The sequence below is a fragment of the Eschscholzia californica genome, unplaced genomic scaffold (genome assembly GCF_041429995.1).
Source record: "Eschscholzia californica isolate CP2 unplaced genomic scaffold, dmEscCali1.0.p SCAF_1, whole genome shotgun sequence".
NCBI classification, from domain to species: domain Eukaryota; kingdom Viridiplantae; phylum Streptophyta; class Magnoliopsida; order Ranunculales; family Papaveraceae; genus Eschscholzia; species Eschscholzia californica.
This window is the reverse complement of record NW_028238198.1, coordinates 46543147-46615235: the sequence shown is the minus strand read 5'-3', so window position 1 is coordinate 46615235 and position 72089 is coordinate 46543147. Positions and strand designations below refer to the sequence as shown.

Below are 72089 nucleotides of genomic sequence, written 5' to 3'. Positions count from 1 at the left end.
GGATTTCCTTGAGGTATCCCAGACCTCCGTGATACCACACTTGAATGTGTTGCAGGTGTTGGACGAGAAGTTCCCGTGTGTGGTGCCAGTGGAGCGCACCAAAGGAAGTAAAGTTGGGACGGTTTCCTCACTCCAGCTAGGTGAAGGCAAAGGGAGGAATCATGGGGGACCGAAACCAGTTTCATATGCTACTAAGGGCGGGAAAGCTCAAAACGAGGGACGTGTGCAAGAGAAGAATGCACGAAGGCGTCAGAAGCAAAGACAAAGGAGAGCCTTGAAGAGGCAACGAAGCAGCCAAGAAGCCAAGGCGGGCTGCAAACAAGTCCGCGACGAGGACGTCTGCGGAATAGGTGGGGGAGTATGTCACGGACCATTTTTGGAGCATCAAAACAGCAGCCTTGGAGGCCCGGGACAGCAGCATTTTCGCCCCAAAATGAAGGCAAACAGCCCATACATGGGTGCCCAAAACAGCAGCTACGTGTTGGAGTGGACAGCAGCTTACATTGCCCAAAGAGCAGCCCAAAATCAGCACTTAAGGATGGGGAAAAGGGGGCTGGGCTGCCTTGTTCATTAGAGAAGGGTTCAAGTTCCATCCCTGGCCCAACCCAAGAGAATTATCTAGAGGATAAGGGAGTCAAATCTGGTTGGAAGACTCTAGAAGATGGTGGAACCAAGAGTTATCTAGAAGCTTCTCAAGAAGGTTCCAAGCCATTAGATGATAGGCACATGGCTTGATCTTAGACATTGATTTTGTAAGCTTAGTAGTATAAATAGGGGTGAGCCTCTCATTTGTAAGCAACTAAGAAGTAGCAACCAAGTTGGTATCCTAGTGTGAGAGAGTGAGTGACTTGGGAAGTGTGCCACTTGTAGAAAGAGTTTATAGTCAGCAATAAAGCTGGAAGTTCTCTTAGAGTGTTCTTGCATACTTTGAAAGCTATCTTAGTTGAAGCCTATTAGTGCTAGAAGTTGCCTTATAGTCCAAGTTACTAAGGCATCTTAGTCAAAAGGCTTAGACTTGTGCTAGGAAAGGAGCTACACAAGTGCCGCACGGAGTAAATAGCATAGTCGAAATTTTACCCCGTGACAACTTGTATCCCTTATGAGAAGTGCTATAACCAATAAAAACACATTTGGTTGATTTTGGGCTGAGCTTATCTTGTCTCACAACTCCCAAATGTGGATAGCACAAACAACCAAATGTTTTTAGCAAAGAATAATCAGGAGTTTTCTGAAAAATTACCTCATATGGAGATTTGCTGTGAAGTAACTTAGTTGGAAGTCTGTTAATGGTAAACACAGCAGCTGAGAATGCTTCAAACCAATAACATTTTGGAGCTTTGGACTGAAACAAAAGAGAATTTCCCATTTCAGTAATTTGTCTATTTCTCCATTCAGCTCTTCCATTTTGCTGAGGAGTGTATGGACATGAACTCCTAAAGAGGATGCCACATTGATCAAGATAAGACCTGAATTCTCCTTTAGATAACTCCAAGGCTCTATGACTTTGAAAATACTTGATAGTGGTTGAGAACAGATTCTCATGTGAAGTCTTGAAAAGTTTGAAGTATTTTAAGCTATCTGATTTATACTTGAGAGGATAAATCCATAAGAATCTATTGAAATCATCCAAAAAAAGAATAAAGTATTTGTCACCATTGAGACTAACTTCAGGTGAAGGTCCCCAAAAGTCACAGTGTACTAAGTACAATGGTGATTCAGTATAGCTCTTTGATATCGGAAAGGGAAGCAGTTTACTTTTTGCTAAAGAGCAAGAATGACAGAGACTTTTCTTTGGATTATCTTGAATATGAATTAACTTGTTCCTAGATAATAGATGAATAATAGAGTCTGAAGTATGTCCTAACCTTGTATGCCAGAAGGAAAATGGTGCAGCCAAAGAAACCATATAACTATGCTGATTAGATTCTTCTTCTATATCAAATGTAATAGGTGATGAGACATGAAAATGTCCCATCTGAGTCTCTTAATTTGGATAAGTTAGTCTATCTAGGGCAGTTACTCTCATGAATTACTCCTTTTTCTACTCAGGTACCTTTTTCCGAGTTATTTATGCAAAACGGATAAAAGTCGGAGAAAATGCAGACTAGGGGAATTTTGGTCATTTGTTGATTCTGATTTCATGGTCAAGATTAGTGTTTGGATGGAAAGTAGAGTCCAAGACAAACCCGTAGGCGAAAACGGAAGTCAAATCGGAGTTCGGATGAGTAAAATATAGCGAGTCAAAGTTTGGGTCAAATTCAATGGACTAAAAGTCAAGAAGGACAAGTGGCGCGCATCCAGCAAGTAATCGGATGGACCGGAGAAGTCGCGGGCCACATTCTGTTACTCCAGCGGTATTCCGGGCAATTCCCAACCGCCATCATCTTCTTCATCTTCTCTCCACTGTTTCTAAAAACGAAAATTACCAAAACAAAAATCGAGACCGACTCGATGAAGAAGAAAAAAGGAAAGAGAGACACAAAGAAGCCGACTCAACCAATCTATATAAAGCAGAAGAAACCAAGAGAGAAGATATCCTCCATTAAGAGCAAAAACCGAGGCTAGAGAGAGAAATTTTGAGAGTTTTCTTTGTTTCTGTTTCTTCTTCTTCTTTATTATTCTCTTTGTGAGAGAGAGAGGTTTAGATTGAAAGAATTAGAGAGAGAGAAGCTCCTGTTCTGTAGAGAGAGAGAGAGATTGAATTTATTATAAAAAATCCATTAAAATCATCTTTTTCTTCTTCTTTCTGTTCTGTTCCTGTTAGAGAGAGGAAGAGAGTTATATTATTATTATAGAGAGAGAAAGAGAAAGTTTAGAGTGAGAAAGAAAGAGAAAACAGTAGAGAGAGAGAAAAATCGGTTGAGGAAAATAATTTTCCCACAGAGAAGTATTTTCCGAGAAGACGAGAAAACTATTTTCCCTAAGGGTCTGTTTGGCTGCACAGAGTGAAATTTCGTGAAAAAAGGTGTTTTCTTCTCCGATTCTTTTTCTTTCTTTAATGTTATTATTTTTCTTCTCTTTAATCATTATTATGCTCTCATCCATCATGAGTAGCTAACTTTCCCGATCTAGGGTTATGGTTAAGCTTTAGTTTTGTGTGATTTTCTGACTTAATCATTTATAAGTACTTAAATACTTTGATTTCTTCGCGTATCTTTCACGATAACCCCTTTCATTAGTTATACTTATGTTTGATGTTTCATATTTAGGCTTTAGGTCTTTAATGTTTGATGCTTACGTTTGATATCTAATAGTTAGAGTACCCGTGATTTTACGTATCGAAATTGAAAGTTTTAAAGTAAGTGTTCTGAAAAGTAAAAATCATCCGAGGTTGGTTATTCTTCCTTGAGTTATATAAGGAGAAGATCTGAATTGCATAAGTTATATGTCATATTTGCTAAAGTAGATCCTGAAACCCTAGATTCTCCCTTCTCATAAGTTTCCCGATTATCAACTTTTTATTGTTTCTGTTTTAGTTATTTCACTTTAAAAAAAATCTTTAAAAGAGAAATCTTTAAAAGAGAAATCACCATAGATACAAGTTTTAAAATAGATTATACTTAGTCCCTGATTCGATCCTGGTCTTATCAGGTTACTACTTGACACCCGTATACTTGCGGGTGTACCTTTTTGGACACATCAAGTTTTTGGCGCCGCTGCCGGGGACTAATAGCGGATTTGTTCTAATCTTGTTCCTATTTTCAGTAATTTTTTTGCTATTTGAATTCTTTGACTTGCTTCTTAGTTTTCTTTGGTGTGCAGAATACTAAGGATCAAAAGAGGAGGTGCAACAAGAAGAAGGACTCAAAAGGATTTTTTCTGATATATATATATATATATATATATATATATATATATATAAAGCCTCGGATTCGAACACTTAAGAGAATAGTGGTCCGGGTCGTCTGCAGAGGTCATCGCCCGTCTAGAATTGGAGGTAATTTTTCTGATCACCCACGAATCTCCTATAAGTGGGTAATTGTGTGAATTTGTTTGCCTCATTGTTTTGCCGAACTGTTTAGTGTAAGCATTTAAGTAAGGGCACAAAACCCAATTACAAGATAGGAGTTCGGATTCCATCACCGTTCTCTTGCCCATTTAGGAAACAACATTCGCGATCCTAAGCTTCGTTAATAATTAAAATCTGAATTAGACAGTGACCCTAGGGTATCGAGCTCATAGGACCTTCATAAACAACTCGGGAACTCAATTTTTATCTGGGCATTCTCAGAGGAAAGCGTGTGAGCAATTCTTGTCAAAAAGGCCGCCTCGAGAAGAGGAAATGTTTGCCGAAGGAAGACGGTTGTTACAGCGTTTATCGTTGGCTGTCTTTCTGGAGAATTGTTTACCGTCTACTCTGATCGAGTAACCTTTATAACAGTCAGAGTTCAAGTGTTGTGGCGAAGTAGGAGTTGTCTAGATTATTAGGCAAATCTGACAAGCCATTCACTAAATCTATATCTAATAACTTTTTGCTAGATTCTGTTTAGGTTGCTTGGTGGAGTCAGCTTGATTGTGTTTGTTTCCTTAGGATCTTCGTAGTGCTTCCGTGGTTTTCGAAAAAGAAAAAGAACAGTTTATTTGTTTCCGTGGTCATTGGTCTCTAGTTTATGCCCGATAGATATCGTGATCAGAGAGGTCGTTTCATTAGTAGAGAAATCCATTTAAGTCTTCCAGAAAAACCCTCTGTGAGTGACACTATGGGTGAGAATCTGAACCAAGAACGGGAAGGAACCCAACCTATGACACTCAAGGATTACATGAACCCCACTAGAACGTGTCAGCCATCATGTATACGGTTGCCTCAGGCTACAACTCACTTCGAGTTAAAGCCGAGCATAATCCAAATGCTTCCTATCTTCCGTGGGGTTGAAAACGAGAATCCTTACTACCATATTAGGGATTTCGAAGAAATCTGTGGGACCATGAACTTCCAGAATTAGTGAATACATTCTAATGGTAGAATAAGAAGTTCATGCTAAGACAATAATAATACCTGTGACGTAATAAAGTCATATTCAATTCTGTAAACTTATCCACTGAGCGGTACCCTATAATCAGCCCAAGCATTTATTATTTCGTTGAAATAAAAACATGTAAGGTATAATTATTTTAAGAGTATATGTAGCTGACGAGATAGTCGTGATAGCTCGTTCCTTAGCTGAGCTATTTGTTCTTGCATATCATTAAAGTACGAAAAGCTCATTCATTCACATAAAACCTAACAAACATTAAAGTATCCATTATAAAATAGTAAACAAGAAAGAAATTTAATAGTCATAATCCTCATCCCCATCTTCATCTTCATCTTCATCTTCATCTTCATCTTCATTACCCTTCTCAATTTCGTTCTCATATTCATCTTCATCTTAGTCATCATTATTAATGAAGTTCAAAGAAGTTGCTGCTCGAGTACAACTTAGATGTAAAGGTGCATCAACCATATTTCCTGTTATATGGTCCCTTATTAATTTTATATCACCATCTTCATCATTGTCAGCAGGTGCTAGGTTGCCAAGAATAAACCCTAACTCGCCAGTCTTAATGCCTTTGCCTTTTTTGGGTTATTTCTCAAATAGCCCCCAACTTTGTGACCACCTTCCTGCCTAGCCCCATACTTTATCAAAAATACCCAGATGACTCCCTTTTTCAATTACCGTTATAACATCATTAACCAGTCATATTTTCTCTCTCCTCCATCTCATCACCTCCCTCTGCCACTTCATCTTCTCGCCACCTAATCGTCTTCACTGACGAAGGTCGCCGCCGACCAATTTTCCGACCGGCGACCTTCAAACATAAAAAAAAAAATATTTTTTTTCTCTCTCTAAAAAAAATAATTTTTTTAACCTATCCTCTCACTAGATCGGTTTAAAAAAATTTAATTCAATTTTTTTTAGAGAGAGAGGAGGGAGAATTTTTTTTTTTATGTTTGAAGGTCGTCGTCCGGAAAATTGGTCGGTCGACGACCTTCGCTAGTGAAGACGATGAGGTGACAGAGAGAGGTGATGAGATGGAGGAGAGAGAAAAGATGACTGGTTAACGGTGTTATAATGGTAATTGAAAAAGGGGGCCATCTAGTTATTTTTGATAAAGTAGGGGGCTATGTAGGAAGCTGGTCACAAAGGTGGGGGTTATTTGGGAAATAACCCTTTATCTATCGACTAGCAAAGCTCATAACTGTTGCAGTAAGCATTACACCACTTTTTTGCGTTTTAGAATCACGTTCTTTATCAACTGTTTGAATACATATCTATTCATCATATAGTCGGTGAACCTTTTCGCATGAGACCATGGACCTCAGAGATAATGTATCGAAACCTTCGGGTAAAGGTTGTTTTGCTTTTCTTTTTTGTCTCCTAATGTCTTCCTTAAACCAGCCAGCAAACTCATTTTGTAGCGCTTTTGTTTTTCATGAACTGAAGTTCTTCGCCCACTCATCAAATTTACAAATGATTCATGTTGCATAAATATAAAAGTGTACTTTGTTATTCAATTGTGCATGGACAATGCTAATAAAACTACGCAATACCAATTATAGAAAAAACTTACTTTACATATGGCATTATTTTATAATCATTGGACAATATCTAGTCGTGTACTTGTTTCCTTTCTATAGGCTCAAGAATGAAGACTTGAACACCCCCCCCCAACATAACTATTATCTTTATACCTTGGTGGTCTATCTAATCGTATCTCCACATTTCCTAAATATCCAGCCAAAAATGTGAGACATTCATCAACTATGTATCCTTCTGCAATAGATCCATCAGGACGAGCTCTGTTCCGCACATATGACTTCAAAGTACATAAGAACCTATTGGGAAAGACATGTATTCAAAGTTGTATTAGTTTTAGATAAAGAAAATAAATAAGAAAAACAAATGTTATTATATTTGACAATAAAGTTTACCTTTAAACGGGATACACCAATCGAAAATGGAACGGACCACCTATACGTTCCTCGGAAGCCAAATGGATGATCAAAAGCACCATAAAATAAAATAAAAAGACGGTGGAAATATCATTTACAAATTTACAAAGAATTACTGGAATACGGTCTTCCAACTTTTGAAAATCACTTGGCCTCTTAAAACATAAATCACGAAAGAATGAGCTTAACGCTATTAAAGTAGAGCTAACATGCTTTGGCAGTGTCTTCCAAATAGCATGAGGGAAAATTTGTTGCATTATAATGTGTGAATCGTGGCTCTTTAAGCTGCATTCTTTTATGTTAACTCGATTAGCAAAGTTAGATGAATAACCTTCTGGAATCTTCACATTCTTCAAAACCTTGCAAAATATTTCTTTCGAAAATAGAATAACATGCAGGAGGCATGTAGAATTTATTATTGTTTTCCTCAAAGCGCAAATTAAGTTCATGCCTGAGTCCTCCCATATCCTTTAAGGCAAGCCATGCCTTTGCATGATCCTTTGATGTCTTATTCATGTCAAATAGCGTATCCATAATATTGTCAAATACATTTTTCTCAATGTGCATTACATCTAAGTTGTGTTTTAGAAGATTTTCAGCCCAATTAGGTAACTCGTACCATATATTTAGTTTTTTCCAATTATCTGGCATGCTAGGCAAAGATTTCAATTCACGCGGTCTCTTTCTTCGAACAATTGGCAATGTATCATTTACCATACGTTTCTTCCTGAATTTATGTGGAATACCTTGAACTTTTCTAATACACCACTCCCGAGTAATAGAGGTGGGGGAGTTTCACAGCCAGTGGTTCCATAAAATTTCTTTTTAAGCTCACGAAATCTGTGGTTGAAAGGCAACCAACTCGGTGGCCCATGTAACATATTCTCTTTCAATTCTTCAAACGTTTGGACCGTGTATGTTTATGACACGTGGGGCATGCCATAAAACCCTTAGTGCTCCAACCCGAGAGCATGGAAAGACCAGGAAAGTCACTTATTGTCCATAATATTCCAGCACGCACTTAAATATTTCTTTCGTACATGAGTCGTATGTCTCCAGCCCTTTTCCCATATTTCTTCAAGCTCCTCTATTAAAGGTCTTAGATATACATCGATGTCATTGTCGAGACTCTGAGGACCTGATATAAGCAAAGATGAAATCAAGCGAGGTTGTTTCATACACATCCACGGGACAAATTATATGGAATAAGTACAACAGACAAAGTACTGTGTGCACAACTCATTGCTCGAAAAGGATTGGACCCATCACTTGCTACACCTAGTCTTGCATTTGTTAAATCTCTTGCAAAATCGGGTTTTTTCATCAAAATGTTTCCAACCAACAAATCTGCTGGATGTCGCAACGCTCCATCTTTAGTGCGTACTTCTTCATGTCATCTCATATCCTCTGCTACTTTTGAAGACATATATAAACGTTGGAACCTCGGGTTTAGAGGAAAGTAAAGAAGGATCTTATCAAGTGTGTTCTTTTTTTTTTTTTTTATCTCACAACCTTCCATCTAGAAGTCCCACAAACAGTGCAAGATTACAAGTCTGATTTTTCTTTCCAAAACAACATACAATCATTTTCACAAGCGTCAATTTTTTTCATAAAACAATCCAAGGTCGGAGATAATTTTTTTGCATTGTGTGAAATTTTCCGGCAGGGTACAACTATCTGGTAAAGACTCTTTTAGTAGTTGGAGCATCATATTAAAGGTCTTATTACTCCACCTACCTAGGCACTTGAAATGCCACATCCAAATAAGAAACACCAACATTATTTTCTTCTCACATCCAGGATACAACGACTTCTTTGCTTCCCTTAAGAGTTTATGAAATTTCCAGCCATGCTGGCACTGTTCACATCAACTTATACCGTCATTTTGGGTTTGGTAAAATAACTCTTTTCAAATGACCGTATCTTTTCTCTAAACATTTCCATAATACAAGTTGGTCCTTTTGATTTAAACATTCTGATTTAAGTTCTTCACACAAATAATATGGGATTACAATCAGGACTGCTGAGCGTCTATAAAGAGATTCATTATTTTCCTCATAAATTATTTTCTCTAGTTGTTTAACTTCCATATGGGCTTTTATTTCGAGCTTCCATGTGATATAATTTTTTGCCGACAAGTCAAAGGTTGTAAAATCAACAGTTGTTAAACTCGGCATATTAAAACTGAAAAACTAAGAGTTACTTTTGAGCTATTGATAGTTTCTTTCAGTTGAAGGGATCTTGTCTATGGCTAGAGACAATTGTGTTGATAACGTATTGCATTCCAATAAACTAGAGAAGAGATTGAGAGATTTAAGATTTCATTAATCACAACTAACTCACTCTATCTATAGTACACTCACTGGTATTTTTATCTTAATCCTACTTCACTTCATTACAAAAGAAGTATGAAAAGTTATATATATATAGCATAAAATGCATGGATTGGAACATCAATCATGAGACACCTCATGCATGAGATGTGTAGTTATCTTCTCCATTAAGAGACTTTACTATCTTCAATTATTCGGTCAAAATGGACAACCCTACGTGATCCAACCATTTGTGCTAAAAACACTCCTCTTATAGGCACCTAAAATAAGACCACCAAATATTTTGTGGGCAGCCGCACACATATATAACAATAAACATTTTATTTATATATTTGTCCATTGCATAAAATTTACTTGTATATATAACCTTGATCATAAATAAAAAATCAAAAAAATTTGTATGTTTTTTAGTCATGACTTAATCGACTAATACAGTCTCTTGGTTTTCAAAGACTATAAAATCCGCGTCGAGAAACCACTCTATTAACAACTACGTCTGGGGTGGATTACTTTTGCTTGAAAACGACACATTCATGTGCATCCGTTCAAACGGGCCTTTACACCCCCTTGAAGAAATTCAGGATTCTCCGTGTTGATGAACTTATTAACCTCCTCTTTTAAATATTCTTCACCAATGGTATTGCCAAAGTTCCAATAATTTATAGAAAAGTTAAGCGTCTAAGATAGTTGTGAAGTAATTATCATATATGATTTGGAAAAAAAGAAAGAAGTATTTATTCAGTGTCAAAGGTTTGAGACAAGCTGACATGGTTATTCACCAACTGGTGAGAAACTCACTAATTGGTTTCTACAACATACTACCATGCAACCCACTGACATGTTGTTTACCTATCAAAAGCTTCGAGTCAATATGCGTGTGTACTTGTTGGACTGGTACATCTGATAGGTTACCTTCATGAACATTTTTGCTTTACAAATAACGCATTACTTTCATTAAAAAAACTTGAAAAGTGGAATGTATTTATTCATTTTGATTGGGTCATTCTTTTGTATTTATAGTTTTTTTTATATCAAAATAAGAATTTGAATGTTTCTCTTTTTTCATGATTATCACCATTAAAACGCCAACGCAAAGCTTCAACAACTAGAAGTTGATATTAAAGGAAGAGAAAGATGTTATTTTTATGTTCCTACCGACAAATAAGCTTAAAGTTGTGGGTATGGTTAATAGAGGAGTTCATGGAGGGATTCTAAGTATTTGGATGTGGTGGGTCGGGGTATTTTAAGGCCCGCGCTTAGGGTAAAAAGAAATGTTTCGGGGTCCAACTTTTTTCCTTCCTCGTCTACCTTCAACTTCGGCTACCACCTCTAACCACCATTTGTTTCTCACTCTCTATCTCTCTCTTTCTCTCTGACTGAAATCCATTGTGGTGTCAGTGAGAAATCACATATTGAAACCCTAAGGGTATCAAATCAAACTGAAACCATAGGATCTCATCAATCGTGACTCAAACCATGATTTCCAATCGTGATTTCCGACTGAAACAACATAGGCCTCAGTCTGAGAGAGAAATGGTGGTGGTCGGAGGTGGAAAGGAGAGAGAAAATTTGAAAAGGAAAAATTTAAAAAGAAATAAAAGGTACCTGCATAGCAGTTTGTTGTCGACATTTACCGACATGGAGAAGAAATGGTGGTTGGAAATTTGGGAGAAAAAATTGACCAAAATTTTCCACCAAAATTTTTCTTGTTCTTCCTAAGCAGTTGCATTTTGTAATCAATTTGAATCATATTGACTGGAACTTAGACCTGATTCAAATAAATTGACCAGCTCAAGTAACATGCGAGTGTGGCAAGTCGAGAAAATTTAAGATACACTCACTATATTTAATATATACACTCGCATCAAATGTATTTTTTGTTTAAGTTAAAGGAGACTTGAGTGTGACATGTAGAAATGGTAAGTAAATATAAAAGGGAGATTTTATAGGCAATGCCCAAACTTGTTATAGGCAATCTTGCTAAAGGCAAGTCCTAATTCGGTTAGAAGCAATGTGTTTTTAAGTAGGCAATGCCCTGTCCATGTTTGACCTAACGGTCAACGGTTAAGTCAATAAACGTGACTTTGTCACCCCTCCAAACTGAGGAGAAAAAAACGTCCTCTTCATCAGTCTCCTTCTCGTCACTCTACTCTTCTTCATCTTCAAATCTCGTTATCTTTCTGTCTATCATTACTCTCTTGTTCTTCCTCAATCTCTTATCTCCATCTTTTTCACATTTTCTCTGATTATAAATCCATAGATTATCCATTAAACTCTAGAATTTGGAAAATCGAATTTTTATAAAATCTTGGTTCCAAAACTTTATTTCTCTGCGTGGGGTGGATTGGAGTCTTAATTGAAGCGTTTCTAACCAATTTAGTTCGGAGTTGAGACAATCATTTGAAAGAAGAAAATCCAAAATCCTAAACCCAAATGTCTTTTGTTTTTTTTAATTGATCTTAAATTATGTGTGTATATGTTTGTATGACTCTAATGATGCTTTTCAAGTTATTTGATGGTTTATTTTTTGATTGTTTCTAGTTGCTTGACTGAAATGACAATATTTTTATTGGATGAGTATAGTTCCTTCTTTATTTCGTTCAAATTTGAATTCTGTAGTTAAGATGTTTGATGAAATGACTTAAATAGAAAGAAAAACATAAAGCCCTCTGAAACTTTGTTTTTTAGTACATTCACATGATGTAGTTCCTTCTTTATTTTCTTCATCCATGGTGGTTTCTAAAAAATATGGTATCACTTGCACTTAGAGTTTGAGGAGACGAACACAATGGGTGGTGCGTTGATTTAGTATCTTATTTTAAAAGAGAGAAAAAAAAGATAATTTGAGTGAAGATAACCCTCAAAACTTGATTAGTGTAGGCATTACTTCTAAAGAAACATGGTCATATATAATTGACCAAGTCATAAATAGAAAATACATTGCGTATAACAAGTTTGGACATTGCCTGTAAGATTAACCCAATATAAAATTGATCAATACTCAAATTGCCTAGTATGGAGGCATTTTATTTCATAGGAAATTTTGTACGCACTTTCACGCTCACTTTTTATTTGACTTGATGATTCAATTTGACCAAGTCAAGTTTCGTGTACACTCACTAATTGGTCAATAAGAGACAAACTAATAAAAGGACAAGAAATTTGACCACTCCCAAAACATAAGGATTTCAGTCTATTGACCACATTTTCATCTAACTTGGTCAAATAAATTTGACCGATCCAAGTTTCATTCATCACACTTACCACTCGGTCACTAAGAGTCAAATCCGTAAAAAAAACAGAATTTTCCACCTATCTCAAAATCTGTAAGTCTTATAGGCGCCTCCCCAAGGCAAATTTGAGAGGGAGTTTGTGAAGGAAGTAAGCGCGTATAAAACTGCCATTTTCTTAACGCCACTCTAAACATTTTTTGCAGTAGGAACATCTCGAAATCAAACAATTGTCTTCCTCAAATATCATCTTCTAGGTTGTAGTTTTGGAATAATGTTTTAAAGGTGAAAATCATCGAAAATGAATAAAATTCAAATTCTTATTATGATCGAAACAAATAATTAAGACAAATAATCACCATATAAATATTGTATATAAACATTTCATGATTTTCATTTTTAGTATATTTTCAATGAAAGTGGTGCATCAGTTAGTCGAAAAAATTCATGAACGTAACCTATCAGACGCCCCAGTCTGATAGGTACATAGACCCTCCAACACGAAGTTATCCATTGAAAATATGACATATCGACGAGCTGACACCAATATACAGTAGAACCTACCGGCGAGTATCTCACCGATTAGTAAACAACCATGTTGGGTTAGTAAGTCCGACCTTTGACAGTGAATAACTGCTGTTTGTTTTTCTAATTTTTTTCACAACATGTGTGATGTCACTTCTAAAGTATCCTAGACACTCAAACATCTTCTACTGCATTCTTGAAAACCATGAGATTATACGTATTAGCTGACTACGTCATCAATATAAAATGTAGACATTTTTTATTTTTTGTCTATGACGGAAGTTATATATACCAATAAGATCCCTTATTTCTATTTGGGTTAATTCCGTCTTTTCGCTCTCACTTTCTAGCCTTTAAACTACAAAACACTAACTTTGGTTCATCAAATTTTTTTCAAGATAGAAGATGAAGTGTATAAATTAAAAACATTTTGTTCCCTTATTTCTATTTGGGTTAATTCCGTTTTAGCTCTCGATTTATAACCAACTTATCCTTTTGGTCTCCATAAGCGTCTAACGATTCATTTTGATCTCCAAGGGCAAAAAAAAATTCCATTCTTTCTGGAAATACCCTTAGAGGCCAAAAATGAATTACTTCCCAAAAATTTAAAAACAAATTAAATCCACCTCATATCTCACTCTCTCCTCCAGTTCATCACCTCTCTCCACCAAATCAACTCCCCCTTCGACACCTCATCATCTTTTCTGATGAAGGTCGACGACCGACCGATTATTCCGCCATTATTCAAATTAATTTTTTTATTAATTCTACTTCTCTCTCTTCTTCATCATTCACTCTCTTTTTCTTCGTTCCTTTTCTTCTTCCTCCTCTCTCTTATTTCTTTCTAATTCTTCTCTCCCCTTCTCTCTAAACTCTCCGAGAAAGAGGCTCCCTTTTGTTGGGGATCTAGATCTGGTTCGCCAGACCTCAAATGTCTGGGGATCTAGATCTGAAAAACTAGACCTTAGAAGGTCTAGTTCAGATCTGAGGAATCATAGCTTCTAAGGTCTAGCCAGATTTGCGAACCAGACTTTCGAAGGTTTGGTCAGATCTGACAATCCAGACCTTCGAAGGTCTGATTTTTCAGATGTGGTTCACCAAATTTTCGATTAAAATGAACCCCTTTGCCAGAGAGTTTATAACGAGGGAAAGAAAAGAAGAAGAAGATAGAAGAGAGGGGGAGGGAAGAAGAAAGAAGAATAGGAGGAGAGAAGAAGAACAGGGAAGAAGAAGAGAAAGAAAGAAGAAATAAAAAGAAAACTTTTCTTTTTGCAGGTCGCTGGAATTAGGGGTGAGCAGCGGTTAGTTGCCGACCATTTAAGGTCAAGCCGAAGCTGAACCAATGAATAACAGTTTGGCTAAATCATCGGCCGAAGCCGAGCCGATCAAATCGTCAATCGACTTCTTTCGACCTGGTTCGGTTCAACTCGATTGAGTTCTGTTGGTCAGTCCGGCCGAACTCACATAACCAAATAAAACATGAGAAAAAAGTGAACTTAAGCAAGAAGAATGAAAATTCAAATTCAATGTCACTCTCTAAACTATTAACAATTTGAATAATTAAGAATCTATTTCTTAGTCTACGATCCATATTAAGTAATGGTAATTCATTTATAGTATTATTTAATGTATATATAATAAGATATAGATCAATTATGTGTATACATATATGTATAGTTCGGTCGGTTCGGTTTCGACGGTTTTCAAAAACTCAAGCCGAAGTCAAACCAAACAATGATCGGTTGATCGTTTTTTCAGCTGAACCAAGCAGAGCCGAATGTTGGTCGGGTTGGCGTAAAAACCATTCGATTCGGTTCGACCGAGTTCGGTATGGTCGGTTTGGTCGACCGTTGCTCACCCCTAGCTGGAATAATTGGTCGGTCGGCGACCTTCGTTAGAGAAGATGATGAGGTGGCGAAGGGAGAAATGAAGTGGTGGAGAAAGGTGATGAAATGGAGGAAAGAGGGAGATATTAGGTGGATTTAATTTGTTTTTAAGTTTATGGAAATTAATTTCTTTTTGGCCCCTAAGGATATCTCCAGAAAGAGTTGAAATTTTGGATCTTTGGGGCCTAAACGAACTACCAGACACTTAAGGAGGTCAAAATGGTGAGTTGGTCACAAATTCGGGGCAAAGGCTGAATTAACCCTTTCAATTTTGCCCCCAAATGGCCTTTTTGGGCCTTCAACACTTGCTGGCTACTCTTTTCATTCCTTTCATTTTTCCAAGCCATCTTGTCTTCTTCTTTGGCTTGACCAAGCTCTAATTCGACCCATGCTTACTCTATCTTCACTAAAAAGACTATCTGATTACAACTAAGACACCTTTGACCTTTTTGAACTCTCTTTTGAAAATTTCAGGTGAAAAATGACCAAAATATTTTTGTTGCTCTTTTCTCTCTTCTTGTTTCTCTTTTGCACCTTCAGCTCGCGGGACTTGTCATTTGACTCAATCAAACTCTCTTAATGTTCTTAGGATCTCCTTCGTATCTTAATTCTTTGCCTTAACCCATTTATGCTACCTTGTCATGAAATATAACACAACTTATTAGAATTCAGGAATAAAAGAGACTAACTCCTCCAAATTAAATGACCAATGTTTTCACATTACATCACTTTGTAAGTAAAATAAAGGTTTCAATTGGACAAAAAAGCACAATCGAAGAAAAAATTTCATCGTCTCAGTCATTTTTAGAAAATATTATCTCAATCCGATAGGTGAATAATGTTGATATGTAACAGAAAAAAGAAAAAAAAAAAAACAGAAAAAAGAAAATGAAAACATGAACCCCAGGTTACCCCACCGTCTATTTAACATTTATGACAATCACCCTATACACTCCTCAGTCCTCACGGATCCTTGGTGATTGAGAGCCTTATTTTTAATCTTTTTGCTTGTGAATTTTTAGGAAAGAAATATTTGGTTGTGCCCACATAAGAAATGAAGGGTGCGGATATCAACCTCCGTGAGAATAGCTAAGACAATGAAAAAGAAAGGAAAATCCGAAGACAGCTACTGGACTTGAAGACATAAAAGGGAATCTCGGCACATTTGGAGGGAGTTTTTTGATTTTATTTATCATCATGATCTACACAAACCCTAGATTTTTGTTTTTCCAACAGTCATATTCTCCCTTCTAAATTTTAGTAATTTAGTCTTTCATAGATCTCAACATTCTCTCTCTCTCTCTCTCTACTTCTCTTCCTCTTCTCTTTTACCTGTGGTGTGGATTTACCCAACTCAAAGTTCACTTTACTTCCTTTCTCCTCAATACTTTGAATTCTTTCTTACTTTCTTTCATCTCTCTCTCTCTCTCTTTCAGCTCAAAACCCAACAATATTTTGCAGGTAACCCTTTCTCTCCCTCTCTCTCTCTCTCTCTCTATCTGATGATGATGATCTGAAATTTCAGATCTTTTTTCCTATGTTGTTATTGATTTAGATATTGATTCATTTATGTAATAAAAGATCTATTCAAGAACAAGTCTTTTAATTTTTTTGTCTTCATATCTTGTTAATTTGCATTTGAATGTCTAATTTCTGATCAACCCATATCATGTTTTTTAGTGTAAATGAATGTTAGTATCTTGTTAATGAACTTTCTGAACTTGACTAAATTATTTGATACCTCATTCAAAGAAAAAGGTCTAAGAACTTCAATAGAAATAGTTGTACTGATCCATTTCTGAAGAAACAGATCTTCTTTCTTTGTTGATGACTTGATGTTACATGTTGCTGATTATATTATGAATTTATGCCCTTGATTTTCTCCTTTTGAATTTAGTTCAGCTAAGATAGATAACTCGGATTTAAACATTGTTATTTTTTTCTATATGGAATTAAATACTCGTACGATTTATTTAGCCCTCGATTACCTGCTTTTTGTACTCACTAGTGAGCATCTACTGTAAAAACTCCTGTTTTTTTCTATTTGTATGGCTGTTTTCTCAATCATTAGAGCCCACCCTCCCCTTATCTTCTCTTTTTATTAAACTAGTTAGTGCTAGTGATTCATCTTCTGGACATGATAACAATAGTATCAACAAGAAACAGTAGATATTAGCTATAATCATAATTATTTGCAATGGCGTTATGTATGATCAACTCACCGACAGTTGTTTCAAGGGTGAGACTCAGTGTAATGTAATAATTTGGTGCAATATCGGGGCCCTATAAATGTGACCGAGTCATATTATCAATATTACATGTGATTCATTCACGAGCATCTTGTTTATGATATTATGCCTCTAGAACCTGCTTTTTGTACTCATTGTTACACTGTTATCATGTAGAGTTCTGCTTTTATTGTCTTTACCCTTTGTATGACTGTTTTCTCAATCACAAGCCCCGCTCTTTTGTTTTGGATTATCCTTTCTGTCTTAATGCTGATTTAATTGAAGTACTAACAATAGTCCCACAAAAATCGAACTTTAGTAGCCAACCACTGGTAGCCCAGTTGGTCAGTGCATATACTCTGGAATGCAGAGGTCCCAGGTTTGACCTCCTGGAAGTGCAAATCCAGGAATATTGAACTTGGGTATAAATTAAGTAGTTTATGTAGGCTTTAGGCCATTTACTTCGCCGGGCTTTAGGCCATTTACTTCGCCGGGCTTTAGGCCCAATAGTATTTCGGCAATTATCGTGCTTATCACATCGTCTCGATGTATCAATGTCTTGTAACAACTAACGTAGATCGTAGTCGATTTCTCAAAAAAAAAAAAGAACTTTATTAAGTAGTAGCTTGTGCAAGGAATAATTATGGCTTGACAAAGATCCGATGCTCATAATTTCTTAAGTGTCATACCTATACGGTTATGCTACGATGAGTGGATATCTGTAACATGCGGACCATGTAAATGCCCTTTCCAACCTATTACAATATTAGAGGTAATTTTGATGTTCATTCCAAATTAGTTAATGGATAATAGCATCTTATAGTTATGACTATGTGATGACTCCAAATTCGGAAGTGTTAGCGTGTTGTGAGTATGCCAAAATAACTAATTTGGTGTGGACTACGGTTTAATCATAAAACCAGCTTGCTTATAGCTTGATATTCTGGATGTTGATACACAAGTCCCATTGTAGAAGATCTGTTTATTTCAAGTTTTCATTCTTACATTGATTTCTTTCTTATTTAAATATCCTCGTGAGTAGCCAAAATCTTGTTCCTCTAGTCACTCTTATATTGTTTGTTGCTGTTTGATTGCTCATTGATTTACTTGATCATCACATTTTTGTTACGTGGTGATATTGCAGGAGATAATTTCCAAGATTTGATATTTGTATCGTCAGCTGAGGCTTGCATATTTATGCAGTTATATATTAATAACTTTTGTGGGTAAAAAGCAAGAGATTGTTAGATTGCTCAAAACATCCCCTTCGGTGTATTCATTCAAGGGTATGAAATATTTTAAGTGATGATATGGTGGTCAAGTTAGGAATCTCTAAGTAGTCTTACTACATTTGCATGGAATTTTTTTACTGTGTACATGCAAGAAAAAAATGTCAGTTACCCTGGCTGATCCAAATGACATTCGCTGGAAGAAGGAACTTACTGGTCTTCGAAAGGCTGCTCGGATTCTACGTGACCCTGACACTAGTTGTTCATTGAGGTCACCTTTGAATTCAAGATCAGCACCTGCAGCTTCTAGTTGGAACCAGGGAAATGGAACCACATCAAACTCTATTGAAGCAGATAATACTTTGGGGTACTCTGAGCACGAGTCTTTGCCGTTACGAAGTGAAAAGACCCGGAAAAAGGTATTCCTGTATAATTGGAGGCAAAAATCTGGAAAATCAAATGACCATGTAAAATTAGACGGAGAAAAATATAGTGAAATTGGATCTGTAGAGGGGAGCATCAGAGATAGCTTGGACAATCCCATAAAGGAAGACTGTAAAAGTGAAACCTATCTTGATGATCCTATGTCGATCTTCAGGGTGAGGGAGGCAAACATAGAGATACCATTTGGAAGAACAGTTAAGAAGCTAAAGAAGGGTTATGCTACCTCAAAACATAGCAGTGTTAGAAAGTCTATGAATGCCAACCCGCTGGATCTTCCATCCATCTCATTAGGCGCAGTTACCACGGTCCCACTCTCATGCGGTACGGAATACTCCTATTCGGAGGATTCACGGGTTTCGACAAATAACGTAACACCAAAAAATGGGTTTACATCAAGATCAATATCACCAATGCCTACTAGGGGTGAAAACTGGCCCTATACATCCAAGCTTTTGAGAAGTATCCGTAGGGCAGACTCTTCTTATTCTTACACCCCTGCATCTACCATTTCTTACAATAAGTACAGAATTCAGAAACGAAATCCCAGTACCGTCGGGTCTTGGGATGGAAATACAACTTCCTTTGATGGAGATGACATAGATGGTTTGGATTTGCCAAGTCAAGGTTGCGGTATTCCTTGCTACTGGTCAAAAAGGACTCCAAAGCGTAGGGGGTCTGAAGGGGTTTACTCTCCTTCATTCTCTGATACATTAAGAAGAAAGGGTAGTAGCATCTTATGTGGAAGTCAAACATCTTATAAGAGACGTCGATCATCGGGGTCAAACAAGCGAATACTTGTTGCGAAATCTTCACAAGGTATGCCATTGTTGGCAAATAGTAGTGATGGCAGAGGAAGTTCATCTATGGATAGTGGGCAAAGTGATGAGCTATCACCAAACTTTGGGGAGCTCAGCTTGGAGGCTTTGAGCCGGTTGGATGGGAGAAGATGGTCCAGCTGCCGAAGCCAAGAAGGCTTAGAGTTAGTGCCTGTGACAGGAGTAGCTGAAGAAGGTAGACCGGATTCTAATAGGAGTTTGAGTCAAAAATACAGGCCAAGGTTCTTTGACGAACTAGTTGGGCAGAATATTATAGTTCATTCTCTTACTAATGCCATTTCAAGGGGAAGAATTGCTCCTGCTTATCTTTTCCAAGGCTCTAGAGGAACGGGTAAAACATCGATGGCAAGGATATTCGCTGCTGCTTTGAATTGTGTGGCTACAGAAGATACCAAGCCATGTGGTTACTGTAGGGAGTGCATTGATTTTTACTCTGGTAAGACCATAGACCTGAGAGAAGTGGATGCTACAAACGATAAAGGAATAGATAAAGTGAGATACCTGTTGAAAAACATGTCTACAGCACCCATGTCATTTTTTTCACGTTACCATGTATTTGTCATCAAAGATTGTCACTTGTTACCTTCCAAAATATGGTCATCTTTCGTGAAGTTCCTTGAGGAGCCGCTACTACGTGTTGTCATCGTATTTGTAACAACTGATATCGACAATCTCCCTGAAACTGTATTATCTCGTTGTCAGAAATATCTATTCAACAAAATTAAGGATTCCGATACTGTTATGAGGTTGAAGAAGATTTGTGCAAGTGAAAACTTGGATGTTGAGTTAGATGCCCTTGATCTGATTGCTTTGAATGCAGAAGGGTCACTTCTGGATGCAGAAACAATGTTAGATCAGTTGAGTATGCTCGGAAAGAGGATCACTACATCTTTAGTAAATGAACTAGTAAGTTTCTTTCCACGCTCATCCTCGTGATAGTCTTCACTTTGTTGTTAAGTTATGCTACACAGCTCCTTTTTTGCTCATCATATTGATAGGCTTGAGTCCAAGTGTTGGATTAAATGCGCTTAAATTGAAATTTGACCCACTTGGTTTTGAACTTGTTTCCATAGGTGGGGGTTGTTTCAGATGAGAAATTACTTGACCTTTTGGAGTTAGCTATGTCATCAAACACTGCCGAGACTGTGAAAAGAACCAGAGAGTTGATGGATTCTGGGGTTGATCCCGTGGCATTGACGTCACAATTAGCAGGCCTCATTATGGATATTATTGCTGGAACATACCAAATGGTCAATTCAAAATGCAAAAGTTCATATTTCGCTGGGCGAAGTTGTAAGTACAAATTTATCTTATCTTAATAGCAAAAGAATGTTTAACCTATGGTAGTAGTAGTATAATAGGATCGACTCTTCCCAGTTCCACTATTTAATCGGTCTGTCATGATACTAGCATTTCATTATTGCATAAATACTATGTTAGTTCAGCCACAGATCTAATACTACAATACTGTATTTCACATACTGCAGCACATCTAAAACCTTATGGTCATAGGTTGATGGATATAAACTATGTTCTTACCTATAGAATTTATATGCGTATTTTTGAAAAGTTTTTTGTGGCTGGGTTGTGGATTTCCAGTAACTGAAGCAGAGCTAGAAAGACTGAAGCAAGCTCTGAAGCTTCTCTCTGAAGCAGAAAGACAGCTAAGGGTTTCAAGTGAGCGATCAACATGGTTCACTGCAGCTCTACTGCAACTTGGGTCCTTTCCTTCTAATTCTACTCAATCAAGCAGTAGTAGGAGGCAGAGCTCTAAGACAACAGAGGATGCACCATCTAGTTCTTCGAGGGATTTTTCTGCCCACAAGAAGTCCGGTTCTCCATTGAGGTAGAGGAAATCATCACCCATAGCTTTGATTCCTAGAACTCTTGATGAGGATTCCAGCTTCCTGAGTGATTCATTATTGATGGTTGATACTCTAATTTCGCTGTCAGGTCCTCCGCAGACCAATTAGTGGAAGGAGGTACATCAGCTGCCACTTGCCAGGATACTATTGCTGGGAAAAGGATCTCTAGGTATGTAAATCCAGAGAAGTTGGATGATATATGGGAGATGTGTATTGATAGATGCCATTCTAAGACATTGCAGCAGTTGTTGCAAGCACACGCAAAGCTTGTCTCAATCTCTGAAATTGAAGGTAAACCATATTAACCTGTGACCGCAAGTAGTTGCTTTCTCTCATTTAGCCTTTTTTACTGCTTTATTTTTCGTCAAGTAGCATACTCCTTTTTAATATTTTTGTGTGAGATGCAGATTTTCGTATCTGATACTCAAATACTTCTTGGATATTCAATCACTTTAGTTTATTGGGTATAATGTGAAACTTTTTATGTAATGTACTTCTTGTGTATTAAGTCTGCAGAAGCTACTTAGGTTAGTTTCTTTGTGTATAGTATAATAATGATTGATCCAAGAGTAAAGGAGTTACAAAATAAGCCTAAAGAGCCTTATAATTATGAAAAAATGAGTGAAAAACCCAAAAATCTAGACCCTAATAAGAAAAAAACCCACTCAAAAATAATAATGTCAAAAAACCCATTTTTTTAACATTTTTCAAAATGTTCACAACATATGTAATTATGTTGTTAACAAGGCAACATATTTTTTTCATAATTCCATTTTTACCCTTATATGTTGACAACATATATCATTGTGTTGTTATAAAATGTTGACAATATCTATAATAATGTCCCGACTTATTATAAAATGTTGGCGTCATATATAATTATGTTCTTAACAACATATATAATGTATTAGTCAAAATATTATTTGTTCGTTAACGGATTTGTTAAATACAAAGGATAATATGCATAACATTTTAATTTTTGTAAAGGACAAATAAAAAATGCTTTAGTCTTTATATTTATGTCGAAAGCAAAACAGAAAATGCGAAAACCATTTATTTTTTCACAAGACAAATCGAAAAATGTTGTAGCCAAAATGTTTGTGTTTGTTTGTCTATGTAAAATGCAAAAGAAAAAAATGCGAAATATTTTGGCAAAACAATGTCTAAGCAAAAACGAATTTGTTCAAAAATTTACAAATTGTTGAGACAAACTAAGATTTGTTCAGAAATTTACAAAATTGTCGAGAGCAAACCAAGAATTGTTCAGAAATGTTCAGAACGCTGATTTGGGCGGAAAATTTCATTTTGGAGGGTAAAATTGTATTTTTACCTACTAGGTTTTTTCCTCATTATTATTTAGTATTGGGCCTGATTCTCTTTAACTTTCCCATGAACTTACCAAATATATATTGTTTTTACAGAACACTTCAAACCTTTGCTAGATTCATGTAGTCCATAATTATTGTAGTTTAAGTAGCCCAATTCTTCATGAATTGTATCTTATTTTCTTTTTCCCCTGTTGGTTTACGATTTTTACCCCCTAATTTTATTTGATCTCTTCTTCAGATTCTTGGTTAACTTGATTACTCGAACAACATTGTAGGTGTTCTGACTGCCTTCATAGCATTCAAGGACAGTGATGTGAAATCCAGAGCAGAGATGTTTCTGCGTAGTATCACAAATTCATTTGAAGTCGTCATGAGACAAAATGTGGAGGTCAGAATGGGAGTGATGACGCTACATGGTGAGGCACCCATAGACAGAATAAGCATGGTTGATTCCTTAGTTAGTTCATCTCGGTTGCAGATGGAAAGAACTGAGACGACGGGAAGGGAACTAAAAGGTCATTCTAATCATTCTATAGGTACTCATGCACATTTGGATCCAAACCAGGATTCCCTCGGTCCGGATGATTGTTATGACGTTGCGTCTGAGAGACCAATAATGTTGACAGAAAAGAATTCTGGAATATTTGATACTGAAGAGGAAAATGACGAGATTCCGCTTCAAAGAATACAAGCCATTATTGATGAACAGAGGTTAGAGAGTGCATGGTTACAAGCTGCAGAGAAGGGAACCCCTGGATCGTTGAGTAAGCTGAGAGCGGAGAGGAATCAAGTTCTTCCTCAGGATGGTGTTTATCGACCAAATCAGATGGCTTCCATAATTTCGATGGAGTTGTCTTCACAGAAGTGGGAGAATGAGCTTAACCATGAACTTAAATCTTTGAAGATTAACGACGACAGGAGACCTCGGGACCAGATTGGTAAAAGAGTTGAGCACTATCCCATGTCTCCAAGCTTGTTGCACGATAGCAGCTTTGCTGGCAATTTCAGCAAAGAGAACACGTGAGTTTTTTCACTTTGACATTAATTCACTACTGCTTTTTTCTTCCATATAACTCGCCTGTATGGCACGGCCTTGTTTACGTGGTGTGGCGGGTCTGTGTCCATCCCAGGCCGTGCTGGCCTGCTAAAATTACTTGGTTGCTGAAATGACTGAAGCCCCGTGTATAAGCCCCAAGTTCTCTCTCCTTTCATTGTTTCATTGATCGTGGGAACATTCCATTTGCGGGCCGCCATGGCAGGCCATTTTGGGGCTGCCACAACCCATTTTGAGTGACTTGCTACATTCATAAAAATTACATGTCACGGAACTTATGAATAAACTTGAACCTAATAATCTAGGTCTAAGATTCCTAACTATAATTGAAGTCCTAAGTTAGCTTAAGAAACAACTCCAGTCTGATCAAATAAGTTAGAACTTCTTTACCTTCCTCTCTGACAAGAAATGCACCATCTTTCAGTTATCACTTACGAGCAAAAGATGTGAATAGAAACTTATACATCTCTGTAATACACTAAGCCCATGTCCAACTTTATAATATAAAACAACACGCATATACGCCAAAAAATGTGAATAGAAACTTATACATCTCAGATACCAATAGCGGTACCGATGTCCATATTGGATAACTGTATGAAAAAGTCTAGGTTTTAGTTTGTGAGGTTCTGTAGCCACACGCATATACGCCACTTATATTTTGCACCTTACTATACATTTCTAATCTTGCTTGGTGCATCCTCCATAGGGGATATGAATCAGGGCCGGCTCCTGGTTGCAACGGACTTCTTTGTTGGAAAACGACTAAACCTTACAACAAGACGAAGGTAATCTATCTGAAGTATATAAACTCTCCTTTACAAAACTTCAGTTTAAGAACCCTGACTGAACCATCTGTGTATCTAAATCAGGTTAAACAAGGAACACCGATTCGATCAAACAAGAATAGGCAGTTCTTATTGTTTGGAGCATGCTTGAAGGCGAAGAAGACGGAAAGAACGGTAAAATAAGGATTATACTATGGGAGTTTCGGATCTACCACTTCTATTTTATTTTTTCATTTAATTTTATAACTTAGCATTTCTTCATGGAAACAAGAAAAGAAAAAGTTTATGCTATCTGATCTCACTGTTCTTGATTTTGGTCATCTTCATTGATAAAATATGAAGGAAGTTTTTTTTTTTTTTTTTGAGATAAATGAAGGTAAAGTTATTAAGGCGAGATACTACCCGCTCTTTATTTCTTTCATTTACACATGTTATAGAAATATTTGGTCTAACGGCCGAAAAATGGGCCTATATAGCAACGTACGTCTAATAATAACCAACAAATTATTTTTTGCCTCGCAATGTTCATTTTTGCATGATATTGTTATCTTATTGCATACAGCAAAACGTAAATATTTTTACGTCATTTACTGTTTCATTTCATATAATTTAGTTTGTGTTACATAAAAAACAAATATGTTCTTGCACGTATCTACACTTTTACTAAATAATTAATACATTAGTGATTCATTTGTGTAATTGCATGAGAAAAAGCAGACTAAAAAGTACATTTATTATCTATTTTTATCAAGTTTGGTGCTTATTAAATTTGATATATTTTTTATTTTGGATCTGTCGCCCACCAACCTTAGATTGTACATGATATAGTGTCGGCGTGACCTTCACAATTACGTAAAAAAGTACAGATCAATTAAATAAACAACTGCCCTAGTTAGATGACCGTGTGGCCCTTTATAGAAAGAGTCTTATAATCAATAGTCTATCAACAACCCTTTATAGAAAGAGTCTTATAATCAATAGTCTATCAACAAGATTGCCCAGAAGAATGAAATACACTTTTTTTCAAGTGAACTGTTCCATTATCACAAAAGATGAAATACAATCAATAGTCTATCAACAAGATTGCCCAGAAGAATGCCAATCTTGAAAGGAGTTCGAGTTTCTAGTTTGCTTTGCAAGTATATCCGCTTTGTTGTTAGCAAGTCTATTTACAAATATACAAGAGAAGGATACAAAGGAAGATCTAAGAGATCTGATTAAGCTAATTGTACTTGTGTTGGTTCATTGAGCCGTCTTAATGTCCCCCTTGATTATATTGGTAGAGTCTCCTTCTAGTATGGAAGATTCAAAGTTCAATTATTTGGCCATTGATAGAGCATTAAGAGCCGCCAAAGCTTCCCCTTCGTCTACTGTTCTGCAGTGAATAATGGAGGATTTTCCTAAAATACAGTTAGCATGAGAATCATGAAAGACAATTCCAATTGCTGCATCTATTTTGTGAATGAAACATCAAAATTGCATTTGATCGTGGTTATTGGGGGAGGGGGTCCATTCCTTAATAATAGTGGAAGAAGTGTCCAGTTGTCTGGAGGATCCTATAGGCTTGAGTTGAGATGACGCTAGATTATAGATTCTAGCCAGACAATCAGGAACAAATGGCTTCTGATTCTGAAACAACACTTAACATTTGATTTTCCAAATTATCCACCAAACAGATATGATGTAAATTATTGAGTTTTCGAACTCCTCGTCCAGATACATCAAATCCTTTATACAATCAATGAAGGTTTCTTTTTTAAGAGCATCAATTCGAAGAGATAAGGGTAGCGCAAAGCATACAACTCTTGTAAATGGACACTCAAAGACTGTGTGTTTCCAACGTTCATGATGACTGTTGCATAATCCACATCGACTTGAATCTAGGGATATAAACCTAGAGAGCACTTCAGCGGTTGGAAGTAACTTGTTAGATAATTTGCAGATAAAGAGTTGAATTCCCCGAGTACATTTAAGTTTCAATAACTTAGACAAGTCGGTTGTCACGGTTGATGATGCCTGGTGAGAATATTATACATGGATTTCACTAGATACTCTTTTGACCTGGAAGGATTCCGACGGATTTGGTCCACACAGTTGGAATTTAAGGGGATGGTGTTGATTTTTCTAACTATATCCTCTGAAAATAGATCACCAAGCATTTGAAGATTCCTTTCATGTTTTACAGTTATATGATTGGTATATATGAATTGATCAACCGTCTGAATGGCAATCCTGGAAATAGAAACATTAAAAGGATCTGTATCTGGGATCCAACTGTCTTGCCAAATGATGATGGCCTTACCTTCCTCAACTTCCCAAATTGTTTCCTTTTCAAATGAAGGGAGAAGCTTAAGCAGGCTTATCCACCACCAAGAGGAGCCTTGTAATTTAGCTTGTGTGAGTTCTCTGTTGGGATAATACTTGGAAGAAACAAATTTGGAGGCTAGAGATTCTGTACATGTCTTAAGCCACCATATTTTTTTGGACATGAGAGCAATGTTATCTATCTTTAGATTTCTAAAATCCAATCCACCTAGAGATCTTTTTTTTTGTGAGTACAGATACAGACCAGGACTTCAAGCACAGTCCTTTGGATTTCTTTTTTTCACACCAAAAGTCCCTTTGCAGGGATGTCATGTTTTTTATGATCTTCCTAGGAATATCAAAACAAAGCATTTGGGACTTTGGGGCAGCACAGAGAGAAGATCTGATTAATCCTGCTCTTCCTGCTTGAGAAAACAATTTATATCTCCAAGTTGCTAATTTCTTTTGCATCTGTTGAATTAAGCTCTCGAAGCTTTTGATTTTGGACTTTCCTATAAATTGTCTTAACACACTGATGTGACATGAAAATGTCACATTTGAAGCGCCTTACATAAACTAATTAGTCTGTTTCGGGTGTTATTTATAATAGTTTATGTGCTTTTCTTGTGAGGTATTGTATTTGAATCGAGACACGTAAGTCAGAATAAAATGAGAAAATTGTCACTTTCATCTCATGCGTCCGAACGGGTGAAAAAGATATCAAAGGAATCACATGACAAGTGGAGTTAATAGCGAGTCCGACGACGAAAACGGAAGTCGATTTGGAGTTCGGACGAGGAAGTTACGAAAGAAAGAAACCAATGTCTAGTCTTGAAATTAGATTTGTAGAAAATGACGAAAGCACTCCTTTGGTTTCTAAATGAAAGCCCAAAGCGAAGCCCTAAAGGCCAAAGAAGAAGGACAAAGAGAGACTTTATGGGCACCTCCTTTAGGTCCAAGTTAAAATAGTCTAAGTGCACTTAGTCTAGATGGCTAGGGTTTTAGTAGTCCAAACAAGTCTTGGAGAGAGAGGACTAAGTCTGATTTGAGAAAGAGAAAGTTATCTTTAAAAAAAAAAACTAAGTTTAGAGAGAAGGAGGCTAGAGTTTCTAGGTTTTTAGAGTTCTAAGCTTTCTAGGGTTTGAGTGGAGGAGAAGGAAAGAGAGAGGAAGACCAGGCAAGCTAGGTCGACCATCACTAATAGGAGCAACTCGAGATTCATTCTTCGACTCGGTATAGCAACTCGGACTTGGTTGGACGCACGGGATGGGCATAAGACGTTTACAGGACAACAGTCGCGACTCGATTGATGCTTAAAACTAGACGGATTTTTGCCCGGACGAACTTATGCTCCTCTAGACCGAAATTTTCTATGCTTTCCGACCATTTTCTTAGCCGGAAACCTTGGGGCATTTGTTTCCCACCCCATCACGACCTTGCTACCACTTGTGTTTGATTGTGTTTTGGGCTAACATTTTTAGAGAGAGGGAGTTTGAACTATTTTCGAGAAAAAGATGAAATAGAAATGGGGCAAACAAGATTTATACTAGGGGAACTAATATATCACTGCTAAGAGGACCCACATTTCTGCTATAGGGAGATCGGTTGCACCATAGTCTATCTTTCCATCTACCACATCTTTGCGATCAAATCGATGAGGGAGTTCTCACACTCTAGCTTATTAATCTCTTCTTTCATTTGTTGTAATGTATAATAACTCCATGTTTAGATAACTTTAGTGTGTCGATTATGGGATGAAGTTGTGATGAATTTGTGATTATATTTGACATGATTTAATGTTTTGATTATGAAATGATGTCCATTTATCTCGATTATCGTTTCGATCATATTTTCATGTGTTTTGTCATACACCTCACATATTTAATAGATGAAGCGAAGTATTCGATATCGATCGTAGTCTAAGTCATAATTTCATGTGTCTTGTCATGCACTTCACATAGGTAGGCGACTAGACAATACCTTCGATGACTCGGGTTTAACCGCCCATGGCGTTTGTTAAGTATGATCCCCGGATATACGTAGTGCTTAGAGACATCTACCTTAGGAGTCGAACATTGAATATACTTTGACACATTAGATTGGACCACACATAGTTGTAGGTTTATCATTATGGATTCCCGGATTTTGACACCTCTGTCACTAATCAGTCTCCCGACTCTTGTTCCTCCGACTCTTCTCCCGAGTCTCTCTCACCCATTTACTTAGATTATTTAGTTTAGTTTTACTTGTGTTCTTCTTTTATTGCTTATTCATAAAAAAAACCCTGTTTACCTTTGTCCCTTTCCGTCTTAGTATAAGTTAGCTAGTGATATCTAGACCGATGAACAAGACCCTTTGATATCCGATTTACCTTCCTATCCTTGGATCGACCCCGGCTTTACCGGGTTACTACTTGATACCTCCGCTTGTGTGTGTAACCTTTCGGGTGCATCAAGTTTTCACGCCACTGTCAGGGATAGGTTTAGTAGTTTGGATACCGTTTGTTGTTTTGTTCATTACTTTATTGGCATTTGCTTCTTAGAAGTTTTTATTTATTTGTTTTTGTAGTTTATTGAATTCAATTTTTTTTAGTATTGTTTCAAGAAAAGAACCAAAAAGAGACATAGGAGTGAAGCAAAAGGAAGGAATCAAGAAGCTAAGGAAAAAAGAAAATGAAACAAGAGGAGCATTCGCTAATATCACATTCTATCTCTTCCTTCCTACTTGTGTGTGATTGTTTAGTTCTATAATGTTAGTTCTTAATTTGTGATTGTGTGTTAACATCCTTGAATATAGTGAGATCATGGCAAGTTTGTCATATGATGATGATGACCTTATTCCAAGAATTCCCAACACTAGTCGACCATGTAAAAGTCATCAGGACTATACAAACTTATATATGAACGGTCCGACTAGTGCTAGGAATAAGTGAGTCGAACCTGATCGACCTCGGATGACATGGGTGAATACCATCAAATGTATAGAGTCGGTCAGACTCGTGATGAACATGGTCTTAGGGATTATGAGCATGAGGGTAACCAACCCCGTAAGAGTCTTCGAGACAATCGACAAGCATTTGGGATGACGACACCTTCATGTATGAATTTGTCATTTGTTGATAACCGTAGTTCTATTACGATTGATCGACCATGTAGAAGTCTCCGAGACTATTGACAAGCATATATAGATGGTTCACTTAGTGATGGAAATTCCCGACTCGTTGATTCCACTCAAAGAGTCGAGTCTATGTATCTATATGAAGGTAGTGAAGAAATGACCACAGAGAAAATTAACCCGGTTTGTGTTATTTGTGCAAGCTTAAACCATTTGACCGAATATTGTCCCATGATCTGTGTTCTGCCAGAGTCTTTATCTAGTTATACTAATGTTTCTCATTAGAGGAAAATTCTAAAGATAGTCTCCAAGTTGGAGTACCATACTAGATTCAATCGAGATATAAACAGATATCAATGAACAAATACTTAAAATTGTAATAAAATTGGGTCAGATCCTATCATCGACAAGGAAGGGATTTTCCTACTCCTAGACTCAAGAGGAGACTAGGAATGATGGTGAGGGTAATACACCTAACTCTAGTCTTAAGTTAAATCTCGAAGAAGCTCCTAATAGACCATTTGAGCATGAACTGACCGATGACCCTTATTGCTCGCTCCCTCGATCATTGTCATCTCATCATGATCGGATTACACTAGATTTTGATGTTCGGGATGATAGCTCTATCAGAAAGTTTGGGGATCACACGATGTTGTACTTTCCAACTTTTAGCACTTATGATTACTTGGACGAGTTATGTAGAATGGAAGGTGTTATAACTAATTATCAAGCTCCAGGTGTCTTTAAGTGCGTCCATGACATAGTAGTTATAGAGATACTGAATAACTTGTTGGATTATTTACCTTAGGAAACCACAGACCTTGACATGGTCCCCGAGCCTATTGCCTTACCCTTAGAGTCTAGTTTAACTTTTCACATGATCTTAGACTCGGTAGTTGATCCCTTTTGCGACATTTCAGACGTCTTCCCTAGCATGTCTAGGGACTTAGTAGATGTTCTATCCACTAAGCTTGAGGATGAATTCTTGCCTTTGACTGACATCCTGACTCTTCACTTATATGTCGATCCTTTTGACGACTTCTTAGTCGTTGACCCTAACATTTACGCTTAGTGGACCGTGCAACCACTAAGCTTGGGGATGACTACTTATTTTCTTCTATCATCTCATTTGCACCTTATAACTTTTACATTATTGTGAGACGATTACCATTTGTATATAGCTTTCTTTGGGTTGACCCCCAAATCTTTCCTCTTTTACTTTATTATCGTTAGACCGACTAAGATGTGCCTTGATGTTTGTAGGTAGCATCTCTGGAAACCCTCCACGAGACATAACTCGTGCTCTTGTGTGAAAAAAAGAGAATCAAAGGCTAATTCCGTAGCTCAATGCAATCGTGTATACCCGCGTTAGGGGTAGACTTTTATATGGTCATGTCTTTTTTGTGCTTCATTCTCATGATGATTGTTGATATTTTAGGAGCATTTCTTACTTGTTCCACTTCTAAGACATGGTTTGTTCCAAGTTTATTCATCCATTAAATAAGATTTAAGTACTTAGAAAGTCTGTTTTAAATTGTCAAGTAGAAAATATTTATTTACCAAGATCTGATTATGAGTTATTAAATGATAAGATGAAGAAAAGTGCTTGAGATTAGCCTGGAACCTCTTTATACATGAGTCTTGGGAGTATCATCCTTTATCTCCTTCGGTTATGGTAATATCTCTCCACTATTCTTTTTAAATTGATGTGCTTCTTAATCTTTTGGTGAGTGTATGCTTAGAACATTGAGGACAATGTTTGTTTTAAGTTTGGGGATGCGGGATATGATCATAACCAATGCATGACCATGGGTTTCAAAGACAAAAGGGTTCAAATTAACCCACCATCATATTACATAGGCATTTTAAAATAAAAATGAATTTAGTTGAATTTAATTGGTCGGCACTGGGATACATGGATAGAATTTGCGATGAAGAAGAAGAATGGAGAAATGAGAGAAAATAAATTGTACTTAGGGTTTGAGAGGGGACCGAAATGAGGAGGAAGAAGATAAACACAAGAAGCGAGTGAATCAATTAGAAATAGGAGAGATAAAAAAAATAAAAAAATTTCTTTTCTAAGTTTTCCAGTGAAGGTGATTTAGATGAAGAAAGTGTTGAGAAGATGACGACCGTGCCCCTAAAATAGGGCGGCATAGGTAAATGACCTTAAAATATGGCGACATAGGTAAATGACCTTAAAATATGGTGGGTGATTTGGGGAAATAAATAAATTTTCGAGGCATAAAGTTTTGGGTGGAAACAAAAAAAAAGGTTGACATTTTTTTTTGTTTTCTCCAAGCACTTAAGAGTATCTCCAAAACGTTGGAGCTCTGTATTGGCATAATCTTTATATTTTTATTCCTTAAATAGAGTTCACTCCAAACGCAAAACACTATTCAAGTCTCTGTATTGACATCTTTGTTATTTTAATAGTTTTAAATTTATAACTTATTATTTTTATTTTTTATAACTTCTAAAACTTGATGATTTAAATATAATTAATATAGATTATATATAAAACCATTATATTAAAAAACAAATATATAATATTAGAGATATTACAATGCATACATTACTACAAAATACAAAAATATTGTAACGTAACTACTCCCTTAAAATTATTTAGTACTCCGGTAACTCTCCACCTCCGTCTCCACTTCTAAATTCACCTCCGTCTACACTTCCATACCCACCTCCGTATCCACCACTTCCGTGTCTACCAATTCCGTATCGACCAGCTTCATACTCACCACTTCCGTATCGACCACCCCTATACTCTCTTCCATATCCACCACCTCCTTACCCACTTCCTAATTGGGTAAAAATTGATGAAGATCCTCCCGCTCCAGTATTTTTTTCTCATAATTACTTGTTTTTGTTTTCGAAAATGCTCACGTTCCTCTAGGTCTATTATAGAACTTAGGTCTTTCTCCATAATGTTGTTCTCTACTTGTGCACGATTATAATCTACTTTATTATGTTCCACCTATATTTTGTTACGTTCGTTCTTAGCTAGAAACATCATAAGTTGATGACGCTTCTCAATTTGTTCGACAAGGGTTGTATGTTTTTGCAGACTTTCCATTTGTACTTGCTCTAATATGTATGAAGAATTTCTATTCCTTACTGAGACACTTTATCGAGGTAGACTTTTTTCGAGTCTTCCATACTCTTTCTCATCCTCTCTTTCTTTCTTCTGACGGGCCGACTAGAGTGATCTGATTGCATTCCTATAGGAGATTCATTATTAGTTTCCTCTAGATTTACTGAGAATTGAACTCCAGAAAAATTTGGTGTAAGAGTGTTTCGTTCGTATTCGTCAAATGTATTAGAGAAGTATTGTTGTCTCTGCGGAGGTTCCTTCCTGAATTTTTCACAATTTTTCAACACGAACCATACGTGTTCAAACAAAAACCTTTTTTTATCATTTGGATCTTGTACATGTAATGCTTTCGCTTGATTAAGCTACAATATTTGAAAATATAGATCGATCAGAAATATGTGGATAGATACTTTCAAACTTTAACAAAACAAGTAAATACTTATAATTTCTAAGTCACTAGCACCACTTTGATTTGGATTTTTTATTTGGCGAACACATCCTCTAAATTTGTTTGTTGCCCTTGAAATCACGTTCTACCAGCATGTGTATTTACTTACTCTTGTCACCTTAACATCATTTTGGAAGAACTGTTTTCTACATTTTGGCTTCTTTAATTTTCACCAATTTCAATGAGAAAAAATTGAAAAGAAAACATAAACTCAATTTGTAGAGGTTGACAATACAAGTTATGGGTGGCTGGAGCTTTAGTTGGCTATCCCAACTCTACTATTGTTTGGATGTGCGGTGTACCTCACTAGTCCACTTCTATGGATGTTGTAAATACTATTTAATCTTGATTGGAAATGGAGCTGGCTACCACATGCTTGTTCGGATAGGAGTACTTCATTAACCAACTCTTTTGTTCATCAAACTCTTGTTATCTTCCCCTGTTTAAGTGATATATAGAAAGAAAAAACCACATGTTATGTATATATATTTCAAATGTCCAAAAACAAAACATCGTTTTATAACAAAAAAGATATACAAAACGCTAATGATACAACTAAATTGTCGGTTACAAATTTTTTAATATATGTTTTACCTTATGTAGGAACACATTTGTCTTTAGCTTTCTCCAATATCTGAAGTAATGGTTTACTTCCACACCTCCATCCTTCGTCAAGAGGAGTGTTCCCCCATCTACACAAAATCACATACCAAATATTATCCTTGTACTGATATCAAAAAAACTTTTCTTAAAGATACTTCGAGGGAAGTATAACATGAAATCTGTACCTATCTTTTAGAAGAACATCTGCACCAAAGTGGATCAAAGTTTTTGCCACAATGTGAAGACCTTCTGAAGCTGCAACATGAAGTGGTGTTCTTTGATCGTAATTCTTTGAGTTTGGGTCAATTCCATTCTCTAATAAGCGTTTCAAATAGTCTATATTACTGTCTGCGACAACTTTGCAGAGATAACTACCAGGGTCTACTAAATTCAAATTTGCACCATTTTGTACAAGAAGGGCTGCAACTTTATCATGTCCAACTTTGATTGTTTCTAACAATGGCGAGTTCCCAAATTTATCTGCATTCGTAGAAACAAGTGTTTGAAAAAACTTAGTAGATAAATGAAAATTGAACTTAACGTTGAGTAAGTGATTTGATTTCACTTGAAGAACACAAAAACATAAAGAGAAAAGACTTAGCAACTAGGTAAAACCAAGATACATTTCAAAGTGGAAGAAATAGGGGTTCATGTTAGTCACTCACCTATGGAATTGACATTAGCTCCTCTTTGTATCAAAAATCTCACAATTTCTTCATACCCTCTTGAGGAAGCCAAATGCTAAAAAAAATTAAATAAAAACTAATTTAGCTTTAGGGTGAAACCATAGTAAACTTTTTTTCAGATAAACGAGATTCAATTAAAATGAATAATCAGAAAGACTCGAAGAAGAAAGAAGTACAAGTGGATTTCTGCCATCATAGTCAGTTTTGCATGGATCAGCTCCAGCATTGATCAACGCTTTCAAATGAAACAGGTCACCAAGATAAGCTGCACAGTTTACTCCTAATGCTAACTCTGAATCCTGCTTTGCTATTAGATAAGTTATGTCTGCTTCCATCTGCTTTATTCTAATATCTGTATCTTTTCCCTGCGCGTACGGAAGACATAGAAATTGTAATAGTCCCATATGGGTTGAGAAAGCATTTGGAGCCTCTGCTATATGTATGTGCTCAACCTTAGTATGTGTCAACTGTCAAGGCCTTTCGGGTGGGCTCGTGGAACCCTTGTAAGGCACAAAACTCTACGTATTAGACTTGGGCTTGGTTGTCTAATGCGAGGAGAATATATATATATATAAAGAGAGAGAGCGAGAGATGAAATGAAAATGAGTGTAATATGTACATACATTGAGAATATTATTGAGAATACGGCGATTATCTGTGCAGTAAAGCTTTAAGAGGCTTGTAAATGCTTGTTTTTCGATGCATAGAAGTTTGCATAGTTCGCATACTCGAACTGTATATGGCTGAGGAATATTGCACAAAACAGCAACTTCACCAAAAACACAATGAGGATCAAGCGCTGCAATGGTTTCTTCTGACCCATCTTCTCCAATAGTCACTTCTTCCTGTAATTAGAACTTAACTTGATTAGCTCCAATATTTTCCATTTCAACTGTCAACGATGTGAGCGCGATGGATAATGTGCATACTACTTAGTACCACATTGTTTATTTTTTTAGGAAGATCTTCTCATCCGTCCCAAGTAATTGGGATCATCAGATCCACCCAAGTGAATCGGGACTGGATCTTTAGTGGTTAGCCCAAGCAAAGGTTGGGTTGAACCCAAGTTAGTTCTTATATTTGTAACTTTGAATGGTTAGAACTTATTTTAAATTACTAAAGAAATCGTGGCCTATTGGTAAATAAATGTCATATAAATTATCATGTAGTATATTTATTGGCATATGAGGTTATATATACGTCTCTGTGCCTGTGTCTGTCTATATAAAAGTTACTGAAAACACGGTCACTTATTCGACTTGGTAGGCTTGGTGCTTAGGCTAGTCCAATGGAAAAACCTAGGTGACATGAGGCTTCAGTTTTTCGGATATATGGGTTATAGAGTAGTGTATAAATTGTTACCAGACGACCATAAGATACGATATAAACTTGATCAACTACACTTCCTTGTTCAAGAATAACTTCTCCAGGTAAAAAGAATTCTTCGTTCAACTTCATAGCCTGCAAAAATTTACCAAACTAGATGTTTAGAATCTACAATGTTGTATGAAATAAGACTCTCTTCAACTTCAAAACGAAGTATACTATTACTTACTATTTGACTTAGAAATTCATCTGAACATCCTTTAAGAAAGGGTACTTGTTGAATTGTTTCGATATGTAGAGTCTGAGAGATCTGTACCAACAAAGAAAATGAACTTTAGAAGAATATTGTACATGAATATTCTCAAATCAGGCTGGAAGGTATGAAATGAAGTAAATATTTGAGAGGTCAATTAATTCACTTTCACCTTAATGAGATGCATGAAATAACAAATTTTTTTTTTGAATTGTTCAGCGTGTGCCTCGAACGCTTGACCTTTAAGGTGGAAGATTGTACCTCATACCACTCCAAAAAAGGGTTGTTGGCGAAATAACAAACTTCTGAATGAAAACGGTTCATATGTTGATTGTGTGTAAATAGTTCTAAATGCATGTCACATGAAAAGTAGATGAATAACTATGTCCTCTCTCATGTAGTCGAAATCGCGATAAATGGTTAATATGTCTTCCTGTCCCTCATTCTGTCAATATCCACAAATATATGATATATTGCTTATACTAATTGTAAATACACGATTTTTGTGTTTAAAATTGCAAATATATGATTGATATTTCATATATCTCCCTCCGCCTCTTTTTTATAAAAAGTAACTTTTTTTAATGATCTTGATTTTTTTCATGTCCCTTCCGTGAGTCCGTCCTTCCTTCTCAAATGTTATTGACTCATTTGAGACTGATAGACATCTTTTTACGTGTTCCAAGACAACTTTTTTTCTTTACTGTCTTGAGACTATATTTCTATAGAAACAGTAAAATTTGAAAACTGATTTCTCTTTGGGGAATGAAAGAAATAGTTACCTTGGAACGGATGATAACAGGAATTTCTTCCAGGATGGAAGGTTGAGAATAAGTTTTGTCATATTTGAGCCTCAAATGGGTTTTGATCTGTGATCTTATATCCTTACCCACTTTGTTGGTGTCCATGTATTGGAGGAGATCTTTCATTTTATCCCTAAATCTTTCAGTGTTTGAGCCTTTCACAATTAGGGCTGTCATATTTCCAATCAAATAAGCCCCAAGTATCATATCAAAGGAGATATATATCATTATGAATATCATCTCCCTAGGGTTCACTGCATGAATATCACCATAACCTGCATTAAAATTTGACAATGAGAATTCAGGGTAATTTTCCAAAGGTGTCACACTATTGAAAACATAGAAAATGGTCAAAACAGTAAAGCACAATAATAAATAACAAACAAAAATGATAAAGAATTTATTGGGTAACCGCCTTGCCTACGTTGCGAATAAGAGAAGTGGTATTTTAGTTTTTTTTTTTTTGTTTTTTTGTTTTTTTTTTCCGGATAAGAAAGACTAAAATGCTCCTTGACTTATTATGAGACGGTCACCTAGGGAGTCAACTAGGGGTTCTTCTATAATTGTTCGAAAAACAAAAATTGCTCCAGAGGTTCTGTTTTAAATTTCTTCTAAATTTAATCATTTCTTAACGAGGGAAAACATCCCTAATGAAAAAATGCCTACAATAAGCATTAAGCACCAAAAAAACAAAAAGAATTTTCCAATCGTCAGAAGGGAAAAAAGAATAACACTAGAACATAGTAAAAGTAATACCAATTGTGAAGCAAGTAATAGTAGTTTATTGTAGTACACTTTGTAGAAATAGAATGATAAAGCTTTGAAAAATTCTAGGGAAAAAAAACATGCACACTCGGGACAAAATTCTGATGTGGCTAGCCGTAATTCCTGCTTTTAATGATTCTGATATACTAAACCGCGAATTGCTTCAAGCTACATAAGATATTTGTCCAGATTCCGCGTAGTTTTTTTTTTTACCTAGCATTACTCCAAATCGTTGGAAGAAAGGAATGGTATGTACTTACCAACTGTTGCCATAGTGACAATGGCAAAGTATAAAGAGGTAATATATCTTCTCCAAAAATCAATTTCTCTAAAATTGATATATTTGTAGTCCCCTAAAGTTAAGCTGCCAATCCAGGTATGACCTTCTCTTGATGGTGGCAGGGTAGTAGCCAAGTAGTAGAAGATGCAGGCAGCCGTGTGAGTGCAGTATAATTCCACTGTTATCAATTTAACAATTCTAATGAACATATAATTTATCCTAATATCTTTCTCCATCTTCTGAAAAAACTTTGTTACTCTTCTTGCTCGATATAGTCTTATCCATATCATGTACCTTATTGCTTCATTTCTTCCTGTCACCTATAATATATATAAATGTGTTAGAATCGATCTCCTTTTAATTAATTTACACCGTTGTTATATATACTCATCTTTATAGGGTTTTGTTAGCTAGGGTGGGTTCGTGAAAGCTCACGCCAAAAACTATAGTCTATGTAACGCCAGTTTATGTCTGAATGTTAGAAGCAGAGACAATATTGGTTTTGCTGACATGGTTCGCCACATGAACCATATACCACATTGTTAATCAATATGTGATATAGATTTTTCATGGAGGTTTAGAGTTTCACTTTCACTAATAAACCCTTGAAACATATATGTTTAATTGAGTCAATCATTTCCTTACCTTGTAAACAAAATCCCAAGGAAAACACCCAAGTAGATCTAATGCAAAACTTCCTTTCACATAACTGCAAATTAGCACACAAAGTTTGTATATTAATTTGTCTACTTCATGTAGCAAACAATTGTAATAGTGCTAGACCAACTCCATTCTTGATGGGTGACCGGTGACATGGGTCATCATACTTTCATTGTCATAATTTATAGGAACAACCGAACATCCAAACATGTTTTTCAATATCAAAACTATGAGTACGACAATAAACAGACAGACGATCCGAGAGAGCCAAGGAAAAGGTCTAAGGGGGTTGATCTAGCTTTATTGTTCAAAAATATCACTATAATTGGATGCAAGAAAGGAAAATACTACCTCAAGGCTATGCTTTTTCTGTCATAAACCATATTGTATGTATGAAGGTCTCTATAGGCAACAAAGAACTGCATAATGACATCTGCAAAGAAGAACATCTGAACAGTATCAAGGTTCTTTAAATGGTCTGGTAATCCTCTGAAAAATCCAAACTCCAATGGTGTGAAAAAGGTTGAATATATTGACCATATGAATATTATGTTCCCCCACCACTTATACAATCTGCATATATCCAATATATTTAACATTATAATGACACTTCACTTACACTCCAAAGAAAACACTTGAATATGCACTTGAAAGTTGAAAAGGAAGTACAAAGAAAGTAAATTAGTAGATAATGGGTTATACTAATACATACCTTCCATTAGGGTTTATAACAAAACCTTCGTAGCAATCATTTGGAATTCTAGTAAGAGAATTATTACTACTATTACTACTAATACTACTACTATCACTCTTACTTCTTTCCCAAAAGCTCTTGCTTTTGCCTACTACTAACCCATTATGTTTGTTATCCATTTCATACATTTCACCAAATTCTCCTTCAATAATTTTCTCTTGGTTATATATGAAGAAGCTATCTAAGGAACATATGTATTTATGATCTAAGAGAGAGAGAGAGAGAGAGAGAGAGAGAGAGAGAGAGAGAGATTAAGTTAGAGAAAAAGTGACTTTTAATGTGTAGAGTATGATAATCCTCATTTATAAGTTGGTTTGGGACATGAAATGAATGATGGTGGGGGCAAGGAAAATGAAAATATAGGGTGGTGGTTAAAGGTCATGTTAAGTTAGTTTTATTAGTTTTGTCTTTTATATATTTATTATAGGTAGCTCAGCTTTTAATAGAGAATCAAAGTAGTGTCTTTATCTAATTTAGTTAAGCCAATTTGGCATTACCTTGGTAATACTCTTTCTTAAGCCCTCTTTAATAGAGACAGAGACTTGTCGTGTATATACCAAGTACATGAACCAAACTAAATATGTGCATCAAAGAAATATGACATCTTTATTCTCGATAAGTCTTACTTAGAGTTTTTAATCAGAAACTGATATGACATCTTTCTAATCATATACGTTCTGCATATATTCCAGTTACAAATATCTCAAATATTTAGAAGCAAATATTCATTTTGTGTTACTAAGTTGAATTAAGGAACTCTCTTTTAAGTCAAATCCTAAGTGAATGTAACTTTTCTTTTAGTCGGATATATTAAGACAACATTTCAGCAAAATGCATGTAACACTTGGGCATAACATCTTAATTCCACTCCTCAACAAAAAAAAACCTCTTAATTCCGTGACCAATTTGAAATTACGGATGTGAGAGGCGGTTTGGAAAACCCTAGAGGCAGTTTTGGAAACCCAATTCAAAGGCAGTTTGAATTTCCAAATTGGATGCAAAATTGGACTCCGAATTGGAGTCGGTTGGTGAGAATCCAAATTGGAGACTTCCACTAGGGGCGGTGATAAGCTTTCTATTATTATAGGGTTTAATATACTATATATATATATATATATATAGGAGGCATGAGTGCTTGTAATTCACACCAACAACAACACAACAACTCTTCTTTAGAGAGAACTAGAGAGAGCAAGTGAGAGAGAAATTTTGTTCATAGTTTTGACCGGTGTTTAATTTCGCGGTCGTCAAAGAATTACTATAGGAGGTTATTTTCTATACGGTACCATCTTGGGACGAACTTTCGGGTTGTGTGAGTAGTCTTCATCTATCCTTCAATAAAGATTTCTTGTTCGCCCGAGGACGTAGGCTTTAAGCCGAACCTCGTTAGATTTCTGTTCGCATATTTGATTTTGGCTTAGCTTTTCGATTCATCTTCTTTATCGGATCAATTTCTAGGATAGGTTCGATAGCTTCTGCGACTTTTAGTACTAACAATTGGTACCACAGCCTTGTTGAGATTGATTGAAGAGAAGATGGGATCGAGAAGTGGTACGGTCAAATCAGGAAAATATGAGATAGAGAAGTTCAATGGGAAAAACGATTTTTCCTATTGGCGGATGCAGATGAAGAATCTGTTAATCTCGCAGAAATTACACAAGACGTTGACGGGAAAGAAACCAGGAGATATGTCAGATGAGGATTGGGAGGAGTTAGATCTCGAAGCATGGACAACCCTTATGTTGTGTCTCGAGAGGGACGTGGCGTTCCTAGTAGACGGAGAAACAACGGCGGCGAGTGTGTCGTTAAAGCTAGAAAGCAACTTCATGACGAAAACTTTAACGAATCGGGTCTACTTAAAATCCAAATTATTCACATGTAGAATGGAAGAGGGTTCTTCTATTCAGGAATATGTGAATAGTTTTGACAGGATTATCTCAGATTTGAAGGATATTGATGTTAAGGTTGAGGATGAGGACCAATCCCTCGTATTGTTACTTTCATTGCCTAAATCCTATGAGAACCTTGTTCAAACTTTGATGCTTGTTGGTGACAGTCTAAGCATGGAAGAGACGAGAAATTCGTTATTAGCGGATGACCTTCGTAAGGTTGCTACTAGCAGTATGACGTCAGGTGGAGTAGACAAGGATCAAGCACAAGGGTTGTTTGTAACGAGGGGGAGGAGTAATGAAAGGGGAAAGGGAAAGGGCGGAAAATCTAGATCCAAATCTAGAGGCTCTTTCAAGAAAACGTGCTTTAGTTGTGGATAGCTTGACCACTTTAAAGCGGCTTGTCCAAAGAGAAAGTTGAAGCAAAAGAACGAAGGCTACAAGGGGAAACAAGAGATGCAAGAAGCGGGATATGTGTCAGAAAACCCTGATGAATGTTTCTCGGTAACATAGGTGTCTGAGAAGATCTCCGATAAGTGAATGCTTGATTTAGGGGTGTCACACCATATGTGTCCAAATAGGGAGTGGTTTACTACCTATAAGAGTATAGATGGTGGTACAGTTATACTGGGTGATGATAGTATATGTAAAACTGTGGGACTCGGAACAATACGTATCAAGATGCACGATGGAGTGGTGAGAACATTGACGGACGTAAGACACATACCCGATTTGCGGAAAAATCTAATTTCCCTTGGTGTGTTGGAGAGGAACGACTGTAAGATAATTATAGAGAATGGCTCCATAAAAGTCGTTAAGGGTTCTTTGGTGGTAGTGAGAGGTACTCTTTACGGTAATTTATACAAACTTTTGGGGACAACAATTACTGGAGATGTAGCAGTAGGAATCAGTGGAAGGGATCCAACGGCTAGTACGAGGCTTTGGCATATGCGTCTTGGGAATATGTCAGAAAAGGGTCTATCTTTGATGTGCAGGAAAGGCTAGTTGAAGGACATGAAGAAGCCTTGCATGGAGTTTTGTGAGCATTGTGTGTTTGGGAAGGCACACAGGGTGACGTTCTTTACAAGCAAGCACAGGAGCAAAGAGGTATTAGACTACGTACATACCGATGTCTGGGGACCGACAAAGTTAGCTTCCAAGGGTGGTTCTAGGTATTTTGTTACATTCGTTGATGATCATTCGAGATTTGTCTGGCTTTATTTTCTGAAGCATAAGAATGAGGTATTCAACACGTTCCTAGTGTGTAAAGCAATGGTTGAGAAGAAAACTGGTCGAAAGCTGAAGACGTTAAGATCGAATAATGGGACCGAGTACACGAATGGGGCATTCAAGGAGTTTTGTAATCAGGAAGGCATTGTGAGGCACTGGACAGTAGTAAACACACCTCAGCAGAATGGAGTCGCAGAGAGATTGAACCGTACACTACTTGAGAAGGCTAGATGTATGCGCTCCAATTCGGGGTTAGGCGTAGAATGGTGGGCAGAATCTATTGCTACAGCTTGTTATATTGTGAACAGGTCTCCACATTCTTCTTTAGATGGCGGCATACCTTACGAGGTGTGGTCAGGTGAACATGCAGATTACGTGAGAATTAGGGTTTTCGGTTGTACGGCCTATTACCATGTTAAAGGTAACAAACTTGATAATAGAGGAAAGAAGACAATTTTCTTAGGATATGCTACAGGAGTCAAGGGTTATCGGCTATAGTGTACGGAAGACAAGAAGTTTGTAATCTGCAGAGATGTGGTGTTTGATGAGTCATCTATTGTAGCTATGGCGAAAGCTACGGTGCCTAGTTGTGGTGATGTTGGGTCTACTAAAGCTCAAGTAGTAGAAGTAGAAGCCGAAGACCAACGGGTTTGTAGGAATCATGATCAGGTGGAGCATCAGGATAATACTCAGGATGAGGAAATTGATGAACCCGATCATGAGGAGGTTCAAGGGGAAGGTACACAAGTTTTACAACAACAACAACAGGATGTTTCGGTACACACTAGGCCGAAACGGTTATATAAGCCGGTACAGAGGTTGGGGTCAGACAAACCTCTTAGGCATTACGGGCAGACAAATGTGGTTGAATATGCACTCTCGGTGGAAGATGACGAGCCGGTCACCTTCAAACAAGCTATTACCGCGGAGGAAAGAGAGAGTTGGTTGGTTGCTATGCAAGAAGAGATGAAGTCTCTTCACAAGAACAAGACATGGGAGGTTGTCCCACTGCCCGAAGGTAAGTCTGTTATTGGTTGTAAATGGGTGTACAAGAAGAAAGAGAATTCTTTCGAAATCAAGGGTACAAGGTATAAGGCAAGACTAGTGGCCAAGTGTTATGCACAGAAAGAAGGGGTCGACTACAATGAGATTTTCTCCCCGGTCGGGAAACATACTTCTATTCGGGTGCTATTGAGTATTGTTGCTCACAGTGATCTTGAGCTGGAACAACTCGATGTTAAAACCGCCTTCTTGCACGGTGATTTGGAAGAAGAAATTTATATGGCTCAACCTGAGGGATACATGGTTGAGGGCAAAGAAAATCAAGTATGTCGTTTGAGGAAGTCTCTTTACGGATTGAAACAATCCCCTCGCCAATGGTACAAACGATTTGATTTTTTCATGCTAAAGCATGGTTTTCGCAGAAGTGACTATGATTGTTGTGTATACATCAAGAGACTTCGCGAAGGTGACTTTATTTATCTCCTTTTGTATGTGGATGACATGCTTATTGCTCTCGAAGCATGGTGGAGATAGATAAGTTGAAATCTCAACTCAGTCAAGAGTTTGAGATGAAAGACATGGGCGCTGCAAAGAAGATACTGGGAATGGAGATTAAGAGAGAGTGGCCAAGTAAGAAACTGTACTTGAATCAGAAAGGTTACATCGAACGAGTAGTGTCTCGATTCGGGATGCAGAATGCGAAGGCGGTGTCAACAGCTTTGGCACCACACTTCAGGCTCTCGGGAAGACAATCTCCCGTTACTACGGTGGAGAAGGATCATATGGATCGTGTACCGTATGCTAGTGCAGTTGGCAGTTTAATGTACGCTATGGTGTGTACTCGTCCAGTTATTTCACAGGCGGTCAGTGTGGTTAGCAGGTTTATGGCAAACCCGGGGAAGACACATGGGGAAGCTGTGAAGTGGGTCTTTAGGTACTTGAAGGGTACCGTTGATACGGGTTTGTGCTTTGGTGGAGACACATGTCAAGTAAGCGGTTATGTTGACTCAAATTATGCTGGTGATCTAGATAGAAGACGATCTACTACTGGTTATGTATTTAGGGTACATGGTGCTCCAGTTAGTTGGCGATCGATGTTACAATCTACAGTTGCGTTATCTACTACGGAGGCCGAGTATATGGCTATGGCCGAGGGTGTGAAGGAAGCATTGTGCTTGTGGGGTCTTCTGGATGATTTAGGGGTTAAGCAGGAGTGCGTAGATGTATGGTGTGATAGTCAAAGTGCGATCCACTTGGAGAACAATCAGGTTCATCATGCTCGCACTAAGCATATCGATGTCAGGTATCACTTTGTACGAGATGTCATAGAGGAAGGTGATGTTTCTCTCATGAAGGTACACACAGATGAGAATCCCGCGGACATGTTGACTAAAGTGGTGACGTGTAGCAAGTTTCAGCATTGTCTGGAATTGCTGCAAATCGGCTCGTGTTAAGTTGTCCGAAAGGGCGTAATGGCGACAAGGTAATCCTTATGTGAAGGGTTGGTAGAACTACGGTAGGCTTGATCCTATAAAAAGGTACGTAGGCAGCCATGGTCATATGGCGCAGTCAGATGAAGCTACAAGAAACAAATATATCTTGCAAGGAGTATCCTGATGTTCGTCCAAAATTTGAAGTATATCAAATTGTATACGAGGTGGAGAATTGTGAGAGGCGGTTTGGAAAACCCTAGAGGCAGTTTTGGAAACCCAATTCAAAGGCAGTTTGAATTTCCAAATTAGATGCAAAATTGGATTCCGAATTGGAGTCGGTTGGTGAGAATCCAAATTGGAGTCGGTTTAGACTTCCACTAGGGTTGGTGATAAGCTTTCTATTATTATAGGGTTTAATATACTATATATATAGGAGGCATGAGTGCTTGTAATTCACACCAACAACAACACAACAACAACTCTTCTTTAGAGAGAGTTAGAGAGAGAGCAAGTGAGAGAGAAATTTTGTTCATAGTTTTGAGTGGTGTTTAATTTTTCGGTCGTCAAAGAATTACTATAGGAGGTTATTTTCTATACGGTACCATCTTGGGACGAACTTGCGGGTTGTGTGAGTCGTCTTCATCTATCCTTCAATAAAGATTTCTTGTTCGCCCGAGGACGTAGGCTTTAAGCCGAACCTCGTTAGATTTCTGTTCGCATATTTGATTTTGGCTTAGCTTTTTGATTCATCTTCTTAATCGGATCAATTTCTAGGATAGGTTCGATAGCTTCCGCGACTTTTAGTACTAACAACCGATGACCCTAGTTTTACAAATTGGTAATCTATAACGTGCCTACAAAGAAGTTACCATCCTTAACGACACGTTATTTGTTTGCAGCAATTTGGTTGAATGGTGGTATCTAAGCTTCTCCTTTTGGATCGAAGTCAGAGGCCAAATCTTACTGTTGGTGTTCGTAATTTTTTGTGTGTGCCTTTGTAGGTTCTTATTTAGAGAGTTTTTTCTTCTCTCTGTCAAGACAAATTAAATGAAATTGTCTGAATAATGCTCAAAATACATAATCATTATTACTATTATTAGTTGAAGAAAGGAAAAAGTATCCCACGACTACTTAATCGCTTCAAATGATTGTCACAAATCAAAATACTCATTCATCATAGCATTCCCCTTTTCAACAAAACATCAATAAATATATCCAAAATAAACATCTCAATAGTACAAACATTGGTTTGATTATTAATGAAATGAAACTAAAATATAACTTGGTGAGCGAAAGTCTTTTCCAATGCAGAGCTCAACTACCCCATGATAGAAAAACTCATCCACGCATTGATCTTAAGTGAATCTCCAATGCAAAACTAAACAAAAATTCAAATTGTCTTATGTGTCAAGTCTCAATTGAGATTCTTTTTCCTAGATGACAAGATTGAGATCCTCGATTCAAAAGACATCTCCAACTCAACCCTATAAAGGCCTAAAAATTATGCAAGTGTTATTTCAATGTGGGTAAATTTGCTTTCATTATTGATTGGACAATTGAGATCCTCAAGAAAAATTTCAAATAGAGTTTCAAAATTGAGAGATCTTAGACTTAAATGTCGTCATATCATCTTAAGACCCAGATTGAGTCTTGCGGAGAGTTTCTGTAAAAACTCAAAAATTTCTAAGTGGCACTTAATGTTTTTTAATTCGATCTCAATAATTTGGCAGACAAACTCGCAAAATAGGCTCGCAGAAAGGATAGATCTAAATCGTGGAATTGTATTCCTTACTTTCTGTTTAATATATCTATCTTTTAACAAAAAAAACTCTAAAGGCCTATATAACTACTTTTATAATATCGATAGTTTTAAAAACGCCTCCCATAAGTGTTAAAGGCGCCTCCTTCCCTCACAAATTTTCCCTCAAATTTGTCTTAAAGGAAGCACCTATGTTACCAAAACCCATACTCGGGCCAATAGGGGACACTTATTTAGTTTTATGTGATATGTGTAATGTGATGAAACGTGAAATCTTGGCCTCCTTATCATATCAACCATGTCTTATTATTGAATTGGTTGCTGCTCTCCCAAAATATGAATTATGAATGACCAAACTTGTCTCGTTTCATATCTGATGATCCATATTTGTCTTATTCTATTCATATGATGTTTCTTGTTGAAAAAAATAGCCCTAAAATAGTTCTCCTTTAACAACATTATAGGTTTTTGTGCAACCACATTGAGTCATTTATGTGATATATTAAGTCATTTACATATGGATCCAAACAAGCAGACAAAGATTTATCAACTTACACAGTTTCATAGACATGACAACACTTGAGAACTAAAAAACACTTCTAACTCTTAAGAGGAGAGGTAACATTTGCAAACTCTAGAGTTGCAAAATTTTATTACAAAATTACAATATTTAATTCCAATATTTCTCCGAAAATTATAACGAAATCAGATCTTCATTCTATCTCGTCTTAATATCATACTAAAATTTCTCTCGTTTTTTGGATTATGCAAAACCATTTTCAAATGTAAGTAGTTATGGCCACATTTGAACTAAACTAGTGAGTTATATGTTTTAAAGTTATATATCTCAGTGTATCTTGCTTGAACATAACCAACCATAGGTTTCCAAATTAATATTAATTAAATGTTTAATTAAAGTTTTGCAAAGATTAATTCATTCCAGCCTAATTAATTAGTTAAGCAAATCTGTGAGCTTTTTCTATTAAGGTTTTGCATATTTGAAAAGGAAGTAGGAAATAATAAGTGGACTGTTGCTTTCCTCAGCATGCTATATAAATAAAACGGTTAGATTGGGGGAGAATAATGGGATGAATTAAGTAATAAAAAAAGTTCATTAATTATGAACAGTAGATCATTATTAAATTCACCATAACAAAAGCAACATGGTACGATATATTTTATTTTATATTATATATATAGCACGAGAAAAATTACAAATAAAAAATATCTTTAGATGTGACATATTTAAAACTAGTCTATTGACCATTAGTGATTATGAAACTCTCAAGTCAAGTGACTCTTCATAAATAAAATACTGAAGGCTACCTCAAACATTTGTGTGGGTTAAAAATAGTGGGATGTCCTAATTGAACTTTATTAAGAAATCAAGGAGAGACTTATATTACTTGAATTATTGGGGTTGCCTTTGTCTACCTTTTACCTCCTCAAATTGTGGGGAACTGAGAATTGAGAAAGATAAAACTTTTTCTATCATAAGGCATAAATTCTCTTTTACTTTTGCTTGGAACCACTAAAATTTCACCATTAACCTTGATGGCTTGGATGATGGTAATGAAGTAAGAGAGAAGTGGTGAGAGGAGATGAGAGAAGTTAGTTTTTTTTTTTTTGTTGAAAGGAGAAGTTAGTTAGTTGTTACATAGGGAAAGGAGAAAAACTAACCAAGGATTACATAAGTCATTAGTGGTGTGAGGAGATGAGGAGAGTTTGTTACTTGTTAGGATGCTCTAAGGGGAAGCCGGGAAGGATTGATTCTCTAGAGATAATATCCATTATCCAAGGGTTTTTCTAACAAGGGCAAATAGTAAGACAAAATATCCAAAACGATGGGATCAATTATATGATTTATAACAAGGGGTAAGGGCACATGTTAAAAGACTCTTTAGCAAATACTCCCCAAATAAAAAAGTTGAGGACTGAGATGGGCAAAATTTCTGTTTTTAGGAGACAATAAGATTCGAATCGTAGTTCCTCAAAAGAGACACATATGATACCCGGTGATGTCAAACAATGGTTTTTCTTCCCTCGAGATAAGAGATTGCTTTGTTGTAATTTCATCTGCTCGTCACAATCCAAGGGTGAAACTTGAAGGAGATGTCCTTCGACCAAGGATGCAATGCGAGCAATTTGTCGGATAGGACAATTGATGAGGAAGATCATCAAGTCTGGGTGATTTTAGGGATCGTAACGTTTAGCTAGAAACCAACTACGATCTTCGAATCACGAAGCGATTCGCGGCTAACTTCGTCTGGATCTTACAACGGGTTATACAAAGAGTGTCAACTTGATCGGAAGATATGACTAGAGGTATGAGACATATATACATGGGGAGACCCATAAAGAAATGTCCAGAAGGACTAAAACAAGTTTAGGCAAAGATAGTACAAAAGACCCGAATGTAGGGATTTTGGATCGGGGCACCAAAGGAATGTTTTGGGCCCAAAAGGAGGGCCGACCATGCATAATAAGGAGCCCATAAGAGGCCCGCCAGATCAGGTTACAAACCCTTGCATGCGCCCACAATGAGGGAAAGAGAAAATAGAAAGTAGTTTCTATTTTTGACTATTTTCTTGATCTTATTCAAAAGGACTTTTTAGGAAACCTAGTTAGGGTGGGACTCTAACTTAGGATTCTATATAATGTATCTTTCGGACTTGAATAAGGTGTATAAAATTATCAAGAAGCTTTCAAACTCTACGACATCAAGTAGAGAAAGAAAGAGAGAAAATTCCCAATTATCAATCTAGTCAAAGAAGAAGGTGTTCTTCATCTAACCACCATTGTTGTTCTAGCTAGCAACAAGGTGGGAGATCAATGTGATTTCTCGGTGTCCCAAGTAGAGGAGCTACAATTGGAGCTCTTGGTCTTCATCCTGGGAATACTAGAGTTAGACATGAGATGTCTGAGATTCCGCTTTAGAACACTAGAAGACACCATAACCCTTCAGTGGTATGAGAGCCTCTTACACATAGCTAATTTTGGCTAAGTTTCGGACCAATCTATGCTAGTTTTGACATGTCTAAAAGTTTATACAATCGAATCGTTTGAGTCTTGTAATTAGAGTTTAGGGTCTATGATCCCATTGAAGATGCGCAAGGAAGGAGTCCTAATTCGAGTGGGAGAAATCAATGGAGGTTCAAAGATGGTGACCTAGGCGAAACAAGAACAACCAAAGGAGATTAGATCTTCTAGGTTAGGGGGCATACTAGGATCCATATGTGTTTCATTCTCGCACGCATTTCCTTATTTATTTACGTTTTATATCTTGGATGGTTAGGCTAAATAATTCACTATAAACGTATGCTAGACAAAACGTAAAGGTCCCTAAAAGTAATTTTGAGTGTAGTGGCTATCCAAATTAAGACACTCGTTGCGCCCTTATTCGTGATGGTGGGTCTGCCTTCGCAGGGTGCCATCTCTACCTTGGAACAATGCGAGTAGGCCTATGGCAGAGGCCTACATGTCTAAATGGTTCCATTCAACGAGATCAATAAAAGAGTTTTGGATACTCGTGGCAAAAGGATGGATTTTACACAAAACATGTAAACCATCAACCGAGAGTCATAGTGTATGATCGGTGAAGTAGTTCACTCACTCAAATCGATGAGATTAAGGGCAGGGCCCTAGTCCGCTTAATCCCTGAGAAATGGGATCTCGGAACCACATTATTCAGATGGTTTTTCTTGAATAATGTGGCAAAATAGAGTATTTTGGGAAAAATGTCGAATGTAATACTTAGCAAAATCCTTTTTCTGTTTCATGTAGTTTTACTATGCCAAAAGATAGTCTTTACAACCTATGTTCAATAGACGAGGACAAATTGAACATAAAAAACTTTCACTATTGGGAGGAGAGATTGAGAAGTGTTCTCAGATCCACAAACAAAGAATACATACTAAATACCCCAATCCCAAAGATAACTGCGACCACAACGGTTGAGGAACAAAAGTAGGTCAAAGGTATCCAGATGAAATTGGTTTTAGTAACATGCCTTATGTTGGCCTCCATAGAACCTAATCTTCAAAAGAGATTCAGGAAAATGGATGCGTACACAATCATCAGAGGATTGAGGATCATGTCCCGAAATAGATCGTGGTTAAGGAAGGAGGACTTCCAAGGAAACGCGGAATGGCATTGGAATGTCTGAATCAAAGAAGGAACTGTCATTGATTCAGAGGAACAAGGGAAGGTGGAAGGAATTCACAACTCCAACCCAAGTATTTATGTTATTAAAGTGAACTTAGCAAAAATTGTCGATTTCCCCTCATGGGTATTAGATATCGGATATGGTGCTCATATCATCTTTGATGTGCAAAAACTTAAGGGAATTAGAGACTTAACTAAAAGGGAGCTGGTCCTACAGGTAGGGAATAGAGCAACGATTGCTGCGAAAGCTGTAGGAGCCAATAATCTACCTTTGGAAACTGGTCTAGTTTTAGAAATTCATAATTGTTATTATTTACCTTCTAATTCTAGAAACATTATTTTTGTCTCAGTGTTAGACAAAGAGGGATATCACCTTATTATTAAAAACCGGTGTTGTTCTTTATATAAAGGTGAAATGTTTTATACCAGTGCTAAGTTATACAACGGTCTCTATATAACGGGTATAGAGAACAATGTCCTCAACATAGAAACCAAGAGGCCACGTTCAGATGATTCAAATCCAAGTTATCTTTGGCATTATCGTTCAGGTCACATTAATCTAAAACGCATGGAGAAGCTTCATGCAAATGGGCTTCTAGTCGTATGACTTAGAGTCGTACTACACATGCGAATCATGTTTAATGGGTAAAATGACAAGAACCTCCTTGAAGGGAAAAGGAGAACGGGCCAAAGAACCATTGAAAATCATACATACGGATGTATGTGGACCAATGAGTACGTCCGCCAAAGGTAATTTAGCTACTTCATCACGTTCATGGATGACTTAACTCGATATGGTTACATATACTTGATGAGGCATAAATCCGAATCGTTTGAAATGTTCAAATAACTTCAGAACGAAGTAGAGAATCAACTTGGCAAGAAAATAAAAGCCATCTGATCCTATCGGGATGGTGAGTATTTGAGTCAAAAATTTGATGACCATCTTAGGAGTTGCGAAATAATATCCCAACTCACTCTGCCAGGAACACCAGATGAAGGGAGTTTCTAAAAGGAGAAATGACACCTTGTTAGACATGGTTCGATCTATGATCAGTTTAGCCAACCTTCCAAACACGTTCTGGGGATATGCTCTAGAAATGGCTGCTTTCACACTTAACCGAGTTCCGTCAAAAGTTGTAGATAAGACGCCTATAGAAAGGTTCCAAAGTTGTTTTTCTCAAAGTCTAGGGATATGACATTTATGTAAAGCGTTTACAAAGAGATAAACTCGCACCCAAGTCAGACAAATGTCTCTTTGTGGGTTATCCAAAAGAGACAAGGGGTTACTACTTCTACAACGAGTTAGAGAGCAAAGTGTTTGTTGCTCGTGATGGTGTCTTCCTTGAAAAGGAATTTATTAGCAAGAAGACAGTGGGAGAAATGTAGATATCGATGAAATTCGATATGAGCAACAAATAAACAAGGCCGCGACTTTTGGAAATAAAGAAAATTCTCTGGGGAATAAAAAATTAGTTAATAAAAATTGATTTAGAGGGCATATTCTTCTTTTAATCCAAAAATTGACTTCGTCAAAAATTGATCCCTAATCTCCATCTTCCTTCTCTCGTCCTCTCTCTCTCTTTCTCTCCTTCTCGTCCTCTCTCTCTCACCATCTCTCTCACTCTCATTGACTATCTCTTTGTCGTTCACACCCTAGATCTTTCTCTCTTTCATTGTAGATCACTCTCATCCCTCTCGTTGTAGACATATCTCTCTGTAGATTATTTTTCTTTTCTTTTTATGTCGCAGTTTTTACCTCTCTTTCTCGCAGCCTCTATCTTGTTCTCTCTCTCTTGCAGTATGTATAGATCTCTCTGTGGAGATCACAGAGTTCGTGGCCACGAAACGTTTTGTAGCCACGAAACGTTTTGCAGCCACGAAACGTTTTGAAGCCACGAAATGATCAGGGTCACAAAATATTTTGTGTCCAGGAAATGTTTCGTGGCCACAAAATACTCGAAGGGCTTCGCCAAAAACCCTCCTCGAGGTCTGGTTCTGGCGAAGGGAACACTTCCCTTCGCCATAACGGTGTCTGTATTCCCTTCGCCAGAACAGTGTCTGTATTTCCTTCGTCGGGACAGTGTCTTTATGTAAGAGACGGAGAAAAAACAACGAGAGATCGATAAAAAAACAATGAAAGATTGAGAGAGAAACAGTGAGAGACATAGATAGGGAGATCAATAGAGAGAGATAGGGAGAGAGTGAGAGACCGAGAGAGAGAGGGTAACAGTATGTGAGAGAGGAAAGAAGAGGAGGAAATGGTAGTCAAAATGGTGGTAGTGAAAAGTTGTGGTGGTGATGGTGATGGAGAGGATGAAGATTAGGGGACAATATTTGATCAAGTTAATTTTTGGGTTAAAAAATAATATTCCCTCGAGAATGTACAGAAAAGTATGGATTCCCTTGAGAATTTATTCCCCAGAGATTATTCTTTATGCCCCAAAGCCGCGGGCATAAACAATGTTATGGAGATATCAAGAAGTTTAGCGGCTCCCATCTATCCACGACAAGTGGAAGGAGATAATGAGGAAGAGTAAGAAGAATTTCGGGAACCTCCCGCACAAGTCGAATTAAATTTGCAGGAGGCATCTCAAGCAGATGAGAACACTCCAACTGTTGCTCAAGCCCCTCGTAGGTCTCAAAGGCTCAAGGAGTTATCTAAGAAAACAGACATCCTACTGTTAAAGGATAATGAACCGAGTACCTACAAACAAGTTATGACGAGCCCTGACTCTGAAAAGTGGCTTAAAGCCATGAGATCGGAAGCGAATTCCATGTTTGAAAATCAAGTATCGGACTTGGTCGATTTGCCCGATGGAGCGAAAACGATGCAAATGGGTTTTCAAGATAAAAACTGACAAAGATGGAAACGTCAACGTTTTCAAAGCTAGATTGTGGCAGAAGGTTACAAACAAATTCATGGTATAGACTATGATGAAACCTTTTCCCCTATCGCAGTGCGTAAATCCATTCAGATCATTCTAGCAATTGCAGCTCATTATGATTATGAGATTTAACAAATGGATGCCAAAATTGCTTTCCTGAACGATAATCTAGAAGAGGATGTGTACATGACACAACCGGAAGGTTCTGAAGACTCCAATAATGTTGGAAAAGTTTGCAAGCTTAAGAGATCCATTTACGGACTAAAGCAAGCAAGCAGGAGTTGGAATCTTCGATTCGACTAGGCAATCAAAGAGTTTTGTTTCCTTAAGAATGGAGAAGAGTCTTGTGCTTGCATGAAGGTTTGGGAGCAACCTAGTTTTCTTGGTCCTTTATGTCGATGACGTATTAATCATTCGAAACAACATTCAGATGTTAGAATCAGTCAAAGACTGGCTTCGGAAATTTTTCTCAATAAAAGATCTAGGGGAGGCATAATAAATATTGGGCATCAAGATCTATAGTAATAGATCAAGAAGGATGATTGGAATCAGTCAAAAAACTTATATAGATAAGATTCCACACCTGTTCAAAATGGAAGACTCTAAGAGGATTCCTTTCTGTGTCACATGGCATCACACTTAGCAAGTATCAGTGTCCTCAGAAACCTGATGAGCTAAAACACATGGTAGATGTTCCTTATGCTTCAGCAATAGGATCAATCAAGTACGCCGTGATCTGCACTCGCCCAGACGTCTCGTATGCCTTGAGCATGTGTAGTCGTTACAAATCGAATCTAGGCGAAGCACATTGGACCGCTACTAAGAATATTCTAAAGTACCTGAGAAGGACTAAGGATCGCTTCTTGGTATACAGCGGGGAAGAGACACTCAAGGTTGTAGGCCATGATGAGTCATGAAAATGTCTCATCTGAGTCTCATAACTCGGGCTAGTTAGTCTAATTCGAGCCTTTACTCTGATAATTTGCTTGTTTCTCTTTCCAGGTCTCATTTACGGAGTTCGATGCGAAAACATCGTGATAGACATACTTGAGGGGCATTTTGGTCATTTTAATGACAAGGGTATTCTGGTCAATATTAGTGCCCATGTGAAAGTAGAGTCCAATACGAATCCATCGGCGAAAGCGGAAGTGGAATCGGAGTCCGGATGCGAAAATAGTAGCAAGTCAAAGTTGGAGTCAAAGTGAGATGACCAAAGTCAGCAAAGAACTCCCTACACACGTGGCAGAAATCCACACGTTAATTCTAAGTTTTCGGTACAATGTTAGGCCGAATAGGGACAAGATTTGGGATCCTCTTCTGGCTCTGATCCACTATGCTGCGGTGCAAGATAAACCGACGCTCCCTTTAGATCTAGCGGCTGACTTGTCTCCGCGCACACGTGGTCATCAGTTATGCCCGTTGTATCTTTTCTCTGATGGCCCGCGAAGCACTGAGTCGGCCCCAATGACAGCCAGCAACACGGGTTGGCTGTTTCTTTTCCTTCCTTTTTTTTCTCTCATCTACCAAGAATAGAGAGTATCTTCTCTATTCTTATTTAAAACAGAAAGTAGAGAGAGAAGGAAGTACGTTAAGAACAAAGAAGGAAAGCCGAGAACAGTAGAGAGAGAGATATTCTGGGTATCTCTAAACAAAGAAAGAAATAAGAGAAAGAAGGAAAGAGATTGAAGAAGGAGGAGCGGCAACTTCTATAAAACAGAGAAGAGAGGAGGTGGATAATCATCTCGGTTGGGGGATCAAATCATCCTCTCTTAAGCTCACTTAAATCAGAATTATTAGAGAGAGAGAAAGATTAGAGAGAGAAACCACCATCACCTATTCTTCTTCTTCCTCTTCTGTTTGTATTCTTTTAGTGAGAGAAAGAGTATTAAGAGAGAAAGAATTGTAGAGAGAGAGAGAGGTGGTCCTGTCTGTATCTTCTTTTTCTTATATGTTCTTAGTAAGAGAGAGAGAAGGGTTATTGAAAGAGAGAAAGAGAGAGTTGTAGAGAGGGAGAACAGTAGAGAGAGAGAGAGCCGAGAGCTTTAATGGAGTTTGTTTTCCTTAATTTTTTATTTCAATTTTATATCTCTTTGATTTTAATTACTTTGTCTTTGTGAGAGAGATAGAGAGAGAGAATTAACAGAAAGATTAAGAAAAGAGAAAGAAACAGAAAGTTTAGAGAGAGAAACAGGAGGTTGAAGAAGGTGAGAAAATTATTTTCTCTCAAGGAAAATATTTCCGGGAAGACGAGAAAATCGTTTTCCCAGAGGGTGCGTTTGGCAGATTTCAGAAAAACAGAAGGAAATCTTTTCCCTAAGGGTCTGTTTGTCTGTAAACAGTAAAAATAAAAGGAAAACTATTCCCTTAGGGTCTGTTTGGTTTGGAAAAAGCGAAAAAGTTGAGTTTTCTTCTTCCTCTCTTTATTTAATTTTCTAATTTATTTTATATATTATCCATGAGTAACTAACTTTCCTATCTAGGGTTTTAGATGAAGTTTTAATAATTGTTCTAATGATAAATTTATTACAGTTTTTATTATTTTAACGAAAATATCTTCCGGGTTTTTTGACCATTCATGGACTGAAAACCTGAGTTATATAAAGAACTATCTAATCAGACCAAAATAAATTGTCGTTAGAATTGTTAGAGGGACGGATTCAGAAAACCCTAGGCTCTCCCCCATTTGAGTTCCTTGTATTATTTGTAATTATTTTCTTTTCGTAAATTTATTTTTAATATTTTATTCATTTCAAAACCATTTTAAAACCAAAACTAAAGTCAATTTCAAAACCGAGTTACTACCAAGTCTTAGAATAGGTTTCACTTAGTCTCTGAGGAACGAACCGGTCTTACCGGAATTTATTACAACTTGACACCCGTGTACTTGCGGGTGTAGACCTATTTAGGGTAACCTTCTAGGCCCATCAAGTTTTTGGCGCCGCTGCCGGGGACTATGTTTTAAATTTATTCTAATTTTGGAAAGTTTTTATTTTTGGTAAGTTTTAAATTTTGGATACTTTGACTTGCTTCTCTGTTTTTGGTGTGCAGAACACTAAGGAGCTGAAGAGGAGGCGCAACAAGGAGGAGGACCTCAAAAGAAGAAATTTACTGTTTTTTTTATTTTTTTGTATTTATTTTGGTGAGAGAGAGACTTAGACTTTTAGTACTTTCTTTTGGATTAAAGTTTTGACCCTAAATTAGAGGGCTTTTAAATTGTAACCGAAAATCAAATGAAGCCTCGGGTTCGGACACTTAAGGGAAGAGTGGCCCGGGTCGTCTACAAAGGTCGTCGCCCGTCTTGAACGGGAGGTAATTTTTCTAATCACCCACGAATCCCCTGTTAGTGGGTACTTTTTATAAGATCTTCGTAGTGCTTCCTCGGTTTTCGTGTTTAAAAAAAAAAAAAAAAAAAAAAAAAAAAAAAAAAAAAAAAAAAAAAAAATTGACCAAAAGAAAGGAGTCAAATTTAGGAACATAAGTGTCAATTCTCATCTTGTGATTGTGCCCTACCATCATGGCACATTTTTCTAATGGTTGGACATACCCTGTTGATGATGATGACCTTGACCTAAAGGGACCCATCATTAACCAACCTGGTATGAGTTTAAGAGATTATCAACGACTTAACGAGGGGAATAGGCTAGTTGAGCCTAACCGAACTGGTATGACCCTAGGAGAGTACCAACAGATGTGTAGAGACGAGCCTAACCGACCGGGTATGACATTTCAGGATTATAAACGAATGTCTAGAAACAGTCCGATTAGTGAGTGGAGTAGACCATATGAGCCTGATCAATCTCATATGACATTAGGAGATTATCAACAAATGTGTAGAGATGGTCCGATTAGCGATGGATATGGTCCGACGCCAAATATATATGAGAGACCTTATTGTCCACACTATTCTGAGACCAATGACTTTAGAGACAGGTATGATCCTAATATGTACGGAGGAAGTTATTATCAAGAGTCTACGTTTAATTACACTAGTGAGCCTTACTATGAGGAGACTCTTGAAGATAGATCTCGATCAGAGTCCGAGAGTCGTCTCAGGAAGATGATGTCACAATTTGCTATTCAAACGAAGCAGAGGATTGAGTCCTTAACTCAAAAGATAGAGATGTTTGAGTCACAGTCATTCGTCGATGAGGAAGGGGTTTCACCACCCCAAACTCAAGAGGGTACTAGGTACGATGACGAGGGTAATACGTCTAACCCTAGTACTAAGTTAAATGTCGACGAATTTACTGATAATATCCTAGAGCCTGAAAGGTCTGATGTTGTCTTGCTTCCTCCACCTATGTCATCTCACCATGATAGGACTGCATTAGACGTTGATATCCAGGATGATGGCTCAATGAGCAAGTTTGGGGATGACACACTTCTGAACTTTCCGACATTTGAGATTTGTAAGGAGTCAGCCTTAGATGAAATTCTAGGAAGGCATGATATTATGAATGACTGCGAGACTCCAGATGTATTTGAGGACATTGATGACAGTAGAGACATGTTAGATAGTTTGTCAGACTGTTTACCTAAGGAAACCATGGACCTTGACGTGGTCCCCGAGCATATTGCCTTACCCTTAGAGTCTAGTTTGACCTTTCACATGGTCTCAGACTCGGTTGTTGATCCCTTTTGGGACACTTCAGATGTCTCCTCGAGAACGTCTATGGAAATAGTGGATATTCTATCCACTAAACTTGCAGATGACTTTCTGCCTTCGACGGATATATTGGCCCTTCATTGTTATGTCGATCCTTTTGATGACTTTCTAGACGTTGGTCCTAGTATTTATAGTTACTTAGTGGACTATGCATCCACTAAGTTTGGGGATTGCCCCTCTTCTTTGATAATCTCACATGCACTCTCTGCAATTCACAAAAATGTGAGACTGTCGTTTACTGAAAAATTTGTGTTCTGGGTGGACCCACAGATGTATCGAATATTGGTTTACAGTTAATCACATATCTGTAATCCAGTAGGTTAAATCTTTTCTATTTTTTGAATCATCTGTTTCGTCTGGCTGAAGACGTTAAACTTAGCGCTTTCTGGGAGGCAACCCATGCATAGGACTTCCGAATCGGGTAACATCTTTCCTTACATCCTATTATTTTTGCATAGTCTTCAGAACATTGAGGACAATGTTCGGTTTAAGTTTGGGGATAGGGGATTGAATTTTTAGTCCTTATTTCAAAAATTCAAAAAGGTTAAAAATTTTAATTTTTGGATTGAAAATGTCAGTCTAGTTGTTTTTGCTTGTTAATAGTTATAGAGTCTAGTTTGTCAGACTATCCGTTTGCTAAAGGTTTTTCCATGAATTTCGAGTCTTGAGGTTGTCTGTGCACTAGCCATGTGAGTGTTAGATAGGTGAAGAGTAGACTTTTCTGAGAGAACTTAATCGATCATTAGTGGAGACTTAACCTATGTGAGATTCTGAGCCTTTCTTGTTGTTTTGAGTGATCTCTTCTGAGCTAATTCCGAGTAGAGTGAAGAGCTACTCAACCTCGCAATATTCATTAGAACTCATTTGATCTCTGGAGTTCAAATTTTACAACCACTAGGGATGTCGTCAGGAAGTAAACCCTTCTCTTGTAGTCTGAGAAACTTGAAAGCAATGTCAACTAGAGGAAAATAGATCTCATCCATCATTTAGAACCCTGAGAATTAGACATGAAGCAAAGTGGAGAAAATTATACCCAAGGAAATTGTTGAGAAAGTAAGATGTGTATTTTGAGTTTCGTGAAAAAAAAAAAAAAAAAAAAAAAAAAAAAAAAAAGAAAAGAAAAAAAATGTGTTTATGTGGTTTTGTTTAAGTGTTTATCCCTTGAAGTAATTCTTGAAGATTTGAAGACGTCGAGTTCTCAGGAGTTCTAGTCACATCATCATTATAGTCTATTGACCTCTAGGAAGCATTGTTAGAAAGTAGATCAGGTGAGAAGAGTTGGTTAGCTTCCCCATTCCGTATTAGTGGTTGTTTCCTTCTTTGAGATCAGTCGTCCACTAAATTTTAGTCTGTCTTTTTCATGTGTTGAGTTTTCCTTCATATTCATACTAACACATCGAGTGAACCATTTCTGAGTGACTTTAATTTTTGAGTGTATGACCGTGAGGCAAAAGTCGAGGCGAAATGTATGGAGAAAGTAATCGAAGTCTTGTCTTTTCAGAACCGAATTGATACTCATATTGGCTGGTCACGTGCACTTCGAGTCTTGATTACTAGTGAAGAGATTTTTAGCTTTTGTATGGTTTGACTGACTTGGATTTCATTTCTATTAACTTTATGAAACTTACCGGATAAACATTTTTAGTCCACATCATATTTAGACCCTTCTGGATTTTTGAAATTTTTGAATTTTGTGGGTATATTCGCTGCAAACCCTCACGAGACAAAACTCGTCCTCTATGGCAACTTGGAGGTTTAACGGCTTGTTGCACGTGCTAAGTGCAATCGTGATTCCCTACGAAAGTGGTGAATTGGGTTTAGTTTTATTTTTCTGTTTTGCTCGAGGACTAGCAAAATCTAAGTTTGGGGATGTTTGATGAGTCATGAAAATGTCTCATCTGAGTCTCATAACTCGGGCTAGTTAGTCTAATTCGAGCCTTTACTCTGATAATTTGCTTGTTTCTCTTTCCAGGTCTCATTTACGGAGTTCGATGCGAAAACATCGTGATAGACATACTTGAGGGGCATTTTGGTCATTTTAATGACAAGGGTATTCTGGTCAATATTAGTGCCCATGTGAAAGTAGAGTCCAATACGAATCCATCGGCGAAAGCGGAAGTGGAATCGGAGTCCGGATGCGAAAATAGTAGCAAGTCAAAGTTGGAGTCAAAGTGAGATGACCAAAGTCAGCAAAGAACTCCCTACACACGTGGCAGAAATCCACACGTTAATTCTAAGTTTTCGGTACAATGTTAGGCCGAATAGGGACAAGATTTGGGATCCTCTTCTGGCTCTGATCCACTATGCTGCGGTGCAAGATAAACCGACGCTCCCTTTAGATCTAGCGGCTGACTTGTCTCCGCGCACACGTGGTCATCAGTTATGCCCGTTGTATCTTTTCTCTGATGGCCCGCGAAGCACTGAGTCGGCCCCAATGACAGCCAGCAACACGGGTTGGCTGTTTCTTTTCCTTCCTTTTTTTTCTCTCATCTACCAAGAATAGAGAGTATCTTCTCTATTCTTATTTAAAACAGAAAGTAGAGAGAGAAGGAAGTACGTTAAGAACAAAGAAGGAAAGCCGAGAACAGTAGAGAGAGAGATATTCTGGGTATCTCTAAACAAAGAAAGAAATAAGAGAAAGAAGGAAAGAGATTGAAGAAGGAGGAGCGGCAACTTCTATAAAACAGAGAAGAGAGGAGGTGGATAATCATCTCGGTTGGGGGATCAAATCATCCTCTCTTAAGCTCACTTAAATCAGAATTATTAGAGAGAGAGAAAGATTAGAGAGAGAAACCACCATCACCTATTCTTCTTCTTCCTCTTCTGTTTGTATTCTTTTAGTGAGAGAAAGAGTATTAAGAGAGAAAGAATTGTAGAGAGAGAGAGAGGTGGTCCTGTCTGTATCTTCTTTTTCTTATATGTTCTTAGTAAGAGAGAGAGAAGGGTTATTGAAAGAGAGAAAGAGAGAGTTGTAGAGAGGGAGAACAGTAGAGAGAGAGAGAGCCGAGAGCTTTAATGGAGTTTGTTTTCCTTAATTTTTTATTTCAATTTTATATCTCTTTGATTTTAATTACTTTGTCTTTGTGAGAGAGATAGAGAGAGAGAATTAACAGAAAGATTAAGAAAAGAGAAAGAAACAGAAAGTTTAGAGAGAGAAACAGGAGGTTGAAGAAGGTGAGAAAATTATTTTCTCTCAAGGAAAATATTTCCGGGAAGACGAGAAAATCGTTTTCCCAGAGGGTGCGTTTGGCAGATTTCAGAAAAACAGAAGGAAATCTTTTCCCTAAGGGTCTGTTTGTCTGTAAACAGTAAAAATAAAAGGAAAACTATTCCCTTAGGGTCTGTTTGGTTTGGAAAAAGCGAAAAAGTTGAGTTTTCTTCTTCCTCTCTTTATTTAATTTTCTAATTTATTTTATATATTATCCATGAGTAACTAACTTTCCTATCTAGGGTTTTAGATGAAGTTTTAATAATTGTTCTAATGATAAATTTATTACAGTTTTTATTATTTTAACGAAAATATCTTCCGGGTTTTTTGACCATTCATGGACTGAAAACCTGAGTTATATAAAGAACTATCTAATCAGACCAAAATAAATTGTCGTTAGAATTGTTAGAGGGACGGATTCAGAAAACCCTAGGCTCTCCCCCATTTGAGTTCCTTGTATTATTTGTAATTATTTTCTTTTCGTAAATTTATTTTTAATATTTTATTCATTTCAAAACCATTTTAAAACCAAAACTAAAGTCAATTTCAAAACCGAGTTACTACCAAGTCTTAGAATAGGTTTCACTTAGTCTCTGAGGAACGAACCGGTCTTACCGGAATTTATTACAACTTGACACCCGTGTACTTGCGGGTGTAGACCTATTTAGGGTAACCTTCTAGGCCCATCAAGTTTTTGGCGCCGCTGCCGGGGACTATGTTTTAAATTTATTCTAATTTTGGAAAGTTTTTATTTTTGGTAAGTTTTAAATTTTGGATACTTTGACTTGCTTCTCTGTTTTTGGTGTGCAGAACACTAAGGAGCTGAAGAGGAGGCGCAACAAGGAGGAGGACCTCAAAAGAAGAAATTTACTGTTTTTTTTATTTTTTTGTATTTATTTTGGTGAGAGAGAGACTTAGACTTTTAGTACTTTCTTTTGGATTAAAGTTTTGACCCTAAATTAGAGGGCTTTTAAATTGTAACCGAAAATCAAATGAAGCCTCGGGTTCGGACACTTAAGGGAAGAGTGGCCCGGGTCGTCTACAAAGGTCGTCGCCCGTCTTGAACGGGAGGTAATTTTTCTAATCACCCACGAATCCCCTGTTAGTGGGTACTTTTTATAAGATCTTCGTAGTGCTTCCTCGGTTTTCGTGTTTAAAAAAAAAAAAAAAAAAAAAAAAAAAAAAAAAAAAATTGACCAAAAGAAAGGAGTCAAATTTAGGAACATAAGTGTCAATTCTCATCTTGTGATTGTGCCCTACCATCATGGCACATTTTTCTAATGGTTGGACATACCCTGTTGATGATGATGACCTTGACCTAAAGGGACCCATCATTAACCAACCTGGTATGAGTTTAAGAGATTATCAACGACTTAACGAGGGGAATAGGCTAGTTGAGCCTAACCGAACTGGTATGACCCTAGGAGAGTACCAACAGATGTGTAGAGACGAGCCTAACCGACCGGGTATGACATTTCAGGATTATAAACGAATGTCTAGAAACAGTCCGATTAGTGAGTGGAGTAGACCATATGAGCCTGATCAATCTCATATGACATTAGGAGATTATCAACAAATGTGTAGAGATGGTCCGATTAGCGATGGATATGGTCCGACGCCAAATATATATGAGAGACCTTATTGTCCACACTATTCTGAGACCAATGACTTTAGAGACAGGTATGATCCTAATATGTACGGAGGAAGTTATTATCAAGAGTCTACGTTTAATTACACTAGTGAGCCTTACTATGAGGAGACTCTTGAAGATAGATCTCGATCAGAGTCCGAGAGTCGTCTCAGGAAGATGATGTCACAATTTGCTATTCAAACGAAGCAGAGGATTGAGTCCTTAACTCAAAAGATAGAGATGTTTGAGTCACAGTCATTCGTCGATGAGGAAGGGGTTTCACCACCCCAAACTCAAGAGGGTACTAGGTACGATGACGAGGGTAATACGTCTAACCCTAGTACTAAGTTAAATGTCGACGAATTTACTGATAATATCCTAGAGCCTGAAAGGTCTGATGTTGTCTTGCTTCCTCCACCTATGTCATCTCACCATGATAGGACTGCATTAGACGTTGATATCCAGGATGATGGCTCAATGAGCAAGTTTGGGGATGACACACTTCTGAACTTTCCGACATTTGAGATTTGTAAGGAGTCAGCCTTAGATGAAATTCTAGGAAGGCATGATATTATGAATGACTGCGAGACTCCAGATGTATTTGAGGACATTGATGACAGTAGAGACATGTTAGATAGTTTGTCAGACTGTTTACCTAAGGAAACCATGGACCTTGACGTGGTCCCCGAGCATATTGCCTTACCCTTAGAGTCTAGTTTGACCTTTCACATGGTCTCAGACTCGGTTGTTGATCCCTTTTGGGACACTTCAGATGTCTCCTCGAGAACGTCTATGGAAATAGTGGATATTCTATCCACTAAACTTGCAGATGACTTTCTGCCTTCGACGGATATATTGGCCCTTCATTGTTATGTCGATCCTTTTGATGACTTTCTAGACGTTGGTCCTAGTATTTATAGTTACTTAGTGGACTATGCATCCACTAAGTTTGGGGATTGCCCCTCTTCTTTGATAATCTCACATGCACTCTCTGCAATTCACAAAAATGTGAGACTGTCGTTTACTGAAAAATTTGTGTTCTGGGTGGACCCACAGATGTATCGAATATTGGTTTACAGTTAATCACATATCTGTAATCCAGTAGGTTAAATCTTTTCTATTTTTTGAATCATCTGTTTCGTCTGGCTGAAGACGTTAAACTTAGCGCTTTCTGGGAGGCAACCCATGCATAGGACTTCCGAATCGGGTAACATCTTTCCTTACATCCTATTATTTTTGCATAGTCTTCAGAACATTGAGGACAATGTTCGGTTTAAGTTTGGGGATAGGGGATTGAATTTTTAGTCCTTATTTCAAAAATTCAAAAAGGTTAAAAATTTTAATTTTTGGATTGAAAATGTCAGTCTAGTTGTTTTTGCTTGTTAATAGTTATAGAGTCTAGTTTGTCAGACTATCCGTTTGCTAAAGGTTTTTCCATGAATTTCGAGTCTTGAGGTTGTCTGTGCACTAGCCATGTGAGTGTTAGATAGGTGAAGAGTAGACTTTTCTGAGAGAACTTAATCGATCATTAGTGGAGACTTAACCTATGTGAGATTCTGAGCCTTTCTTGTTGTTTTGAGTGATCTCTTCTGAGCTAATTCCGAGTAGAGTGAAGAGCTACTCAACCTCGCAATATTCATTAGAACTCATTTGATCTCTGGAGTTCAAATTTTACAACCACTAGGGATGTCGTCAGGAAGTAAACCCTTCTCTTGTAGTCTGAGAAACTTGAAAGCAATGTCAACTAGAGGAAAATAGATCTCATCCATCATTTAGAACCCTGAGAATTAGACATGAAGCAAAGTGGAGAAAATTATACCCAAGGAAATTGTTGAGAAAGTAAGATGTGTATTTTGAGTTTCGTGAAAAAAAAAAAAAAAAAAAAAAAAAAAAAAAAGAAAAGAAAAAAAATGTGTTTATGTGGTTTTGTTTAAGTGTTTATCCCTTGAAGTAATTCTTGAAGATTTGAAGACGTCGAGTTCTCAGGAGTTCTAGTCACATCATCATTATAGTCTATTGACCTCTAGGAAGCATTGTTAGAAAGTAGATCAGGTGAGAAGAGTTGGTTAGCTTCCCCATTCCGTATTAGTGGTTGTTTCCTTCTTTGAGATCAGTCGTCCACTAAATTTTAGTCTGTCTTTTTCATGTGTTGAGTTTTCCTTCATATTCATACTAACACATCGAGTGAACCATTTCTGAGTGACTTTAATTTTTGAGTGTATGACCGTGAGGCAAAAGTCGAGGCGAAATGTATGGAGAAAGTAATCGAAGTCTTGTCTTTTCAGAACCGAATTGATACTCATATTGGCTGGTCACGTGCACTTCGAGTCTTGATTACTAGTGAAGAGATTTTTAGCTTTTGTATGGTTTGACTGACTTGGATTTCATTTCTATTAACTTTATGAAACTTACCGGATAAACATTTTTAGTCCACATCATATTTAGACCCTTCTGGATTTTTGAAATTTTTGAATTTTGTGGGTATATTCGCTGCAAACCCTCACGAGACAAAACTCGTCCTCTATGGCAACTTGGAGGTTTAACGGCTTGTTGCACGTGCTAAGTGCAATCGTGATTCCCTACGAAAGTGGTGAATTGGGTTTAGTTTTATTTTTCTGTTTTGCTCGAGGACTAGCAAAATCTAAGTTTGGGGATGTTTGATGAGTCATGAAAATGTCTCATCTGAGTCTCATAACTCGGGCTAGTTAGTCTAATTCGAGCCTTTACTCTGATAATTTGCTTGTTTCTCTTTCCAGGTCTCATTTACGGAGTTCGATGCGAAAACATCGTGATAGACATACTTGAGGGGCATTTTGGTCATTTTAATGACAAGGGTATTCTGGTCAATATTAGTGCCCATGTGAAAGTAGAGTCCAATACGAATCCATCGGCGAAAGCGGAAGTGGAATCGGAGTCCGGATGCGAAAATAGTAGCAAGTCAAAGTTGGAGTCAAAGTGAGATGACCAAAGTCAGCAAAGAACTCCCTACACACGTGGCAGAAATCCACACGTTAATTCTAAGTTTTCGGTACAATGTTAGGCCGAATAGGGACAAGATTTGGGATCCTCTTCTGGCTCTGATCCACTATGCTGCGGTGCAAGATAAACCGACGCTCCCTTTAGATCTAGCGGCTGACTTGTCTCCGCGCACACGTGGTCATCAGTTATGCCCGTTGTATCTTTTCTCTGATGGCCCGCGAAGCACTGAGTCGGCCCCAATGACAGCCAGCAACACGGGTTGGCTGTTTCTTTTCCTTCCTTTTTTTTCTCTCATCTACCAAGAATAGAGAGTATCTTCTCTATTCTTATTTAAAACAGAAAGTAGAGAGAGAAGGAAGTACGTTAAGAACAAAGAAGGAAAGCCGAGAACAGTAGAGAGAGAGATATTCTGGGTATCTCTAAACAAAGAAAGAAATAAGAGAAAGAAGGAAAGAGATTGAAGAAGGAGGAGCGGCAACTTCTATAAAACAGAGAAGAGAGGAGGTGGATAATCATCTCGGTTGGGGGATCAAATCATCCTCTCTTAAGCTCACTTAAATCAGAATTATTAGAGAGAGAGAAAGATTAGAGAGAGAAACCACCATCACCTATTCTTCTTCTTCCTCTTCTGTTTGTATTCTTTTAGTGAGAGAAAGAGTATTAAGAGAGAAAGAATTGTAGAGAGAGAGAGAGGTGGTCCTGTCTGTATCTTCTTTTTCTTATATGTTCTTAGTAAGAGAGAGAGAAGGGTTATTGAAAGAGAGAAAGAGAGAGTTGTAGAGAGGGAGAACAGTAGAGAGAGAGAGAGCCGAGAGCTTTAATGGAGTTTGTTTTCCTTAATTTTTTATTTCAATTTTATATCTCTTTGATTTTAATTACTTTGTCTTTGTGAGAGAGATAGAGAGAGAGAATTAACAGAAAGATTAAGAAAAGAGAAAGAAACAGAAAGTTTAGAGAGAGAAACAGGAGGTTGAAGAAGGTGAGAAAATTATTTTCTCTCAAGGAAAATATTTCCGGGAAGACGAGAAAATCGTTTTCCCAGAGGGTGCGTTTGGCAGATTTCAGAAAAACAGAAGGAAATCTTTTCCCTAAGGGTCTGTTTGTCTGTAAACAGTAAAAATAAAAGGAAAACTATTCCCTTAGGGTCTGTTTGGTTTGGAAAAAGCGAAAAAGTTGAGTTTTCTTCTTCCTCTCTTTATTTAATTTTCTAATTTATTTTATATATTATCCATGAGTAACTAACTTTCCTATCTAGGGTTTTAGATGAAGTTTTAATAATTGTTCTAATGATAAATTTATTACAGTTTTTATTATTTTAACGAAAATATCTTCCGGGTTTTTTGACCATTCATGGACTGAAAACCTGAGTTATATAAAGAACTATCTAATCAGACCAAAATAAATTGTCGTTAGAATTGTTAGAGGGACGGATTCAGAAAACCCTAGGCTCTCCCCCATTTGAGTTCCTTGTATTATTTGTAATTATTTTCTTTTCGTAAATTTATTTTTAATATTTTATTCATTTCAAAACCATTTTAAAACCAAAACTAAAGTCAATTTCAAAACCGAGTTACTACCAAGTCTTAGAATAGGTTTCACTTAGTCTCTGAGGAACGAACCGGTCTTACCGGAATTTATTACAACTTGACACCCGTGTACTTGCGGGTGTAGACCTATTTAGGGTAACCTTCTAGGCCCATCAAGTTTTTGGCGCCGCTGCCGGGGACTATGTTTTAAATTTATTCTAATTTTGGAAAGTTTTTATTTTTGGTAAGTTTTAAATTTTGGATACTTTGACTTGCTTCTCTGTTTTTGGTGTGCAGAACACTAAGGAGCTGAAGAGGAGGCGCAACAAGGAGGAGGACCTCAAAAGAAGAAATTTACTGTTTTTTTTATTTTTTTGTATTTATTTTGGTGAGAGAGAGACTTAGACTTTTAGTACTTTCTTTTGGATTAAAGTTTTGACCCTAAATTAGAGGGCTTTTAAATTGTAACCGAAAATCAAATGAAGCCTCGGGTTCGGACACTTAAGGGAAGAGTGGCCCGGGTCGTCTACAAAGGTCGTCGCCCGTCTTGAACGGGAGGTAATTTTTCTAATCACCCACGAATCCCCTGTTAGTGGGTACTTTTTATAAGATCTTCGTAGTGCTTCCTCGGTTTTCATGTTTAAAAAAAAAAAAAAAAAAAAAAAAAAAAAAAAAAAAATTGACCAAAAGAAAGGAGTCAAATTTAGGAACATAAGTGTCAATTCTCATCTTGTGATTGTGCCCTACCATCATGGCACATTTTTCTAATGGTTGGACATACCCTGTTGATGATGATGACCTTGACCTAAAGGGACCCATCATTAACCAACCTGGTATGAGTTTAAGAGATTATCAACGACTTAATGAGGGGAATAGGCTAGTTGAGCCTAACCGAACTGGTATGACCCTAGGAGAGTACCAACAGATGTGTAGAGACGAGCCTAACCGACCGGGTATGACATTTCAGGATTATAAACGAATGTCTAGAAACAGTCCGATTAGTGAGTGGAGTAGACCATATGAGCCTGATCAATCTCATATGACATTAGGAGATTATCAACAAATGTGTAGAGATGGTCCGATTAGCGATGGATATGGTCCGACGCCAAATATATATGAGAGACCTTATTGTCCACACTATTCTGAGACCAATGACTTTAGAGACAGGTATGATCCTAATATGTACGGAGGAAGTTATTATCAAGAGTCTACGTTTAATTACACTAGTGAGCCTTACTATGAGGAGACTCTTGAAGATAGATCTCGATCAGAGTCCGAGAGTCATCTCAGGAAGATGATGTCACAATTTGCTATTCAAACGAAGCAGAGGATTGAGTCCTTAACTCAAAAGATAGAGATGTTTGAGTCACAGTCATTCGTCGATGAGGAAGGGGTTTCACCACCCCAAACTCAAGAGGGTACTAGGTACGATGACGAGGGTAATACGTCTAACCCTAGTACTAAGTTAAATGTCGACGAATTTACTGATAATATCCTAGAGCCTGAAAGGTCTGATGTTGTCTTGCTTCCTCCACCTATGTCATCTCACCATGATAGGACTGCATTAGACGTTGATATCCAGGATGATGGCTCAATGAGCAAGTTTGGGGATGACACACTTCTGAACTTTCCGACATTTGAGATTTGTAAGGAGTCAGCCTTAGATGAAATTCTAGGAAGGCATGATATTATGAATGACTGCGAGACTCCAGATGTATTTGAGGACATTGATGACAGTAGAGACATGTTAGATAGTTTGTCAGACTGTTTACCTAAGGAAACCATGGACCTTGACGTGGTCCCCGAGCATATTGCCTTACCCTTAGAGTCTAGTTTGACCTTTCACATGGTCTCAGACTCGGTTGTTGATCCCTTTTGGGACACTTCAGATGTCTCCTCGAGAACGTCTATGGAAATAGTGGATATTCTATCCACTAAACTTGCAGATGACTTTCTGCCTTCGACGGATATATTGGCCCTTCATTGTTATGTCGATCCTTTTGATGACTTTCTAGACGTTGGTCCTAGTATTTATAGTTACTTAGTGGACTATGCATCCACTAAGTTTGGTGATTGCCCCTCTTCTTTGATAATCTCACATGCACTCTCTGCAATTCACAAAAATGTGAGACTGTCGTTTACTGAAAAATTTGTGTTCTGGGTGGACCCACAGATGTATCGAATATTGGTTTACAGTTAATCACATATCTGTAATCCAGTAGGTTAAATCTTTTCTATTTTTTGAATCATCTGTTTCGTCTGGCTGAAGACGTTAAACTTAGCGCTTTCTGGGAGGCAACCCATGCATAGGACTTCCGAATCGGGTAACATCTTTCCTTACATCCTATTATTTTTGCATAGTCTTCAAAACATTGAGGACAATGTTCGGTTTAAGTTTGGGGATAGGGGATTGAATTTTTAGTCCTTATTTCAAAAATTCAAAAAGGTTAAAAATTTTAATTTTTGGATTGAAAATGTCAGTCTAGTTGTTTTTGCTTGTTAATAGTTATAGAGTCTAGTTTGTCAGACTATCCGTTTGCTAAAGGTTTTTCCATGAATTTCGAGTCTTGAGGTTGTCTGTGCACTAGCCATGTGAGTGTTAGATAGGTGAAGAGTAGACTTTTCTGAGAGAACTTAATCGATCATTAGTGGAGACTTAACCTATGTGAGATTCTGAGCCTTTCTTGTTGTTTTGAGTGATCTCTTCTGAGCTAATTCCGAGTAGAGTGAAGAGCTACTCAACCTCGCAATATTCATTAGAACTCATTTGATCTCTGGAGTTCAAATTTTACAACCACTAGGGATGTCGTCAGGAAGTAAACCCTTCTCTTGTAGTCTGAGAAACTTGAAAGCAATGTCAACTAGAGGAAAATAGATCTCATCCATCATTTAGAACCCTGAGAATTAGACATGAAGCAAAGTGGAGAAAATTATACCCAAGGAAATTGTTGAGAAAGTAAGATGTGTATTTTGAGTTTCGTGAAAAAAAAAAAAAAAAAAAAAAAAAAAAAAAAAAAAAGAAAAGAAAAAAATGTGTTTATGTGGTTTTGTTTAAGTGTTTATCCCTTGAAGTAATTCTTGAAGATTTGAAGACGTCGAGTTCTCAGGAGTTCTAGTCACATCATCATTATAGTCTATTGACCTCTAGGAAGCATTGTTAGAAAGTAGATCAGGTGAGAAGAGTTGGTTAGCTTCCCCATTCCGTATTAGTGGTTGTTTCCTTCTTTGAGATCAGTCGTCCACTAAATTTTAGTCTGTCTTTTTCATGTGTTGAGTTTTCCTTCATATTCATACTAACACATCGAGTGAACCATTTCTGAGTGACTTTAATTTTTGAGTGTATGACCGTGAGGCAAAAGTCGAGGCGAAATGTATGGAGAAAGTAATCGAAGTCTTGTCTTTTCAGAACCGAATTGATACTCATATTGGCTGGTCACGTGCACTTCGAGTCTTGATTACTAGTGAAGAGATTTTTAGCTTTTGTATGGTTTGACTGACTTGGATTTCATTTCTATTAACTTTATGAAACTTACCGGATAAACATTTTTAGTCCACATCATATTTAGACCCTTCTGGATTTTCGAAATTTTTGAATTTTGTGGGTATATTCGCTGCAAACCCTCACGAGACAAAACTCGTCCTCTATGGCAACTTGGAGGTTTAACGGCTTGTTGCACGTGCTAAGTGCAATCGTGATTCCCTACGAAAGTGGTGAATTGGGTTTAGTTTTATTTTTCTGTTTTGCTCGAGGACTAGCAAAATCTAAGTTTGGGGATGTTTGATGAGTCATGAAAATGTCTCATCTGAGTCTCATAACTCGGGCTAGTTAGTCTAATTCGAGCCTTTACTCTGATAATTTGCTTGTTTCTCTTTCCAGGTCTCATTTACGGAGTTCGATGCGAAAACATCGTGATAGACATACTTGAGGGGCAT

The 72089-nt window shown here is 37.3% G+C and overlaps 2 protein-coding genes across 4 annotated transcripts; one reads left to right on the top strand and one right to left on the bottom strand.

Annotated features, from left to right (window-relative positions):
- The first annotated feature begins 15868 nt into the window (after positions 1-15868).
- On the top strand, positions 15869-25074 carry LOC147567190 (protein STICHEL-like). Of its 2 annotated transcripts, XM_086653805.1 has the most exons (9): positions 15929-16369; positions 18281-20551; positions 20719-20938; positions 21245-21491; positions 21599-21801; positions 23114-23254; positions 23375-23858; positions 24602-24680; positions 24765-25074. In XM_086653805.1, the coding sequence occupies exons 2-9, from the start codon at positions 18527-18529 to the stop codon at positions 24861-24863; spliced, it is 3498 nt and encodes a 1165-aa protein (XP_086509931.1). In that variant the 5' UTR covers positions 15929-16369; positions 18281-18526; the 3' UTR covers positions 24864-25074. The 2 variants fall into 2 exon arrangements, with proteins under 2 accessions (XP_086509930.1, XP_086509931.1); XM_086653804.1 differs by having other exon boundaries at positions 15869-16369; positions 23114-23858.
- Positions 25075-33710: 8636 nt separating this feature from the next.
- LOC147567189 (potassium channel KOR2-like) lies at positions 33711-40061 on the bottom strand. 2 transcript variants are annotated; one of them, XM_086653802.1, is made up of 13 exons: positions 39741-40061; positions 39380-39601; positions 39014-39077; positions 38349-38688; positions 37303-37598; positions 36497-36577; positions 36304-36420; positions 35565-35786; positions 35118-35306; positions 34921-34996; positions 34441-34735; positions 34247-34344; positions 33711-34091 (listed from the first exon to the last, which is right to left on the bottom strand). In XM_086653802.1, exons 1-12 carry the CDS (start codon positions 39908-39910, stop codon positions 34248-34250), a joined length of 2169 nt encoding a protein of 722 aa, XP_086509928.1. In that variant the 5' UTR covers positions 39911-40061; the 3' UTR covers positions 33711-34091; position 34247. The 2 variants fall into 2 exon arrangements, with proteins under 2 accessions (XP_086509928.1, XP_086509929.1); XM_086653803.1 differs by having other exon boundaries at positions 36304-36402.
- Positions 40062-72089: the final 32028 nt, after the last annotated feature.

Bases quoted from the DNA above. Each gene is read 5' to 3' on its own strand.
- LOC147567190 (XM_086653804.1), top strand. From the start codon at position 18,527: ATGTCAGTTACCCTGGCTGATCCAAATGACATTCGCTGGAAGAAGGAA. The intron at 21,492-21,598 runs GTAGAGGAAATC...TTTCGCTGTCAG, and splicing joins AAGTCCGGTTCTCCATTGAG to GTCCTCCGCAGACCAATTAG. The intron at 21,802-23,113 runs GTAAACCATATT...ACAACATTGTAG, and splicing joins CTCAATCTCTGAAATTGAAG to GTGTTCTGACTGCCTTCATA.
- LOC147567189 (XM_086653802.1), bottom strand. From the start codon at position 39,910: ATGTATGAAATGGATAACAAACATAATGGGTTAGTAGTAGGCAAAAGC. The intron at 39,078-39,379 runs GTAGTATTTTCC...GCTAATTTGCAG, and splicing joins AGAAAAAGCATAGCCTTGAG to TTATGTGAAAGGAAGTTTTG. The intron at 38,689-39,013 runs GTAAGGAAATGA...TATATATTATAG, and splicing joins CTTGGGATTTTGTTTACAAG to GTGACAGGAAGAAATGAAGC.